This window comes from Oncorhynchus nerka, linkage group LG10, assembly GCF_034236695.1.
Source record: "Oncorhynchus nerka isolate Pitt River linkage group LG10, Oner_Uvic_2.0, whole genome shotgun sequence".
NCBI lineage: Eukaryota > Metazoa > Chordata > Actinopteri > Salmoniformes > Salmonidae > Oncorhynchus > Oncorhynchus nerka.
Window position 1 is genome coordinate 36,094,076 of NC_088405.1, and position 72,089 is coordinate 36,166,164.

General features: G+C 42.3%; 2 protein-coding genes across 2 annotated transcripts; both read right to left on the reverse strand.

The window, feature by feature from the left end:
* Positions 1 to 12,247: 12,247 nt before the first annotated feature.
* LOC115135239 (cytochrome c oxidase subunit 7A-related protein, mitochondrial) lies at positions 12,248 to 19,566 on the reverse strand. Its single transcript, XM_029669720.2, has 3 exons — positions 19,398 to 19,566; positions 13,548 to 13,682; positions 12,248 to 13,171 (listed from the first exon to the last, which is right to left on the reverse strand). Exons 1-3 carry the CDS (start codon positions 19,464 to 19,466, stop codon positions 13,034 to 13,036), a joined length of 342 nt encoding a protein of 113 aa, XP_029525580.1. The 5' UTR covers positions 19,467 to 19,566; the 3' UTR covers positions 12,248 to 13,033.
* Positions 19,567 to 24,079: 4,513 nt separating this feature from the next.
* On the reverse strand, positions 24,080 to 37,060 carry LOC115135240 (potassium voltage-gated channel subfamily G member 3-like). The gene is made up of 2 exons (XM_029669721.2): positions 36,157 to 37,060; positions 24,080 to 28,374 (listed from the first exon to the last, which is right to left on the reverse strand). Exons 1-2 carry the CDS (start codon positions 36,807 to 36,809, stop codon positions 27,729 to 27,731), a joined length of 1,299 nt encoding a protein of 432 aa, XP_029525581.1. The 5' UTR covers positions 36,810 to 37,060; the 3' UTR covers positions 24,080 to 27,728.
* Positions 37,061 to 72,089: the final 35,029 nt, after the last annotated feature.

A 72,089-nucleotide genomic window follows, 5' to 3' on the forward strand; every position in this document is an offset into this window, starting at 1 on the left:
CAGCTTGAGGTGGTGATCCGTCATCCACACTGATATGTCTGCCAGACATGCAGAGATGCGATTCGCCACCTGGTCATCAGAAGGGGGAAAGGAGAAGATTAATTGTGTGTCGTCTGCATAGCAATGATAGGAGAGACCATGTGAGGTTATGACAGAGCCAAGTGACTTGGTGTATAGCGAGAATAGGAGAGCCACATGAACTCATCATGAGGGGCTGCAGTGACTCTTGGGTCTGCGTACACACATCCATACCCACCCCACACATTTTGCCACCTTGACAGCGGAGAGAAAAAATATGTTTTCAATTTTGTCCCTAATCTATGGATTTGACATGACTGGGCAGGGGCTGTCCTGGGAGGGGCATAGGCCCACCCACTGGGGAACCAGGCCCAGACAATCAGAATGAGTTTTTCCCCACAAAAGGGCTTTATTACAGACAGAAATACTCCTCAGAAGTTGTTCTATTGTGATCTATGCCGTGCCATGCATATGAACGTGATGAGACTGACAACTTCTCTGAGCCAGGCGAATTCATTGATCAGGATCATTAGAGTGCCAGATACTTCAAATGAGTCTTGATGGACAGCATTGTGAAACATCACACTTGCCTTGATCTGACAATGCTGAAAAGAGTGGACAGGAAGGAAAAACATCAATGCCAATCAAACTCTAGACATGAATTCATGTTAACAATGCACAAGCCCTGGACACGAGGGCACGGCTACACCAATAGAAGCACGGGCTTCACTGCCAAAATAAGTGATTCAAGCTGTGAACACTGGGATGAGACTGACAGCCTGACTGAGTGAATTGGGTCTGGGAGAGCTCTACTCAAGAGGTTTACATCTACTACTCAGGGTACATGGTACATACATCCCGCCTGCACAGCTGGCTGCAGACCCCAGTGAGGATGACAGTAAGCTCCACTTTTACCAGCTCTCCGACTGAATCTACCCTGCTTCAGCCACCAGACAGACAGTTTGACAGCCAACCCTCATATGGACCTGCTGGAGAAAGGGAGGGAGGCGTGGATATGGGGAAAGAGCAGCAGGGTGAGGGCTTCAGCTTTGAGAGTGATTGGAGTTGATGTGGTATTGAAAAGAGAAATGTTTGTGTTGGTAATTAAGTTGAGAAAACAGAGGAGTCTGTTGGGGATAATGAGGGGATGCCCAGCTTCTGAGAAAGCTGTTGGAGGTTTGAGCTCATTGATTCGTATGCAATTGAATTGAATTGCTGACAGTTCAACTGCAAGAAGCACACAAAAGCGTATTACACAAATGTACACCCACTCTAAGGAGCACACTCCTCATTTAAATCCCAGTCTTACGTCAATCTTCTGGACAGTGAATGTATTGTCATGTGTTTCTGTACCAGCCTTCGAGTGAATGTAACCAAATCCCTCAGCGCTATAAACACTAAGACACTGATGGCTTTATTTGCAATGCTGAGAAAGAACATTACTTCAGGTGCAGACTGTCTCATGAGGGGGAAGAGACACACAACACAATGTGATGTATAATGTATAATCAGGCTATTACTTTTTGAGCAATCATTTTAGGAGCTGCTTCCATTTTCTATATTGAATTCCACTGGATTGAACTAGAAACAAACAGACGAGTTAAAACAAGGTAAGAGCAAGGCCAGTCTTGACAAGAGGTAGAGGAACAGGTGCAGGAGAGTGGATGGGTAAGAGGGAGTAGTGCTGCTGAACACGGGGCTGATAAATAGAAAACGAATGTCGGCAGAGCTGCTGAGTGAATAAGCAGGATTAAAGAGACGCTCAGCTGGATAAACAATTTGAATTGATCAATGGGAAAATGAAAGGAATTACAAAGGAGTTCTTCAGTCACTTGACGTTTGTAATAATTGCTAATGGTGTTTGGAGGAGCTGAGGTTGGGGGCCAAAGGGACAAATCGTGAAGGGAGCCATCAGAGTGACCAACTTGCAATAAGTTTGACACTCACACGAGGCAGCTGCTGTGTGTCAGATCAAGAGCTTTGACTGATGTGATGTCCACACACAACCAGTCTCCAAGGATTCTCAGCGACAGTCGCCAGTACCATCATCACCATCATCCTGTATGTGTGTGTGTGTGTGTGTGTGTGTGTGTGTGTGTGTGTGTGTGTGTGTGTGTGTGTGTGTGTGTGTGTGTGTGTGTGTGTGTGTGTGTGTGTGTGTGTGTGTGTGGGACAAAGACAGAGAATAAAATATAAAATAATTGACCGGAGAAAGAGAGAGAGAGAGAGAGAAAGAGAGAGAGGGGGGGGGGGAGACAGAGAGCCTCTTAAAGGGCCTCTGGCCTCTGGGCCACTCCAGCCGGTGAGTGGGGTGCTTTTGGAGCATCATCACAAAGTGAAAAAAGCTCTGAACACAATGCCCAGAGAAGCGGAGAACAACAGGGAACGACAGAGAACAACAGGGAACGACAGAGAACAACAGGGAACGACAGAGAACAACAGGGCGATTCCACACCATCGTAGCCCTAATTTTTGTTGTGGTATCTCAGATTGTTCTGGCAATTCTCACATAGAAACGTCATTGTAGACTAGTGGCCAATCCTCAAAAAGGGCTTTCATTTTTTAGCAGTGGAGGCTGCTGAGGGGAGGGCGGTTCATAATACTGTCTGGAAAGGCGCTCATGGAATGGCATCAAACACATGTAACCCATATGTTTGATGTATTTGATACCATTCCACTGATTCCGCTCCAGTCGTTACCACGAGCCTGTCCTCCCCAACTAAGATGCCACCAACCTCCTTGAGAGACCACTACCCGAGGTATAACAAAGCACAACCATGTTTGTCCATATCTCTAAGGCCTCCCATATATGAAATGGATGGTTGTATGCACATATTTTACCACAAAATAAATTGTTAAATTGATATTGTGACACCCCCTAAACGCAGAAGATCAGAATAATGCCTGGCTGTAGGGGGGGGATGGTCCACCGAAGCTCATGTTATACAAAGTTGCAAGCTCGGATAATGCACAAATGTTGGATACAAGTAGTAAAATGTCTATCTTACATACACAAATAAGCAACATCAGGATATCTTCATGCATCTTGGAAAAATAGAACTATAAACACATAGATACAATAGTTGGAAATATCAACTATGAACATTGATCAACTTCACTTTTTGGTAGCTGTTCAATAGACACATTTCCAACTCAGATGTGTTGTCATTCAGTGCTGTGTGGTCCTGGCTGACAAACATGCATACAGTTACACATGTTTTTTTTTTATGCTGTGGCTATTGTAATCGACTCAAAGGCAAGTGGGCTCAGACATGGAAAAGTTATTTTTTCAGTCAAAGGTTCCCCTGTGGATTGTATATGTTTAGCTCCTACCCTTGTAATTACGTTAGCCCCCCACACTCTTATAATTACATCAAAACTACGAAATAACACAAATGGAATCATGTAGTACCAAAAATCAAGAGTGTACAAAGCTGTCATCAAGGCAAAAGGTGGCTAAGAATCTCAAATATAAAATACATTTTGATTTGTTTAACACTTTTTTTGCTTACGGCATGATTCCATATGTGTTATTTCATAGTTTTAATGTATACACTATTATTCTACAAAAACAATTCAGTAAAACCCTAGAATGAGTAGGTGTGTCCAAACTTAACTGGTACTGTATATGTGTGTGGAGCCCTGCCATGTACATCACCACCAACACTTCTAAGTCATAGTCTATGACCTAGCTACACTCTAACTAAACTCTACATAACCTGACTGTCACCCTTACAGGTTCTGTCACTCTCCACAACTGCTGCTGGGGCGTGCCACAGCCTGTAATCAATGCCAACCACCCACAGTTAATATCGGACATGACCGAAATATATAGGACATGACCTGCAGGCCGTTTTGCCACATTCAACAACAAGAAAACTCCACCCACAGGTCAATTAGGCGTTGGCAAAGGTCTAAAGGCAAGTCTGTTTGTGACAGAATCTCCTTCACAACCAGACAACCAACCAATCCACTACTGGAGTATCCCCAGCATCTTTCAGGTTGGGACAACATTCCAGTTGGTATTAAGGTTGCTTCCCTTGTAACTTGGTTACGCTACTGCGTTCTTGTGTCGTGAAACGCTTGTTATTATATTTTGTGGAATTGGCCATTGTTGATATGCTGTAAGTGTGTAAATGAGATTAAAACATGAACACGTATCGAAAAACTATTCAAACACAACAGAGGCATGGCAGTGCCACACATAGTCCCAGATATTAAGAGCGTTATGAAACCATTTAAAGACAGAATTATCACAAAACAAAATGAACAAGGGCTACTTGTATGCAGGTGAAGGTGTTTGAGTGTAATTATGTTGGCCATATTGGATTCAGAATCAAATTGATTCACGGCAAAACAGTCTTTATAAGCATACAAACAACTCAGACAGAATGCCTAATTTACTAAATTCATATTTCGAGGGGATTTTACCTCCATCAAATGCAGTGTTGGGGAAGCTACTATGCAAAAATAGTTTACCAAGCTACCAATTACTTCCCGGTGGAAGAAGTTGAGCTACACTAAAGCTACCCTACACTAAAAATATAGTTATTTAACTAAAGTTACTTTGGAAAAGTAGTTCACTACATACAAACTACTTTGTGAGAAATGATTAAATCTAAATCTGAAATGTCACAGACTTCCAACTGCATGAACAGATCCCTCTGTCAGAGTTATATGTGAACATAATGTGTAATTAAGCTTATTAAACACAAAAACTATGTTTCAACTGAGAATTAGGCAGGTCTTCCCTACTTCACCCATATCTTCTCTACTTTTTGCAAAACAAAGGTGTCTGTAGTTCCAGTGGTTAGCTACACCACTACATGGGAAAAAAATGTTATTAACTACTGGAAACCTCACCAAGATTTTAATTTAGTTCAATTACCAGCAAAATATTTTTACACAACAAACCATTTCATATATGGGGAACTTTAGAGATATGGAAAAACATGGTTGAGTTCGTTCTACCTCGGGTAGGGGGGTCTAGCCTATTGGAAGGAAGAATATTTGACATGCTTTTTACATGTGTGTCATGATGAAAGTGGCCATTTTAGGCCCTTTGTAGACCTTTACATGCCTCCTGTAAAAATGTAATATCCATGAACCGTACATGATACACACAACAAGCAAAACATTTTAGCAGCCCCCTCATTTTCTGCCATTCTACTGATTTTGCCAAGAGGCTGTGGAAAAAAAGCATTTTGACAGCTAATTTCCTGCAATTCAAATGTTTTTCTCCATAGGGTAGAAACAAATGTTTGCAGTTTTTATTTTTTTACCTTTATTTAACTAGGAAAGTCAGTTAAGAACAAATTCTTATTTTCAATGACAGCCTAGGAACAGTGGGTTAACTGCCTGTTCAGGGGCAGAACGACAGATTTGTACCTTGTCAGCTCGGGGGTTTGAACTTGCAACCTTCCGGTTACTAGTCCAACGCTCTAACCACTAGGCTACCCTAGTGATATTTGATGATCAATGGGGCCCCCCTCGGTTGTTAATTCAACCATAATTACAACAAGTTTAGATTGCTGGTCGCTAGACTACCTTACCAATCTAAAAATGTTTCACTGACATTGGCTAACTGAGTTACTGCTGATGCACAACCAAATTTTGAAATCGTACCTAATGTTTCCAAGTTAAGTTGAGACCTCGACCTTGTTCCAAATTTGTTTTATTCAAATATTTGTTTTATTTTGTTTTGGAAATTGATCCGCGGGCCTACAAAAGGGGAGCTGACTGTTGCCCGACCCAGGTTTGGAACAAAATACTCTACAAGTACATCAACATTTCCAGAGTGGGCTCTCTGCTAATTCTGAAGTTAAGATTAATTTTATGAGCACCACCAACAAAATGAATGGGAAAATGTTTTCAAAAGGAACTCCCTCTGCTGGTGATTTGCTGAATGTGCAATCCTAAAGGAGGGCTGTGAACATCAATTTCTATGTACACGACATGTCCAAAAGTATGTGGACAGCTGCTCATCGAACATCTCATTCCAAAATCATGGGCATTAATATAGAGTTGGTCCCTCCTTTGCTGCTGTAACAGCCTCCACTCTCCTGGGAAGGCTGTCCACTAGATGGGGCGGTAGGTAGCCTAGTGGTTAGAGCGTTGGACTAGTAACCGAAAGGTTGCAAGATTAAATCCCTGAGCTGACAAGGTAAAAATCTGTCGTTCTGCCCCTGAACAAGGCTGTTAACCCACTGTTCCTAGGCCGCCATTGAAAATAAAAATGTGTTCTTAACTGACCTGCCTAGTTAAATAAAGGTAAAAAGGTTGAAGCATTGCTGTGGGAACTTGCTTCCATTCAGCCACAAGAGCATTAGTGAGGTCGGGCACTGACGTCAGGGGATTGGGCCTGGCTCACAGTCAGAATTCCAATTCATTCCAAAGGTGTTTAATTGGGTTGAGATCAGGGCTCAGTGCAGGCCAGTCAAGTTCTTCCACACCGATCTCGACAAACCATTTCAGTATGTACCTCACTTTGTGCACGGGGCATTGTCATGCTGAAACGGGACAATGCCCCGTAGCATTTTCCTAGCATCTGCCAAGCCCAGAATTATCCGTTGGACTGCCAGATAGTGAAGCAGGATTCATCACTCCAGAGATCGTGTTTCCACTGCTCCGGAGTCCATTGGCGGCAAGCTTTACACCACCCCAGCCGTCGGTTTTCATTGCGCATGGTGATCTTAGGCTTGTGTGCGGCTGCTCCGCCTTGGAAACCCAGTTCATGAAACTCCCGACGAACAGTTATTGTGCTGACGTTGCTTCCAGAGGCAGTTTGGAACTGGGTAGTGAGTGTTGCAACCGAGGACAGACAATTTTTACGATTTTCAGCACTCGGCATTCCCGTTCTGTGAGCTTGTGTGGCCTACCACTTTGTGGCTGAGTCGTTGTTGCTCTTAGATGTTTCTACTTCACAATAACAGCACTTACAGTTGACTGGGGCAGCTCCAGCAGAACAGAAATTTGATGAACTGACTTGTTGGAAAGGTGGCATCCTATGACAGTGCCACGTTGAAAGTCACTGAGCTCTCCAGTACGGGCCATTCTACTGCAAATGTTTGACTATGGAGATTGCATGGTGGTGTGCTCTATTTTATACACCTGTCATCAACGGGTCTAGCTGAAATAGTCGAATCCAGTCATTTGAAGGGGTGTCCACATAGTATATAAAATGGGCCATATCATTAAATGTATCAGAAAGCCCACTCTGACATATTTGAAGAGTATATTGTTCCAAACCAGGGTTCTCCAACCCTGTTCCTGGAGAGCTACCATCCTGTAGGTTTTCGCTGCAATCCTAATCTACCGCACCTGATTTGAACAATTAGCCGGCTTTTTCTTAGTTGAACCAGGTTAGTTAAAACTGATGTCAGATCAAAAACGTACAAGAGGGTAGCTCTCCGGGACCAAGGTTGGAGACTCCTTTTCCAAACAATATTTAAAAAATAAAAAAATAATCTAGACATACTCCCTATGTTAGAGAACACTATAGGTAGTATAATGACACCAAGATGTTGTCTGTATCATGTACGATTAACAGATCATTATGTCTCACAGGAGACATGTATCGGTCTAAAAAGGGACTACAATGGCCACTTTCATCATGATTTTCTCAAAGATGGTTTGTGATACAAATGTAAAAATAATGTCAAACATCCTTCCTCCCAATGAAGTTTCTGTATGAGAATTGCCAGAACAATCTGAGCTACCCACATTTTTCCCCGACTACGTTGGTGTGGAATCGCCCAACAGTGTTCAATGATCACCACTATTAGCATGCATCATCACACTTTCCCAGCCCTTCCTCTGATGACTAAGGGCCTCAACGCAAGTCTTCATTATTTCTACTTTTCAGATAAATAACACTGAGATTTGAGATAAATGACACAGGCATGCTAACTCTTCTTACTAACTGTTCTTGACCGCTATTACGACCTTCCCAGTCTATCCCTCAGGATTGGTTGGTCTTTTCTATTCCCTGATCTGATTTGCTACTCCCTCCTCCTCCCTCCCTCCCTTTCTCTGCCACATCAAATGTCTGTCCCCCGGGTGGTTTGGAATATTTAGCGTTTGATAGGTAGGCCGGTCACAAGATCTGTTGTTTATTTCATGCAAATCTTCTCGCTTGTCTCTAAAACCACTAAAATGCAGGATGAATGAGGTCTGGAAAAGTCAATTCAGCTCATTGGGTGCGTCATGTCCCCTTGCCCACTTTCACCTCCTGATTCCACCACACACACCTTTTCCTCCTGCCAAAACAAAATATAGAGACACAGAGAGAAAAACAGATAGACAGAGAAAAAGACCCACACAGGCTTTGGAACATCCGCCGTCTGCTGCATCTCTTATAGGAGTTCCAGACAGAGAAAAAGGACAGAAGCATCAAATAGCAAGTGCCACCTCTTCTCTCTCCTCCTCCGGTCCTCTCCACACACGCCATGGGAAATGATGAAAATGACAGCAGCCAGCTGGATTGACTGGCCTATAGTCTATCACTTATTTATCATGTCTCTGTGATAGAACTACCCCATCTTCTCCTTTCTCATCCATGTGTCATCAACTCGCACTCAGTTTGGTGGAGCGATAGAACCTCACCAGTTGCATCGATAAACCTGTCCTGAGCACTTGATGGCTTCAGACAGGAGTTAGTACTGCAGAGAGATGGAAAACACAAACTCACACAGGCAAGGCGTTTTTCGTTCGAGGGGCTATTTGTCTGTAATAAACGCCTGTTGATAACTCATCGGCCCTCCTTTTTAATTGGCAACAAGGCCACAGACTTTGTTCACCCCTGGATATGCTCTTTTGCTTTGTTCGACTCGTAAAACACCATTCTTATGAATGAATCAATGATATACTTGTCACCAGTTGCCGACAAGTGCTTACAGGCACAGATAAAATTCAATTGCACAGAAAGAAGATATAACAAAACAGATAGCTAAGCCTTTTATTCAGTCCTACATTGTGCTGTTTATCAGAGCAGTGAAGCGATTCTCCAATGCCAAGGAGAGAGAAAAGACCTCTCTAGCTCAAGGTGTGGGCCAACTGGCCAACTGCTGCCATGTGAATCACAAACCTAATGGTGTATTGTGTGTGCGCATCCGCTGTATGTCTGCGTATAAATAATTACTGCTAATAAGCATTTATCATTATGTATTTCAATGTTTACGGGTTGATGGCACAACACTGATGAGATGTGCTTGGGCATAAATAATTGGAATAAGGCTGTTGTTGTTTGCTGTGGACGAGGCGTACGAGGACTGTAGCCTAGCGCTTTTTGTTTTCCACTGGGGATGTTCTCTCCCCCTCTCCCCGCTCTCCTGCTGAGATAAACACACAGACAGATTGGACGATTAGAACGGGTTTAATTGTTAGATTATACCCACCAGGCTTCTATCAGTCACTCTGACAGGGGGTACCTTTTCATTCCCCTTCCCCTCCAAACCACAGATGTATAGCACCCATTTCCCCCCACCAGAATCACACAGCAGTACAGTTAAAGGCCCAGTACAGTCACAATTCCCTGTGTTTTATATCATATTGTACAGCTGATGAAACTAACATTGTTTCCTGATAGTTGCTGGTTGAAAATACAATCTACACAGGACCTTCTAATCAGCCTGTTTAAATGGGCGGGAGTTTCGGCTTGCCTGGTGACACCACCAGCACTCCCCCTCAGACGATCCCGCAGGTGAAGAAGCCAGATGTGGAGGTCCTGGGCTGGTGTGGTTACACATGGTCTGCGGTTGTGAGGCCGGTTGAACGTACAGCCAAATTCTCTAAAACAACATTGGAGGTATTTTATGTTAGAATAATTAACATAAAATATTGTTGCAACAGCTCTGGTGGACATTCCTGCAGTCAGCATGCAAATTGCATGCTCCCTCAAAACGTGATACATCTGTGTACACCTGTATAATGATCATGCTGTTTAACCTTTCTAGAGAAGGCGTTCTACTAGCGGAACCCCTCGACAACATTCCACTGAAAAGGCAGCGTGCGAAATTCAAAAATATTTTTTTGAAATATGTAACTTTCACACATTAACAAGTCCAATACAGCAATTGAAAGATAAACATCTTGTTAATCTACCCATCGTGTCTGATTTAAAAAATGCTTTACAGCGAAAGCACAACATATGATTATGTTAGGTCATAGCCAAGTCAAAAAAACACAGCCCTTTTTCCAGCCAAAGATAGGAGTCACAAAAAGCAGAAATATAGATAAAATTAATCACTAACCTTTGATGATCTTCATCAGATGACTCATAGGACATCATGTTACACAATACATGTATGTTTTGTTCGATAATGTGCATATTTATATCCAAAAATCTCAGTTTACATTGGTGCCTTACTTGCAGTAATGTTTTGATTCCAAAACATTCAGTGATATAAATATTAATAATAAACATTGATAAAAGATACAAGTGTTATTCACAGGATTAAAGATAGACTTCTCCTTAATGTAACCGCTGTGTCAGATTTTAAAAAATCTTTATCCATATCCCACTGTGTATTCATAAAGGCCAAGCTTTAAAAAAATACAAACCTCAGATGTCCCACTTCCTGGTTGGATTTGTCTCTCTGCCATATGAGTTCTGTTATACTCACAGACATCATTCAAACAGTTTTAGAAACTTCAGAGTGTTTTCTATCCAATACTAATAATAATATGCATATATTAGCATCTGGGACAGAGTAGGAGGCAGTTCACTCTGGGCACGCTATTCATCCAAAAGTGAAAATGCTGCCCCCTATCCCAAAAAGGTTTAATCAGCTTCTTGATATGCCACACCTGTCAGGTGGATGGATTATCTTGGCAAAGGAGAAATGATAAGGCACTGCACTGCATCTCATCTCAGGTCAAAGGCACTGCATCTCAGTGCAAGAGGCGTCACTGCAGTACTGGGTTCAAATCCAGGCTGCATCGCATCTGGCCGTGATTGGGAGTCCCATAGGGCGGCGCACAATTGGCCCAGCGTCATCCGGGTTTGGCCAGGGTAGGCTGTCATTGTAAATAAGAATTTGTTCTTAACTGACTTGCCTAGTTAAATAAAGGTTACACACAAGCTCAATAACAGGGATGTAAACAAATTTGTGCACAACATTTGAGAGAAATAAGCTTTTTGTGCATATGGACAATTTCGGGGATTTCTTATTTCAGCTCATGAAACATGGAACCATCACTTTACATGTTGTGTTTATATTTTTGTTCAGCATAGTTTGTTTTCCCCTCCCACATTTTTTTGTCAATTTTAATGTAAACTATTAAGGTACTTGATTGTTAATCAGAAATTTGATATTGATAAACACCTGCGTTGGGCTTTTAATGTGTGTTCACTCAGTCACTGATAGGTTACTGAGTTTGAGTGAGAAATGGCGGGGAAACAAGATGAAACACCATTCCACCCACTTAACTTTTCCAGCGTTTACAGTTTAAGCACGTGTAGTTACGGCTTTAAGTGGTAGTTATGATTTCAATAGTCAAACACTCCAATGTACTGTAGCACTGCTGAATGACAATACGGAAAAAGCCTGTTTGTGTGTTGACGCTTTCAGTGACTGAAGTGATCAGATTGATTCCAATTTGTTTGGGATTAGTTGTATAATAAAGGCACATTGCTACTCCTTAAAATGGTAACAGCCCATTTCAGACATCAGTTTTAAATGCTGTCAGTAGGTCAATTATTACCTTCAGAGCCATTCTAAAACAGACTTCCACCCACAGCCTGTTTTAACAAATACAAACTGTAATAGCTGAAATGGCTAGATTAAATGCAGCCATCATTTTGTGGGCCGGGCAGCCCAATATGTCAATCAATAATTGACATTACATAACTTCATATTCAAATGAACGGTTAATTGCCACTTTATTACTGCATGACATCGATATTAACGTATAAGAGTATGATGGAAAGGTCTAGCTAGCTGCCCATTGCAAAACTCAAATTAACAATTAAGCAAAGATCAAACAAGATATCTGCTTCCTCTCGATGAAGTCCGATACTCAAGGTCATACACATTTTTAATTGGCCGGAGTAGAGTTGGTCTGCCAGGACGATGTTGGAAAATAATGACATGTTAAAAGAAATCTACAAGTTGAACGAGAACGTCCAACTAGTATTTGTTCATGGCTCCCACTATAAAGAATATCCCATTTCATGGTCAGCTATTCTTAGAAGCAGATAGGTAACAAAATGAAAGAAAACAGAAAAAAATGTTTTACAAACTAAATATACTTTATTATCCCAAGACAAAATTACAATGACTTGTCAGATACTCTGTGCACTCCCTTTTTCTTTACAGAACACCGTCAGTTAGTATGCAGACTAAATGACAACTCAACCTCTGCACCATATAAATAGGGACTGGGGGGGGCATGCAAATAAGCTAATGCAGATGTGACTTCTCAAAAGCAGAGTTTATTACAGAAAGAAACCAATGAATGATATCACACAACCTGAAGTACCACCTCATTATTAGCTTTGAAAAAAGGTGCTAGCCCCATACACCCTCTCGCCCAGAACAAAAGACCACCCAAAGTCATCCATGTTATGAGACCTCAAATTCTTTCCACACACACACAGGGGAGTGCTCTGGCAGAAAACATGGTCAGACTTTCTTTTAAATGTAGATTGTTGATACTCTAGCCATCATAGTTATGTACCACTGATATGGTGCTGGTTGTTACCGAGACATCAGCAGAGATATACATGTGGAAATGCACAACTTGCACAAGAACACAGAGCAAGTGAGATAGGGCAAGTAGTGATATGACAAGTAGTGATATGACATGGACTTAAATTTGACAAAGTATAGATTATTTGAGTCTGATGAAAACCTCAACATGAAACGAGGCAATCAATAAGACAAGGGGACATATAATTGAGCGTAAAGGGATTCCTTTCCTTGACCGTCTGAGCACAATCATCATCCACATTATTGCTCCTAATCATATAGAATCCTGTTGGAACCTTGAAGGCGGAAGAGGCTGGATAAGCAGATCACTTCCTTGGCTGGGCAGCTATGTAGAGAGCCATCAGGCAGTAGAGGGTCCCTCCAATGGTCAGGCCCATGGTGGTCCTGTACAGCATCTTGTCCATCAGGCCTCTCTTCAGGTGCACAGGGATACCGTCAGACTTCTGCAATGTAGACAGAATAAAGAGAATGAGAAGTGATTGCAGTCGCCAACTCCCCACTGAGTCACAGAGGGGAATCCCCATATTTTATTAAAGTCCAAACTTTATCATTGCTCACAACTTCTCTGCAGGGACAGAGGAGTGTATAACTTTCTAGAAAACTAGTCGGAACTAATAGGAATTTTGGCAGTGAAAGTTCATGGTCGAAGTAAATTACCACAGGAGTAGATGGCGTTATCTTCTAACAAATCAAGGTCAAGTAGGAAAAACTCCTACACAAGCTTCCTGGGTTATTGGGGTTCTGTGATTATCACAGAACACCAATGACCCTAGGAAGCCAAGCAGTGGGTCGAACAAAAGGTTAGTGCAGTGTCTGTACCTGGAAGAGTTTCTGTAGGTCAGGGACTTTGTTGTGTCCCAGGTACTCCACTGTGTTCCCTGCCTCCGACACATATTTGGTGGGGGTGGCAAAGATCATTGGAGGGGCCTCCATTGGCACTGTTACCCTCAACCCCTAGAGAGACAACACAACTTTAGACTGAGGAAACCACATGACCCAAACACAGTTGGTCCTATCAGTGTTTGCCCTTTATGCATTTAGCAGCGGGTGCATTGCCATTGCTAAATCGTGGCCACAACTGAAAAAATAAATACATAATGTAGATGTATGCCCTAGGAAGAACCCCCTCCTGCGAATTCATCTCAAAATGACTGACTTATGTTAAAGAAATACTTTGGGATTGTTGCAATGAAGCCCCTTATCTACGTCCCAAGAGTCAGATGAACTCATGGATATCAATTGTATTTTTCGGTGTCTAGTATGAAGGAAGTTAAAGGTCGTTTTACAAGCCAATGCTAAGTAAAAGCATGCTAGCTGTTACCATAGACCTCCAGTCATTGTGCTAACGCTAGTTAGCAACTTCTCTCAAACTGCACGCAGAGACATAAAAATGGTATGAGTTCATCGGACTCTGGGGAAGTAGATAAAGGGCTTCATTGCCAAAATCACAACGTATCCCTATACACCTGTAGTAAGGATTAGAAGGTCTGCTGTTTACACGTGCAAAGGTGATTGCTTTGCTAACACTATATGCCTTGCGAATAATTGTATTTCCCAAACTAGTTATGGAAAAGAGATGCATGTTTCTGAACAAAACACCATGCCTTGTTTACAACATGACCGACTGGTGCAGATTACTGTTGGATTTGAGAAGGGCCCTCCTCCCTCACCGATAAGGTCAACAGGGTCAAAAGTGGCGTGGTTGTGGCTCACTCAACATAGCTAGGACTTTCATGGGTAGCGTTTTCTAGCTAGCTAGATACCTTATTAGGGTACATAACTAACGGATGAGCCATCTATGCATCTTTGGTAGTTTATGTAACATTACTAGCAGCATCTTCAAGGACCGCCACCCCCACACCTCAGCCACGAGCTGTTACCTTCTGCCCAACTAAGGGAGTTATTGGAGCATGAGCCTCCAGAGGCTAAATTGAGCTCTGACCCACATCGCCATGCGCCTTCCGAATTTTGTAACATTGCGGAGGGCTCTCCATAGCGCCGCATTGATATGATTGGTTGAAGGGGGGTACATCCTGTATAAATACAAACTCACTTCCTTGACAACAGCTCTACATTGCTCCGCGAAGCACAAGAAGTATGAACGCCCTGACTTCTGCTGAGGCCATATCACCCCAAATGCTGCATGGCCAATGGAGACGTCGGATTGACCATGCGACCAGATGCACAATGCACTTCTCTCTCCAGAATGCACTCTAGTGTTTTATTGTTAGAGTCTATCAATACCCCCTTACATATACCACCCGTAGTACATTTACCGCTAATTCCTCATCTACAACGTTTGTTACGGTCATTTAATTTAATGCATTCAATAGCATTGCAGTCTTCCCATTATCTGAGTGGACACATTGTCTGCAGTGCACAACCTATGCTACACTTGGAATGAAATAAACCAAAACGTGTTTCTCAAATTCCATTTAAGAGTTGTCAACGGTGTTTCGTTTGAAGCGCTCCTATCAATGTGGAGTAAGGACGCGCGCGCATAGAAGTAGACCTATCGGCTACCTGGCCTGCGCGCAAATGTAGGCATATAAAAATGGGCCCATTTTGGGATCTGATATTTTTCCTGATTGGCTTAACGCACCACCACTAATGACCTGTGGAGCTTCTCAAGGTCATGTTTTCACCTCAAAACAGCAAGCAAACAAAGTCTGTCTCTACATCCATTGAGACTTACAATAGTTCCTCAATGTATTTGAAAAAATATTTACACCTCTCCCGCTTTCGATAACCACTCGGTGTGAAATGGAAAAATGGCATGCTCGGATCCAGTGGAAACATCATAAAATAGGCCTACCTGATTACTTCTTATCAGTGCTCGACTTGGACTGAAATAGGTTCCGGTACTCATTTTGGGTGCTGATACAGTTCATATTTAAGTGCAGGAGCACCACAATACTTCTGAGCTGATATTCTATAAGAGGAATATGAACTCAAGCAGTTGAACATTTGAGGTGCTGGTACTCCATTTTGGTGAGCTCCTGTCCAAGTCAACCACTGTTTCTTATCCCTTGTGCAAAATAGCCTACAGCTGTGTCTGTCCCAAGACCACTGGCATGGGAAACTGAGGGCCCAGAAAATGTTATACAATGTTGCAGTCGGGCTGGACCCAAGTTAATACAATGTTTAAAGTTTGTGGTAGACAGGCAATGTGTATGTAGCCAATGTGATTTATAAGATATTTCCTTTTGAGTCAGTATATTTTCTACCTGCAGCTGCAAACTTTTATTTGTTGGCTACTTTTAAATAGTTGGTAATGGCAATAGAAGTTACTTTTTAGGCTTGTATCATTTTCATTTAGATGGAATTGATTAACCACATGACAATGATTTTGAGTTATGAAAAAGTTATTATAAAATTAATCTGCTTCACAAAAATGTGCATCTGAAAACAATAACTACCACGCAGATCGGTAGAAATGGTAAGATACATTTGCATTCAACATGAGAAAGGTTGCAGACTCCTCGTGTTGTCTATTACTGACAACTTCATGAGAGTAATGGCAGAATCTGAAAAGGCCAGCAGGAGAATAGTTGGGTCAGGTTAAGTTCTGGTTATCTAGATCTCTGGCGCCCGAGGCAGTCGTCTTATTTCATCAAATCGTAAGCTAAAAGCCTGACAAGCTCAATGCATATAGTCGATTTATTCAAACACATGGGGTGCGTCTATATGGAAAAAAATACACGTTTAAAATTTTCTACCAATCGATTGGTCGAAAGGATGACTTTCGGTCGGCCAAGATTTGTTTTAGTCGGGGAAAGCCCTAGAACGGTCATCCAAGTCGGAAACTCTGCCATCTTTCTAGAGTTCCAACTTCCCGACCTGAAGATCACTGACCTCATGAGAAGTTGGTAATAACCACAACTTTTGGACAGAGGTGCAATGACGCGAAAGCGCAAGAATGGTGCTGTTAAGATCAGAGATTTGTCTGAGTACACCTTCGTTCGAGGTGTACATACCTACGTCTCCTGATTGATTTATAGGACTCCATGCTCTTGAGAAACTTGATGATCTACAAATGGTGTCAGATGGCAGCAGTGAGGATTCTGAGGTTGAGCCAGTCCAGGAGGAAGTGGACCTACCTGCGGCGACAGGTGTAGTGGAGACTTTCAACGGTTTCCCTGATAATCCTACCAGATGATTTTTGGAAAGAGTGGATTCCTGCTTTTGGTCCAACCCATTCATTGTATCGGGCTGGGTAAAGGACAAACTGGCAATGGTTACACCTGTGAAAGTTTTAAGAACAGGAATTGTTTTGATTTTATGTGTATCCGCCTGAAAGAATGAGAGAGGTAAAATGTTTTATACTGAGGCAATGAAGAGGGTAGAGCCCAAGGATGAGAGAGTCAACTGGGAGCCCCCCAGTGAGTCGGCCTGGAGAGAGAGAGAGAGCCAGAGACTGAGTTTTAGTAAGGTTGGATTTCTTGCGTGTATAGCCAGAATATAGCTGTGGTAGTTGCAGCAGCAAAATATTTGGTTTTGAGAGATTTTACTGGAGAAGATCTAAAGAAAGTTGTGAGAAGGAGTTCCATCCTCCCAGGCCGACAGCCTGGTGTAGGATCGTTTAGGGCCAAGTAGTGGGATAGGGTGGTAGGTTTTTGGGGGATAGTGTAAATCAAATGTAATTTTCTTTGTCACATGCGCCAAATACAAACCGGTATATCTTACCATAAAATGCTTACTTACAAGCCCTTAATTTATATTTTTTAAACTCTGCATTGTTGGTTAAGACAGACTATTTGCTAAAAAAATACCAAATAAACTAAAGTTTTGTAAAAAGTAACACGAAAGGCTCCTTAATAACAGCGTCAACCTCCAAGCCATAAGACTGCTAAACAGTTAATCAAATTGATACCTGGACTATCTGCATTAACCCCTTTTTTACACTGCTGCAGCTACTTTGTTTATTAACTATGCATAGTCCCTTTACCACTACCTATATGTCACAGGAGATTGGTGGCACCTTAATTGGGAGGGACGGGCTCGTGGTAATGGCTGGAGCAGAATAGGTGGAATGGTATCACATTTGCCCGGTTCCATCCAGGCTGTATCACAATCAGCCGTGATTGGGAGTCCAATATGGCGGCGCACAATTGGCCCAGCGTCGTCATTGTAAATCATTTGTTCTTAACAGACTTGCTTAGTTTTTTCTTTAACTAGACAAGTACATCTTACATGTACATATTACCTCAATTAACCCTGTACATTGATTCTGTACCGGTATCCCCTGGTATAAAGGTCCTGGATGGCAGAAAGCTTCGCCCCTGTGATGTACTGGGCCGTACGCACTACCCTCTGTAGTGCCTTGCAGTTGGTGCAGGGTTACGCCTAGATCACACCGACAGTGTCTTTGCATTTTGGTACATCAGAAGTACATTCATTTTAAAATGGAATGGAATTTGCCTTGCGTTGCAAAGGCAGTTGCATTGCGTTCTGTGTGGTGCATACATTTATCGAAAGTATGTTTCAAACTGTATACGTCGTCAGATTGACAGAAATGGTTGCAGAAGGTGAATGTTTAAATTTTGTTGCACACATATCCAAATGATGCTGCGTACCATTTTGCACATTAAAGCCATCAGTGTTATCTAGGCGTTAAAGGCGCTGTATGGTCATTCCGCCATCTGAATTGCCCATGCAGCATTTAGGGTGATATGGCCTCTGCAGAAATCAGGGCATTCATACTTATTGGCTTCACCAAGCAGCACAGAGCTGTTGTGAAGGAAATTGTCAAGGAAGTGAGCGCAAAGCACTACAGAGGGTAGTGCATACGGCCCAGTACATCACTGTGCGGAGCGCTCCACATTGTTACAACATTTGAGAGGTGAATGGGATGCAGTGGGAGCTCAATTTTGCTTCCAGAGGCTCCGCAATTGGGTCACACCATGGATGGTGAAACCCACTGTTCCTAGACCGTCATTGAAAATAAGAATTTGTTAACCGACTTTTGCCTAAAGGTCAAATAAAAGTAAACAAATATGGCGCATCCGACCACATTTTCGGATCAAGCATAAATTTGATATTTTTAATTTAACCTTTATTTCACTAGGCAAGTCAGTTAACAACAGATTCTTATTTACAATGATGGCCTACCGGGGAACAGTGGGTCAACGGTCTTGTTCAGGGGCAGAACGACAGATTTACCCGGGGATTTGATCATGCAACCTTTCGGTTACTAGTCCAACGCTCTAACCACTAGGCTACCTGCCGATCCGGCACATAGGAAAAATGTATTGCACCACCATCTATTACTCTTCTTTTTTTCTTCACAATGTGGAATCCGAAATGAGAATGGTAGCAATAAGACAAAAATCGTCTAGTCCGGAAATTCACAGACTAATCCGGAATGTCTCTGCAACAAAACGCTGCTAGCTAACCGGCACCAACTTGCCAGCTAGGGCTAATGTGTTTGCTAGCTTTTTCGGTCGTGCCACCTTAGCCAAACACAACATTAACTAGCAAATCAACTGTTATAAAACAAATATATAATGTGGCGAGATGTCTTAGCCATGTTGTGTAAATCAATACATGTGTTTGTTGTGCCCAATTGAAACCAACCTTATTAGCTAACGTTAGCTAGCTAACAATGTGAAGGTCATTACTGCATTTTTACATATTTGACTGCCTGTTGGACCTGCTTTCTGTACCTACCTGAGGGCTGTACGCACTCGGTGCCGATCCAGCAAGTCTTTGTGTAACTCCATTTAACTTGTAGTACATTTTACTTGGTTGCAAAACAAAAACAACAGTGTGAGGTCGAATCACGGATGTCCCCTTGTTGGCCAAACATGCAGAGAGGATGGACCCAGCATTAACGACACAGCAGGTTGGCTCAGTGGTGCCTGATTAGAATAGAGTGATAATGGCGGCTTTTTGTAGGCACTATTAAACGGTCCAGCTTTTGGAAATGAATGCTAATGTCACGTTTTGTGAATTTTGATGCATTTATTTAATCAAAACAAGTAAAAAGCAAGCAATATGCTAACATGGACCCAAAGTCTCCTCTGAACATAGTTCGGGAACCGATAAAACAAGCACTATCCCGCTGAAGAGATATGGGGTTGCATGCCTGGAGCAAAACAATATACTATCAATGTGTTTTCGTTTGAGCCGTTAACCAGAAAGCTAACTAACTCACTTTTTGGCGAACAGTAGCGTAGACTAGTTTTTACAATTTTATTTTACTCTTATTGTAATATATCCTGATGGCTAGTCACTTTACTCTGACGTCATGTACAAATCTCCCTCAAATACCATGTACTTCTGCACATTAATCTGGTACTCCCTGTATATAGCGCCATTCTTGTCGATTTAATTTTATTCCTCTTGTGTTACTATTTTTGTTGGGAAGGGCTCGTAAGCGAGCAATTCGCGGTCAAGTCTATACCAGTTGTATACGGCGCATGTGACAAATAACATTTGATTTTGATTTGATGGTTGGCGTAGTGAGGCAAAAAATGTTGCAGTTAAATTTCTTACATATTTTGAGCACATAAAGGCTTCATAATTCATAAAGGCCATGTTAACTGACACCTTATCTCTTAGGAAAAAAAACGTATAAAATCTCCTAAACCTGTGTTAATCTCAGACCTTATTTTCGGTGTCTATCCCAAAACCTAAATATTTTCCCCATTCATTTGCAGCTTTTGCCATTTGCAGCTTCATAGAATGCACACAAAAAAATGCTAACTAATTTCCAGTTTTTAGAACCATAAATTGGCGAGCTCAATTATAAAACAGATTGTTTGGATGCTGATTGGTTGATAGCAGGGAGATATTCACCACAATCCCTGGGTAATGCCTCTTAACAATACCATTTGAATTATCAATGCACATCCACTGTCCCTCTGCCCAGGCATCCAATTAATAACCTTCATCTCTGGACAAAAGTGTCTAGACATACACTACCGTTCAAAAGTTTGGGGTCACTTAGAAATGTCCTTGTTTTTGAAAGAAAAGCCATTTTTTGGGGCTATTAAAATAACATCAAATTGATCAGAAATAGCATGGACTTTGTTAATGTTGTAAATTACTATTGTTGCTGGAAACTATTTTTAATGGAATATCTACATGGGCGTACAGAGGCCCATTATCAGCAACCATCACAACTGTGTTCCAATGGCACGTTGTGTTAGCTAATTGAAGTTTATCATTTTAAAAGGGGAACTGATCATTAGAAAACCCTTTTGCAATTATGTTAGTGCAGCTGAAAACTTTTGTTTGATTTAACAAGCAATAAAATTGGCCTTTAGACAAGTTGAGTATCTGGAGCATCAGTATTTGTGGGTTCGATTACAGGCTCAAAATGGCCAGAAACAAAACACTTTCTTCTGAAACTCGTCGGTCTTATTGTTCTGAGAAATGAAGGCTATACCATGTGAGAAATTGCCAAGAAACTGAAGATCTCGTACACCGCTGTGTACTACTCCCATTCACAGCGCAAACTGTCTCTAACCAGAATTGAAAGAGGAGTGGGAGGCCCCGGTGCACAACTGAGCAAGAGGACAAGTACATTAGAGTGTCTAGTTTGAGAAACAGACTTCTCACATGTCCTCAACTTGCAGCTTCATTAAATAGTACCCGCAAAACACCAGTGAAGAGGCGATTCCGGGATGCTGGCCTTCAAGGCAGATTTCCTCTGTCCAGTGTCTGTGTTCTTATGCCCATCTTAATCTTTTATTTTTATTGGCCAATCTGAGATATGTATTTTTCTTTGCAACTCTTTAACTTTTACTTGAGTCATTTTCTATTAAGGTTTCTTTACTTTTACTCAAGTATGACAATTGGGGACTTTTTTCACCACTGGTCGTCGGTGATCAGCTCCATCGATTAGCTCCGTCGTGTCATCTACAAACTTTATGATGGTTTTGGAGTCGTGCGCAGCCATGCAGTCATGGGTCAACAGGGAGTACAGGCGGGGACTAAGCACCCACCCAAGGGGCCCCCGGGTTGAGAGTCAGCATGGCGGATGTATTGTTGCCTACCTTCACCACCTGGGGGCGTCCTGTCAGGAAGTCCAGGATCCAGTTGCAGAGGGCAGTGTTTCAGTCCCGGATCCTTAGCATAGTGAGGTGCTTCGAAGGCACTATGGTGTTGAACACTGATTCACTGTAGTGAATTAACAGCATTCAATCAATCAAATGTATTTATAAAGCCCTTATTTACATCAGCCGATGTCACAAAGTGCTATACAGAAACCCAGCCTAAAACCCCAAACGGCAAGCAATGCAGATGGAGAAGCACGGTGGCTAGGAAAAACTCCCTAGAAAGGCAGGGACCTAGGAAGAAACCTAGAGAGGAACCAGGCTCTGAGGGGTGGCCAGTCCTCTTCTGGCTTTGCCGGGTGGATATTATAGCAGTACATGGTCAAGATGTTCAAATGGTTGCTGGATGATTATTTTTAAGTCTAATATTGTGGGCAATGGAGTTGCCAATGACTAGGGTTTTCAATTTGTCAGAGCTAATGGTGAGAGGTTTCGGCAACAATTCCGACTCGTTGCTTAAATGGGGAGAACCGGTTGAAAGTTTGTCGGCTGAATGAGCGACAGCGGTTGAGCATTCTGACAGCATTTCCCTCCAGAAACCATGAGAAAATTGTCAGGCTGCGGGTACTGTGCGAGGGGATTTATACTATCTGTACTTATTGGTGGCACAGACGCTGTTTCATCCTTTCCTACACTTAAATTACCATTGCCTAACGATTGCGTCTGAAGCTGGGCTTGCAGCACGGCTATCCTCACCATAAGGCGATCGTTCTCCTGTATATTATGAGTACAGCGACTGCAATTAGATGGCATAATGTTAATGTTAGTACTTAGCTCCGGCTGGTGGAGGTGCTGTAGAAGCATGTCCAGATAAAGCATCCGGGGTGAAAAAGTAAAATGTAAAATGGTTATTAAAAATGTTAAAGTACAAACCGTAACGTTGGCAGGTAGCAAAGTATTGTTAGCAACAAAGTAGCAACAAACCGCACAGCAGCACGGAAACAAGTCTGGAAGTTGTGACCAGAAATTACAACACGAATCAATCACACAGCATTCTCACATAGCTGTTCCTTTTGTCCAGGGAAAGGGCAGTGTGGAGTGCATTAGAGATTGTGTCATCTGTGGATGTGTTGGGGCGGCATGCGAATTGGAGAGAGTCCATGGTGTCTGGGATGATGGTGTTGGTGTGAGTCATGACCAGCCTTTCAAAACATTTCATGGCTTCAAATGTGAGTGATACGGGGCAATAGTCATTTAGACAGGATACCTTGGTGTTCTTGGGCACAGGGACTATGGTGGTCTGCTTGAAACATGTAGGTATTACAGACTGGGTCAGGGAGAGATTGAAAATGTCAGTGAAGACACTTGCCAGCTGGTTTGCGTATACTGTGAGTATGCGTCCTGGTAGTCCATCTGGACCTGTGGCTTTGTGAATGTTAACCTGTTTATTAAAGGTCTTACTCACATCAGCTACACATCAGCTACGAAGAGCTTGGTCACACAGAACAGCTGGTGCTCTGACAAGTGGTTCAGTGTTGCTTGCCGCGAAGCGAGCATAGAATGCATTTAGCTCATCTGGTAGGCTCGAGTCACTGGGCAGCTCTCGGCTGGATTTCCCTTTGTAATCCGTGATAGTTTGCAAGCCCTGCCACACCTGATGAGCATCAGAGCCGGTGTAGTAGGAGTCAATCTTACTCCTGTATTGACGCTTTGCCTGGTTGATGATTCATAGCAGGATTTCTTATAAGCGTCCGGGTTAGTGTCCCGCTCCTTTAAACATGCAGTCACTCACCCACCATTGCTGCTAAGTCACACACCCACCATTGCTGCTAAGTCACTCACCCACCATTGCATGTTGTACCAAATGGTGGGTTGGACCCAGCTTTATATGCGCAGACAGCTACATTGGTACGTGTTCATTTACAAAGGCATTCTGGGTAAACTCCCTCTCTACCTCTAGCCTGCTCTCCTTCACCACTAGTAGTTACCAGATGCGGTCTACTAGGTGGTTGCTGCTTAAATTCCCCAGGGCTTTTACGAAGTTAGGCAAGACTGCCTTCTCCTATGTGCACCAGAGGCATGGAACAGGAAACAATCTATTGCTTCACCTAGATTTATTAGTGCTCCTCAATGCAAGACTGTGTGTTTCTGTAGACGGGATTGTGTTGTTGTTGTGCTGATTGTATCGTATGCATTATTTTTTGGTGTTGTAATGTTGTATTGATTGCTGCTGCCTTCTTGGCCAGGTATCCCTTGCTTCTCAATGGACGTTTCCTGGTTAAATAAATGCATGTGTACAGTCACGTAAGCCCTAAATGTACTCAGACAGACATGCAGATTAGATTTAGATTTTCTTTATTTAAATACAACAAGACTATCTGTAAACAACATAAGCTCTATACAAAATAGCTGGTTCCATAAAAAATAAGGGGAAAAAACTATGGCTTACAGAAACACAACCATTTCTTCAAGAGATATATGCACGGTTGCACTTGTACATTCTATTGAAGCAGCAATAAGCTAGAGATGCCCACATAAGGTGTTTGGGTGTGACAAAGTACAGTATCCAGAAGTAGCAGGTCCTCTATTTATGTGAGTATAAGTCATATTTTAAGTCTTGTAGAAAATGTACAAACTTTTCAAATAATAATTAGGTATTTTTCTCTTGAATTATTTCCATTGTAACAAATGTGGGCCCACTTTTGCCCCAACTACATCCACTGTGAGCATAGAAATCTGTCCTAAAGGGTTTAAGAGCAGTGAAAATATTCTGCACTTATTCTGAAAAACTGATTTTAGAAATACAACATTTGTTCCAACCAACATCCAATTGCCTTATTCCTGATCCTCAACACAACAGTAACTTTTCCAGAACAGTTCATTTTCAGTTTCAGTCCTGAAGACAGAGATACTCACATAATATTGTCCTGGTCCAAACATCAAGATTGCACTGAGTGGGGCATGGACTATTTGAGTATTTCATTGAGAAGAGCGATGTCACAAGTTACAGGGTGTCAGTCAGACAGACATTAAATAGGTCACACAATGATTTCATAACCAGTGAACAATGTTTCATCTTCTCAAAATGAGTTTTTATTGCCTGATTTATAATCCCCTTTTTGTGAGTCAATTGATTTATTCATAATGTCATTTATGATGACCTTTCTGACTTTTCATTATACCTATGTGCAGTTTGGATTGGCAAAATACAAGTGAAATCCACTCTCTTGTTTACCCATGTTATTAAAATGGAGCTCTCCAAGAGAAAAACCACTCACAAAACGCTCACCTTTGTGTGTGTGAGAGAGTGTGTGTGTGTGTTTATTTGAGAGAGAGGGAAAGAAAAAAAGAGCCAGGCAGACAGAAAGATAGATGAAGAAGAAGAGGGACAGAATATGGTTAGAGAATCTCCAGCCTGTGGTCCCATCAATGGTGTTAAGAGTCTCAGTTACCCCTGTAGCAGTTAGAATCCCTGATGAATGTGGTGGAAATTTTGCACTAAATTGGAGTAGAATCCAGGGAGATCTGATTGATGTGGATTTATGTCAAGGAAAAGTAGGCTGGTCAGATATACAAGTCCTAATTGCTGTGGAGCAATGTGACTTTCTATGTGTTTATAAACCAGAGCAGAGATAATATACGCTGTTTGTCGTGTGAAGGATGACAAGAGTAAGTGATAGGAAATTATGTCTGTTGGTAAGGAGGCTCTTACAGAGATAGGCGACATGTTGCTGCCAGCTCCCTTCTCGTTCAAAACTCATTGTTTGCTCACATTCTCAAAGTGAATACTCAAGTTGTTTACTCTCAGGCTCTTTGGTGTGATATTGCACCTGTTGGTTTGAGTTCGTCGTCGGCATTGAGATATTAGGGCCGTTGGAATTGCAAACTCCTCCTGTTGGGAGTTGTTGAAGTTTTAATGAAATTGGTTTTCCTCCAGGGAAGTTGTAGTGAGAATAGGAAGGAATGCTTAGATGACAGGCTCTTGCAATACAATTCTTCCAATACCTCTGAACAACACCATCCTGCATACTAATATAAATGCAAATCTAACATTTTCAAAGTCGATTAAGTCTAGTCAAGCCTTCTCTTCTTCCAAGACCCTGATGCCCAAAGTTCTGAAATAACAGTTTTAATCAATCGTATCCTATCAACATTCCACACAGTTAAAGCATTGTGACTACTGGGTTTGGAAAACAGCCAAGTGAAAGCGGGGGTAGATCAGAGAGAGCAGATGGGGCTGTCTGCAGCTAGTGGAAACTATAACACTGAGGACAAAGCAAAGGAACTAAATCTGTGTCAAAAGAACCAGCGTCACTAGTACAATTAGACTGTGAGTCCCGGCAGTCAATATCTATCACATCAAATAGAGCACTCTGACAAGAACACTCATATACATTAATCGTTACCTTGATGAACTTTAATTTTCTGCTCCTACTATAAAAAGTGCTTCTGGAAGATATAAAACTGCTTTGGTTGAAAATAGAATTCAGATAAAATGAGGTCAAGAACAGATTGGGTTTTTTTCAGAGAGCAAACCCTTTACAATATTACATTTAGAGATTCTGTTAGCGAACACGAAAACCCAGTCCTAGAGCAAACACATCTATGCACAATCTGGGAAAAACAAAGATGGTGCTTGTTAGTGATAACAGGTAGTGTATCCTGAAGCCGGCTGATATGAAAAGAACACACGATGACCCCATTCCCAATTCCCCACGAAAGAAATTAGTGAAGGCATGATAAAAGCTTTTCAGAGACACCCAAATTCACTCGGGCAGGAAAGGAGGCCGAATGCGTCACACAAGCCACCCAAACATGGCGTCGACAGAGTGTCGAGGAGAAGCGGGTGGGCCAGACAACAACATTGAGAGGAGTGCCTACCAAGGCTGTGGTGGTTGTGCCGAGTGCCTTTGTTGTGACAGGAAGAGGCTACCAAGGTTTTGACACCAGCCACAAATGGTTCCACTCCTCTAGTCAGAAGACCCGCAGCGCTCACGAGGCTGAGGCAGACATGCCCTCTCCTTACTGCACTGTGTGATGTCAGCCGAACCACCAGTTTCTCCATGACACACTCTCGCTCTGTGGCTCCGTGTTCCACATTAAAGACCTGCCTACACAGCTGAGCTGACAGACCCATACGGTACTGTACTCTTTCTTGTTCAACCCCTCCCACCCCCTCTCTTGGTTTCTGCGAAAAAATACCTTTCAAAACCACTTTGCATTGGTTTGGCTTTCAGGTGGAATGGTTAATAGGCTTAGAATGGGACCTTGTTTGAGTTGTAAATGGGCTCATTCAAATTCACAAAGTGTTGTGTTTTTATATTTGTCAGGTTTGCCTACGCAAAATAAAAGGGGAAGCGTGAGCGTTGAAGTGAAAGATTAAAGGGAACAGTGTTCACTGTACTCATACGCTTTGGTTCTTGGTAATGCATTGTTGTTCACTGACTGGCCACACGAACACTAGAAATAAATGATCGATGAAAGAGAAGAGAAATGTTACCTTCCATCCTCACACTGTGACATTGCCAGAAGTGTGGGATTGAAAATTGCATTAAAACTCAAATCTCTTTTGTGGCATGTCGCCATGTGAGAAGAAGGTTGTACTGTGAGATTGGCTAAATTCTGTATAATCCACAGTAATATGAAGGCCTCTGTCTGGTCTGACACAATCCAGCTGCCCTCCAACGATGACATCCTGTCAGGGACATCTGCCCCGAACACCACTGTCACCATGGCAGCCGTGGAAACAGTCCTTGTCCCCATCGGGTTCCGTTACTTCCTATTTGGAATTGACTATTGAAGAAGGCTGTGCTATATGCAAACCTCAAAACACATAACCCCTCATACTGATGTTCCAAGACGAGGGATAAATCAACAAAATGCGTTAAATAAAGTGTGAGACCAATGATAGAGGCCATGTTTCCGTTCGATGCACACTTCCAGGGTGGATGGAGGTCTCTGAAGAGTTGTCAGGGGGAGTAGCGACATCAGGGATCCCTCAGTCGAGAAACTCTGCGGACAGGCTTCGCGTGCAGCGGGCCGAGCGGAACTTGAGCTCATGGTAGCACTGCACGAAGCTGTGGTAGATGAAGGTGATGGGCAGTGCCAGGAGCACGATGCCGCTCACCACGCACAGGCCACCCAGCACTCGCCCAGGCACAGTGATGGGGTACATGTCTCCATAGCCCACAGTGGTCATGGAGATAATAACCCACCAACAGGCGGCTGGAATGCTGGCGTAGTCCTCATTCGGCGACTCCAGGTCCAGGCCATGCTCCAGCAGCTGGGCTAGAGCACTGAAGATGGCCATAGGCACGCAGATAAACAGCAGCAGCATCACCATTTCCCGGTAGCAGCGACTCAGCGTTAGCCCCAGAGTCTGCAGGCCCAGGAAGTGTCGGGCCAGCTTGATCACCCAGAAGATGCGCATCATGCGCAGAACACGCAGGGTGACGCCCGCCCGCTGAAGCTGGGAGTTCTCCCCTGTCAGCATCGTCATGGAGATGGAGATGTAGTAGGGTGTAATGGCCAGTAGGTCGATGATGTTGAGGGGCCGTTTGACAAACTCACACTTGTCCCGCGACACGATGAAGCGCACAATGCACTCAGCGGTGAACCAGCCGATACACACAGCCTCGATGATCCTGTGGGAGGGAGAACCAGGCAGAGTTACCGCGAGCATGAGAGCTGGAAATTCCACTATAGGTCTACACACTACTGTGTATCTACAAGCAATGGACTGCAGACATTACACTCTTACAAAAAAAAGTTGCTACGTAGAATCCATTTTGGTTTCTGGTAGAACCTTTTCACTGAAGGGTTCTTAAATGGTTTCTTGAGGGTTAGGGCCTATTCGTTGGGTGAAAGTGTTTTGAAACAGAAAAAGGGTTAGCCTACAGCAGTGTTTCCCAACTCCTGTCCTTGGATACCCCCAACAGCACACATTTGTGTTGTAGCCCCAGACAAATTCACCTGATTCAACTCATCGAGGGCTTGATGATTAGTTGACAAGTTGAATCAGGTGTGCTTGTCTGGGGCTTTGCGGGTACTCGAGGACTGGAGTTGGGAAACACTGGTCCACAGGGAAAGCCTTTATTAACCCTTTTTTTCTGGTTGATTCAACATTGTTTCCATGTAATTTCAACCAAAAACAAATCATGTGATGACGTTGAATCAACGTGGAAAACTGATTGGAGTTGCAAAAAGTAATTAACAAAAGGGCATTTCGTCTTTTTTTCACCCAACTTTTAACCTAAGTCCAATGACATGGTGCCATTTTCTTTGTTGATTTCACAATGGTTGACAACTCAACAAAATGTAAATCAAAACTAGACTTTGAATTGACGTCTGTGCCCAGTGGGATATGACTTATGGACGCTCTTACATTTTGATGCAATAAATTGATTCTTGGTATTCTAACATTTTCACATCGTAATCCTGGTCATGTTGACATCGTAATCCTGTTGTAATTTACCAACCTGACCACCTGAATTTCTTTATGCCAGAACCTGCAGAAGATATTCTGCGTTTTTAAGTGAGGTTGTAATTTACAGTATTATATTTTTGCTGCCATACTTTACCTTATTAAACTAAGCCACATAGTGAGAAACAACCCTCAGACTGACGTAATCACATGATAATTTACAATGTTCTCAAGTAAACTCATTTGACAACATATAACAGCAGCAAATGTCAAATCAAAGTAGCATGTACATTTTTGACTTTCATTTGATTCTGAGACCATTCCTGGGCCTGGACATTATAGACAAATGTATTGCAGCTCAGTGTGTACAGAATACTCCAGGCTAGAATATGGTAGAGGCATACTGATAAGGGATTTTAGAGGCTTCTTTTCCACCTTAATTATAGCATGGATTAAAGGCAAGTTAGACTTGGTTGAGACTGAGCCCTGAGTATGCCTATTAGGTGTAGAGCGCATGAGGACAGACTGCCACAAATGACCAGAGTAGAGGTAGGGCTGTAATGAGGGATTGCAGTCAGCTAGTCAAAAGCCAGTTACAGTCTAGTCCATCAAAATATGCTGTTGTCAAATGCTGATATACAGTGCCTTGCTTAAGTATTCATTCCCCTTGGTGTTTTTCCTATTTTGTTGCATTAACCTGTAATTTAAATTGATTTGTATTTGTATTTCATGTAATAGACATACACAAAATAGTCCAAATCGGTGAAGTGAAATGAAAAAAATAACTAAAAAGTGGTGCGTGCATATGTATTCACCCCCTTTGCTATCAAGCCCCTAAATAAGATCTGGTGCAACCAATTACCTTTATTTAACTAATTATGTGACTTCTAAAGTCTACCTGTGTGCAATCTAAGTGTCACATGATCTGTCACATGATCTCAGTATTTTTACACCTGTTCTGAAAGGCCCCAGAGTCTGCAACACCACCAAGCAAGTGGCACCATGAAGACCAAGGAACTCTCCAGGTCAGGGACAAAGTTGTGGAGAAGTACAGATCAGAGTTGGGTTAAAAAAAAAGATCAGAAACTTTGAACATCCCACAGAGCACCATTAAATCCATTATTTAAAAAATGGAAAGAATATGGCACCAGAACAAACCTGCCAAGAGAGGGCCGCCCACCAAAACACACAGACCATACAAGGAGGAGGGCCAAGAGAGGCAACAAAGATATCAAAAAGATAACTCTGAAGGAACTGCAAAGCTCCAGAGCGGAGATTGGAGTATCTATCCATAGGACCTCTTTAAGCCGTACACTCCACAGAGCTGGGCTTTACGGAAGTGTCCAGAAAAAAAAGCCATTGCTTAAAGAAAAATAAGCAAACACGTTTGGTGTTCGCCAAAAGGCATGTGAGAGACTCCCCAAAAATATGGAAGAAGGTACTCTGGTCAGATGAGACTAAAATTGAGCTTTCAAGGAAAACACTATGTCTGGTACAAACCCAACTCCTCTCATCATCCCGAGAATATCATCTCCACAGTGAAGCATGGTGGTGGCAGCATCAGCTGTGGGGTTGTATTTCATTGGCAGGGACTGGGAAACTGGTCAGAATTCAAGGAATGATGAATGACGCTAAATCCAGGGAAATTCTTGAGGGAAACCTGTTTCAGTCTTCCAGAGATTTGAGACTGGGACGGAGGTTCACCTTCCAGCAGGACAATGACCCTAAGCATACTGCTAAAACAACACTTGAGTGGTTTAAGGGGAAACATTTACAGTGGGGCAAAAAAGTATTTAGTCAGCCACCAATTGTGCAAGTTCTCCCACTTAAAAAGATGAGAGAGGCCTGTAATTTTCATCATAGGTACACTTCAACTATGACAGACAAAATGAGGGAAAAAAATCCAGAAAATCACATTGTAGGATTTTTAATGAATTTATTTGCACATTTTGGTGGAAGATAAGTATTTGGTCAACAACAAAAGTTTATCTCAATATTTTGTCATATACCCTTTGTTGGCAATGACATAGGTCAAACATTTTCTGTAAGTCTTCACAAGGTTTTCACACACTGTTGCTGGCATTTTGGCCCATTGCTCCATGCAGATCTCCTCTAGAGCAGTGATATTTTGGGGCTGTTGCTGGGCAACACGGACTTTCAACTCCCTCCAAAGATTTTTTATGGGGTTGAGATCTGGAGACTGGCTAGGCCACTCCAGGACCTTGAAATGCTTCATACGAAGCCACTCCTTCATTGCCCGTGCGGTGTGTTTGGTATCATTGTCATGCTGAAAGACCCAGCCACGTTTCATCTTCAATGCTCTTGCTGATGGAAGGAGGTTTTCACTCAAAATCTCACGATACATGGCCCCATTCATTCTTTCCTTTACACGGATCAGTCGTCCTGGTCCCTTTGCAGAAAAACAGCCCCAAAGCATGATGTTTCCACCCCCATGCTTCACAGTAGGTATGGTGTTCTTTGGATGCAACTCAGCATTCTTTGTCCTCCAAACACGACGAGTTGAGTTTTTACCAAACAGTTCTATTTTGGTTTCATCTGACCATATGACATTCTCCCAATCTTCTTCTGGATCATCCAAATGCTCTCTAGCAAACTTCAGACGGGCCTGGACATGTACTGGCTTAAGCAGGGGGACACGTCTGGCACTGCAGGATTTGAGTCCCTGGCGGCGTAGTGTGTTACTGATGGTAGGCTTTGTTACTTTGGTCCCAGCTCTCTGCAGGTCATTCACTAGGTCCCCCCGTGTGGTTCTGGGATTTTTGCTCACCGTTCTTGTGATCATTTTGACCCCACGGGGTGAGATCTTGCGTGGAGCCCCAGATCGAGGGAGATTATCAGTGGTCTTGTATGTCTTCCATTTCCTAATAATTGCTCCCACAGTTGATTTCTTCAAACCAAGCTGCTTACCTATTGCAGATTCAGTCTTCCCAGCCTGGTGCAGGTCTAGAATTTTGTTTCTGGTGTCCTTTGACAGTTCTTTGGTCTTGGCCATAGTGGAGTTTGGAGTGTTACTGTTTGAGTTTGTGGACAGGTGTTTTTTATACTGATAACAAGTTCAAACAAGTGCCATTAATACAGGCAACAAGTGGAGGACAGAGGAGCATCTTAAAGAAGAAGTTACAGGTCTGTGAGAGCCAGAAATCTTGCTTTTTTGTAAGTGACCAAATACTTATTTTCCACCATAATTTGCAAATAAATTCATTAAAAATCCTACAATGTGATTTTTTTATATTTTTTTTCTCCTTTTGTCTGTCATAGTTGAAGTGTACCTATGATGAAAATTACAGGCCTCTCTCATCTTTTTAAGTGTGAGAACTTGCACAATTGGTGGCTGACTAAATACTTTTTACCCCACTGTAAATGTCTTGGAATGGCCTAGTCAAAGCCCAGACCTCAATCCAATTAAGAATCTGTGGTATGACGTGCAGATTGCTGTACACCAGCAGAACCCATTCAACTTGAAGGAGCTGGAACAGATTTGCCTTGAAGAATGGGCAAAAATCCCAGTGGCTAGATGTGCCAAGCTTATAGAGACATACCCCAACAGAATTGCAGCTGTAATTGCTGCAAAATGTGGCTTTACAAAGTATTGACATTTTTTTTGGGGGGGGGGGGTGAATAGTTATGCACGCTCAAGTTCAGATTTTTTTTGTCTTATTTCTTGTTTGTTTCACAATAAAAAAATATTTTGTATCTTGAAAGTGGTAGGCATGTTGTGTGAATCAAATGATACAACCCCCCCAAAAGTAATTTTAATTTAGTGCATCCTAAGTTGCTTGAGTAGAATGTGAGTACCCTTTACTGTATTACCTTGGGACAACTGGCATTTGTGACATCATGTTCACTTAAAAACATTTGCCCATTGAAAAGGGAAACAAATCAGATACAACCATAACCTCCCACCACTGGCTTAGAACAATACCTACCTGCATTGCCTACAACTACACACACACACACACACACACACACACACACACACACACACACACACACACACACACACACACACACACACACACACACACACACACACACACACAGATAGTGTTGGGTGCCTTTCAGGTACCAATACCTTGAGAGCGGTCCGCGTGGCAGTCATGGATACAAGACAGACACACAGGTTAAAGAGCAGAGTGAGGGCAGACAAGAAAGGGATGACAAACAGCTCTGTAGACAAATGGACAGAAGTATTGGCTGACACAGTTATATGTATTGATACATGGCTAAATTTGATTGATTCATGTTCTGATCTCCTTCAAAACATCAAAAGTAAACATGAGTCTTTAAAAAAAGTAGACATGAAACTGAGTGTATTACACCAAGAAACAGCAATACATAATTATTTGTACCTGTCTCCTTGACAGTCTCCTATGATAAAAGGTAGGCGTACTCTACCTGAAATCAGCACATTGGACAGATACTGCAGGCTACCACTAAAAATCAGCACTGTAGACAGATCCTGAGTATTATAGTAGTCTATCATTAAAAATCAGCACTCTAGACAGGACCTGAGTATTAGAGTAGTCTACCACTAAAAATCAGCACTGTAGACAGGACCTGAGTATTATAGTAGTCTACCACTAAAAATCACCACTGTAGACAGGACCTGAGTATTATAGTAGTCTACCATTAAAATCAGTGCCTTGAAGAGGTACTGTCAGATGCCACTATAATCATCAACTTGGATAGTTACCGATACATACGCTCTCGTCCAAAAAGGGAGCCGAGACAGTCACAACTCATTTACATTTACTGCCTTAATCTAAATGTATCACTGTAAACATGTGTTGTCTGTAACAATAGAGGCAACGCTCCAACTTGTTAAGTTCCTCCGCCTCTCTCGATTAAAATGCATGACAAAAACGACAAAAACGACAAAAACGACAATAGTGCAAGGGACAGTGGTGCTTCTGGCAATGAACATTTCGATTGAACACCTTTAAGTGTCCATATAGTATAATATGTCATATATTAATGACAATTGGCCAACATACAAAATGGAGACTTTGGCACATGAAATGTGTTGTTCACTTGGTAGGATCAGACCAGAAGCTCCCTTGACATTTAACTTTAATAAACATTCAGCTCCTCCTCTGCCCCCTTCCCCACAGGGATTCTTACAATCTGTTGCCAGGAGACCATGTGGTCGGGGACCAGGGCCGTTTCCAGCATTTTGGGGGCCCTAAGCGAGATTTGGTTGCCCCCCCCCACCTCATGGCCAAAACATTTTAGTAGCCCCCCTCTTGGTGGTGGAGAGAAAATGTGCAGCTCTACACACTTTGCCATGGTATGGAGATAAAATGTAGCAATTTTAATGCTCATTTCCTGCAGCAAGGTGAAATAATAATACATTTTAAAAAATAGTTATATAATAAGACCTTGAGAAGATTTAGCAGTTTTAAAGCTAATTTCCTGTAATTCTACACAGTTTGCCATGACTTATTCCATGTTCATATGATATTCTATCTGAGTGAGAATAACTAACAAAATCAATGAGTACTCCCTGGTGGTTAGGGCCCCTGGCTACATCAGTAATTCGGCCACGATTACTACAAGGTTTAGATTGCTAGGTAAATTGGTCTAGCCAGCTATCTATAAAATATAAGATGACATGGGCTAATTGAGTGACTGTCAGTGAATTACATAACAAGAGGACAGCTGCTGATGCACTACCAAATTCTGAAAAAGGCACAGGATTCTACTATCCTAACCAACAGTAAATTGAGACTGGCTTCTAAAAATAGTAATAATAATAGTATATAATATATACATACACTATATTTCCTAACATTTGGTTGGGGCCGCCCTAGGTGCCATTTATGTTGCTTAGAAATGGCACTGTCGGGGACTACTAAATAGCAGACTCAGTGGTGTAGTTGAGGGAAAACCCACCGTTTGCAGGAAAATGCATTGAAAGTAGGCCTATAGAGAGTGCTACTTGTTTTCACCAAGACAGGCAATAACAGTTTACACACCTATTTATTTCCAGATTGATGTTGAAATTGGACATCTATCCATGTCCTGAGGACATTGGGAAATGCCTTCAAAACTAGCCATATAGGGGCAACAGTGTGTAATGGCATTGTTGATGGGTGTAATCCCATGACTCTGGATCAGAAGGTTGCATGTTTGACCTCAACCATGGACACAGGTTTGAAATGTTTGGTGTTAACCCTATCCCAAACCTTAACCCTTAGCTTATCCATTTGGAATGAGTGCCTAAATGAAATGTTTTAACCCTATCCCAAACCTTAACCATTCAGAATGAATGCTAAACTTAAAGCTGCAATATTTATCTTTTTGGGAGATCAGATCTGTTCTACGTACGCTATTTCTATGCTTCCCATCCTTAAGTTTAATTTTTGCATCGTTTACTTTCGGTTTTGTACACCAGCTTCAAACAGCTGAAAATACAATGTTTTTGGTAATGGAAAATATATTTTTGCAGCGGTTTAGGTGGTACAATGATTCTCTAAACTATAATTGCTTGTTTTGTCACAAACTGAAATTAGGCGAACTATTCAAATTTTAGCAACCAGGAAATGGCGGAGCGATTTCTGAATAGTGCATCTTTAAGGTGTGATGTTTAATGTGCTGTAACTTATTTTAATGCTAAAACTTAATGTAATGTTTTAACTCCATTGCCAAACCTTAACCCGCACCTTAACCATTCAGAATGAGTGCCTTCACTTAACCCTTAACTTGGATCCATTCCAGCCATTACAATGAGCCCATCCTCCTATAGCTCATCCCACCAGCCTCCACTGTATTATATGCAGAATACAACAATATACATTCTAAATTAGTGCTGGTAGGCCTATGTCACAGCAGCTGAAATAAAACGTTGTGCAGTCTTGTGGTCCTTACAAGTTACAAGTCCATTGAGAAGTAGAGCATTGATCCTATGTAATGTATCAACATCGCAGGCAATCAAATAACGGAGAAATCTGGAAATATGTAATAAAAGATAGAACATAGATACCCGGATGGATGCTCTAAAGAGTCTGGATTGTACCGGTGTTCCTCCACGCTGTTGTTCTCAGCGGTTTTCCAATCTGGCAAAGTACTCACACAAAGCATCACCATGGACACTAAAACAAATATAACGGACACTGAGGCCAGGATTTGTGCTGCGACTGATGAAGTCGGCTCCTCAAAAGTACTTCTCATTCTCTCCAGCCACTTGGACCCCTCTCTCTCCGTGACCACACGAGTCACCAAATTCTCGCCCTTCAACTCTTCCTCGAGTTTGACTTCCTCGTCGGAGAAATGAATATACGAGTCGGACATCTTATTGTCCAGTCTCCGCTGGCAGCAAAACTCCAAGTGTGAGCTCTCCAGCCCCCAGTAAATCATTTCGTTATAGAATGATAGCTCGCACATCTGCGGGACGAACCGTAGCTTCCCGTACTTCACATACAGCATGATGAAACAAAAAGCCTCGGAGTGCCTATCGAAGAAAAACTCATTCCGTTCCCGATCGTAGTCGTCACACACTTCCAGTACTTCTTTCTCCGATGCGCATTTGTGCAAACGGCTCACTCTGCTCAGAGGGAAATCCTTTATCACATCCTTAGGGAACGCATATTTTGTGCCACCCACATTAAGGATACAGATGCTCTTCCCAAACTTCATCTTCCAATTGTTGACAGGTGTTTGTAAAGTACTGAAAAAGGCACCTTCTGCGATTTATACAGCGCCAAAAGGCACCCGTTCCTTATACAACCATCATGCTTTATCCCTCTCTAAGTCCAATATAGGAGTCAATACGTCGTCAAAGTGTTTGGCCGCTATTATTAGCTTTCTTTTGTTATTATCCTTCTGAGAGAGATCTGACCGACTGGAGTTATCGTGAAGACCATGCAACCGAGCGCACTCGCCGTTTGCACCTGACTCCTTGCGCACGTCATGGTGTTCTGAGCGCCTGTAACTCAAGTGTCCAAACCAACTAGTCCTCCGTGTGCAGATCCGAGTAGTGTTACACGGGTCTCTCGCTCACACACACACGCACGCACACACACACACACACACACACACACACACACACACACACACACACACACACACACACACACACACACACACACACACACTTGTAGCTTGTACGGCTCCCTGGGCGTAACCCCCCCCCAAAAAAAGAAATATATGCACCATTCTGCACTAACTAATTTTATTCAGACATTTGGAACACAAATAAATAATCATTGCATTTAAAACTATATAAATAAAATAAAATAAATAAATAAATACTCATAAATAACAAAAATAAGTGACTAAGACAAATATAAACAAATGTGTTGATTTGGCACTCAAGCATCAATACATTACCCAGTCCCCAACACTGTCAACCAAGAGTCAAGACTAAACCAATTCACCTTGGTGGTATGCAGACTGGTTTTATATTATTCTTATCGATTTCGCACAAACCAGAAAAAATGCAACAATATGTCTGTGAAACTATATAGTCAAAGTATTATAAATTATTTTTTAATTTGATTTTTTAGTAGCATTTCGTATTGTGACTGATTTCACTAATTGCTACTGTAAAACATTGAACTGGAATCCCACAATACCAATACACGGACTGGATTATGGTATAATGTTCACTACATTACATCGGGATAGATTTCTCTAAACTTTTATAGTATTCAGTTTTATTGGTCAAAATATTATAAATATAGGCCTAATCACAGTAGGCCCTGGTGCCTTTATGTGCTGCGTGACAAATTACTTATCATTAAATTGGCGTATAACTTGATCCTTTTGTCAATGGGTTTTATGCAGCGCCACATTATCACAATGTATCGGGTAAGGAATCTAGGGCCACATAAAAAAAAGAATCTGTAGACTTATTAATGGATGATTACGTTCCTCTTCAGATCCCTGAGATATTCATCTTTAACGGTATCACAGCAAGAGGGAGGGAGCCTGTTGCCATAGTTGAGGAGGTATCCTGGGAAAAAATACAGTGTGAGAAACAGATTTGTAGGCACTCAAGCCGCAGGGCACTCGGAGATTCAGCACCATAAGTGAACAGAGTCGGTACCTGTTCCAGGGAGAATCCTATTTAATGGAAGTATAGGCCTGAACAGAAAGACAAATTCTGGTAGGGGAATCTAGAAATGGTTCCTATTGAACAGGGACCCTGTAGCCAAAGACAGTAGGCTACAGTTTGAAGAGAGGCATCTACTGTTTCTCCAATATAAATACCCAATCACACTTCTAGCTAAACTCATGCGTAGAAACACCTCATCGGGTCTGTCTCGCGCCGAACTGCGCATGTGCAGGCCGTCAAATCAAAGGCAATGCTTCGATATAAAGTTGTTTTTCGACGAAAATGAAGATGTCAGTTTGTCACGTTCACGAGGTTGGAGTAAAATCGTTGTTCAACTACTTAACACATTGGCTCGAGTCTAGGTTTTGCCTTTAGATTTTGAGAAAATTAACAACTATAAGATTTTTTTTTGCTGTTCTCTGATTGACTTCTCAAACCCCAATTCCCGGTCTGGGCTGTTTGGGCTGTTTCGCAAGCGTTTCCGAAAGTCTCGTGGTGTTGCGCATCTGGGTTTATAAACTCTGTGTTGTAGCAATGGTAAGGGCTGAAATGTTGCAGAAGGCAGGTAGGATCAGGTGCAAGTTGTGCTTTTATTTACAGATGACGATGGTGATCCAGACATTCAATTGAGATATTTGCAAATAATCCCAAGTATATATTTACAAACTTCTCAATAATACTTCCAGTTTGTCTTGTATGTTTCCAAGTCAACCAGCGGTTTTCCCATTCTCCTGCTTTTTACATTCTCCCTTTTTCTAGTCCTACCAGTTTTGACCCTTACCTGTTTCTGGACTTTGTACGTGCCTACTTGACCATTCTGCCTCCCTTGACCACGAGCCTGTCTGCCACTCTCTACCTCCTAGACTCTGATGTGGTTTTGACCTTTTTGCCTGTCCACGACCGTTCTCTTGCCTACCCCCCCCCGGTTTAATAAACATTGTAAGACTCCAACCATCTACATCTGGGTCTCGTCTTGTGTCATGATAGTACGAACTGGCCATGACAGACCCAGCAGACTTGGACCAGCTCAGCCACACTGTCTCCCTGCAGGGAGCCACCATTGGGAGACATCAGGAGTTGTTACATGGCCTTTTGGAAGGACTCAGTTCCTTGACGGAACGCCACGACCATGGGTTAAAGGCTATTATGGAACAAATCAGGGAGTTAGCTCGGACTGTCTGCCACCTCTGAAAAACCCCAATCACCCAGTTATTTTTTCCTATCTGTGGTGAGTTTGTACAGCCTATCCAGACTCCCCGTGAACAACCTCCAGAGCGATATTGTGCCTCCCGGGATTTTCTTTCTAAGTGCTTGCTTATTGTTGAGCTACAGTCATCTTCATTTTATTCAGACGCTCATGTCGGGAAGGGCGCTCTCCTGGGATACAGCAGCTTGGGAACAAAAATCTGCCATTTGCGGTCATTTGGAGGAATTCATGGCAGAGGTGAGAAAAGTTTGAGTCTCCGGTATCCGGGCTAAAGGCGGCCAGCAAACTACTTGACTTACGTCAAAACTCCCGTTGTGCGGCAGACTATGCGGTGGACTTTCGCACATTGGCCGCCAAGAGTGCCTGGAATCCGGAGTCTCTTTTTGAGACTTTTCTGCACGGATTATCTGAGCAGGTAAAGGATGAGCTAGCTGCTCGGGAACTGCTGGTGGACCTCGACTCTCTTATCACCTTAACCATTGACATTGATGGACGCCTAAGGGAACGCAAGAGTGAGAGGAGGTCTGGTCTCGAACGCACCCGATATGGCGCGTTCACCTCCTATGGAATCCGGAGGTTTCCGAAGGCAGCTCTTCCAAGAGGAGTTGAAGTCACCCGAGCTCTCTCGTGAATCTACGACGGGTGAGTTGGATACTCCTGAGCCTATGCAGTTGGGAAGAACGAGGCTATCAGTTTGGGAGTGCTCACAGAGGATGAATAATAATTGTTGTCTGTACTGTGGCAGGGCAGGACATATTATAGCTACCTGGTGATACAGCCTGGTATCGAACCAGGGTCTGTAGTGACGCCTCTACCACTGTACCCGCCTGCCTGTAATTGACTAAAACAAGCAACCAAGAAAATTGCGTTTGAAAAGGTCAAGTTTTTGCTGTGAGCTAATGGGGTAACCATGACTTGTTTTCCCCACAGTAGGGTGGGGCTAACGTTCTATCACCAATGGCACCAGCTCAATGTCATTCAATCATGTACATTTATGGACTTGTTTCATTTGGAAAACAGCAAACACTGCTGTTTTCACTCTTCCTGTCCATAATTGGTTTTGAGTGGCTTGTGTGAAGTATACATTTACATCAATCCTTTGTATATTTGGGAAAACATTCATCACCAATAAACTGTCCAGTGAGTCAGTCAGGTGTGTGTTTGTTCACATTGGGTGAGGAGCATTGAGGATGTAAACGCTACTGCTAGTGATGCACTCGTGGATCATTTCTATAGTAAGAGCCTAACAGCAGTGCGTACATCACCAGCCCCTCAAATCTCCCCATCAACAACTCTCCCTCCATCTCCCCATCCCTACAAGGCCCACTCACCTCATCATTGATTATAGCATGCCCTGATTTGCCTGATTTACGCTACATACTGCAGTAGATTAAGAAATAGATTTGTCCTTCCTCATTCAATTGAGCCACTCACTTTGCCCAGTCAATTGAAACTGTTCACAGAACATAAAGTAACCTGATTTAATTCCATTCCTATGTCCCATGAATGAAGCGGTGGGTGGAGATGAGCTAATCAGGTTAAGGACCCTATTCTTCTTTGTGATGTACTCTTTCTGAGAAATTATGTCACACTAAGGCCCTGCTCTCAAGTGTAGAATTTAATTTACTGTGAAATGGAAAGGGACAGGGGGGAAAGATGGTCCAACATTTTCTTTCCTGGTGAAGTTGGTAAATGGATATATCTGCCATACAGAGAGGGGCACAGGGATTCCTTGCAGAATCTCATGCAGCTTGGTGCAAATAGTTTTTCTTCGATCGAACACTACGACATACACACATATTAAATGGTACGGATAGGTCTATCTGTAGGAATAGCCCAAACTCATTTAGTCTGCAAATTCAACAGCATGTTCTTGTCCAGGGATGGTCAACTTCGGTGAAAATGGGGGCCACAAACTCATCATGAGGGGTCGCAGTGACTCTTGGGTCTGGGTACCCACATCCATACCCACACATAATGCTGTTATTGTGACCGTGTGACCGCCGGTGTGCCGTTAATGAGTCATGAAGGCAGTCTTATTCCACGTGAACGTTTAATCATGGTAATTAGTCTTCTCCAAGTTCTGATGCTGCTGATGGTCATTACTAGCCTACCAAACTTGCTAACTCTCTGGCACTCAGCACTCTATTGTCCCTCTAATCACTCTTGACATCAATGCAACAGTAATCGAAAATCAAATCAAACATTTCATGAGACCCCATGCAATTGCAAGAGAATACAGAGTGATGGCCTCTATTAAAAAGAGGAGGATCCCATCAGCTTTCTATAGGCTAGGCCTACTATATTTATTTCTCAACTTTTCAAATCTTAAGCACATTGCTTATCTTTACAACAGGAGTATAGCCTACCTGGATGGCATTAAAATGAAACAAGGGAAAAGAGTCATCCATTCGCTATTTAAGTGCACAGATGACATGTATCTTTTTCTGCTGCCCCTGTTTCGAGACAGGTGCATGATAATGGTCCATTCTAAATCAAAACTAATTTCACACGCATATTATTTAGTGTATGTAAAGACAAGATTACATCAAGAATAGTGTGATAGCCTATATTAGCCTATCACTTGTGAATGATGTCCAGCATAAGGTAAGAAACATTGAATGCTTTTTTTGTTGCAACTTTTTCAAATCATAGTCGCACATCTCATGTAGCCTAGCCCATAGGCCTATATGTTTTGATAAGGTTTGTATCACAACTAAAGTGGCTAAATAACTTCTTTAAATTTAGCACATTCATCCGCTTTACAACATGTGTTGTGCCCAACTGGCATACATACGCATCGTGTGAGTTTCAAGTTTGGAGAAAATTATTTTCACCATAAAAATCCACATTTATTTTGGGGATTTTTTTACACCCCAATTTCGATGTCTCATCGCTGCAACTCCTCAATGGACTCGGGAGAAGCGAAGGTGGAATCATGCGACCCTTGAAACATGACCTGCCTAACCGTGCGCCTTAACACAACCGCCAGCTTAACCTGGAGGCCAGCTGCACCAATGTGTTGGAGGAAACACCGTTCAAGGGAGTGATGGGAGTGATGAGCCAAGAAAAGCCCCCCCCCCCGGCCAATCCCTCCCCTATTCCGGACAACGCTGGGACAATTGTGTGCCGCCCTATGGGACTCCTGGCCACGGTCGGTTGTGGCACAGTCCGGGAATAACATTTTAAAAACTTTTATAATAAAAGCATTACATTGTGGTAACTTTTGAGAATGGTGTTTTCCTGCTTACTGTCGTGTGCCCATTGCTGCGCTGGCTAGGAAAAACTCCCTAGAAAGGCCAAAACCTAGGAAGAAACCTAGAGAGGAACCAGGCTATGTGGGGTGGCCAGTCCTCTTCTGGCTGTGCCGGGTGGAGATTATAACAGAACATGGCCAAGATGTTCAAATGTTCATAAATGACCAGCATGGTCGAATAATAATAAGGCAGAACAGTTGAAACTGGAGCAGCAGCATGGTCAGGTGGACTGGGGACAGCAAGGAGTCATCATGTCAGGTAGTCCTGGGGCATGGTCCTAGGGCTCAGGTCCTCCGAGAGAAAGAAAGAGAGAATTAGAGAGAGCATATGTGGGGTGGCCAGTCCTCTTCTGGCTGTGCCGGGTGGAGATTATAACAGAACATGGCCAAGATGTTCAAATGTTCATAAATGACCAGTATGGTCGAATAATAATAAGGCAGAACAGTTGAAACTGGAGCAGCAGCACGGCCAGGTGGACTGGGGATAGCAAGGAGTCATCATGTCAGGTAGTCCTGGGGCATGGTCCTAGGGCTCAGGTCCTCCGAGAGAGAGAAAGAAAGAGAGAAGGAGATAATTAGAGAACGCACACTTAGATTCACACAGGACACCGAATGGGACAGGAGAGGTACTCCAGATATAACAAACTGACCTAGGCAAAGTTGCATCTACTCCGTTTGAATAGAGCTTGCTTGACTGACAGCTGACTTACCTGGAATACAGCAAAGGACATCCATTTTGTTTGGAGAAATTTCCTTCAACGTATAGCTTTTGAAATTTGCATTCTCTTACTGTTACCAAGAGAGGCATAAGGCACTTTGGAAAAAATACTGCAGTATTTCTATTTGAGGTTATTCAGGTCAGTGAATGTCACGTGAGTGTTGTTATAGGAGTGGAAACCAGACGTGTTGTGGTGTCAATCTCTTGCTGTCGTCTTCTCAAGCTGCATCGTCTTCTCTGTCAGCGCGTGGGCAGACAATCTAACACACCAAAAGTCTTTGCCGTTGTTCATTCCAATGCTATGTGTTTCTGCGTGTGACAATGTTCCACTTTGTTTGTGTACCTGATTGATTCTTGGTATCGTCGCCTGCTAAACATGTGTGTATTGTCTGAGGGACATTTAGCAGCTGTTGCGATTTCAAAGGAGAGCTCCTGTTATGCTTTGTTCTTGTGCCTCAGCACTCAGCAGAGGAGGACCTGTGGTTGGTAGGTCAGGCGGTAGGCGGGGGACGAGTGGCCTGAAAACTAATTAGGCCCCATAAAGGAAATTCATAAGGGCTCGTCATGACTCTAATTACCTGGCTGGCCGGCTCGCTCGCCGGATCCCTGAGTCTTTCTCCCTACTGTCTGACATTAACAAGCAACATCTCAATACGAGCTATGGCAGTGCTCCCCATGAAGCTGATTAAAATGAGGGTAATCATGGGCTGATCTGTCACCCCTCTCTGCACTCTGCCCGGCTGCTGACTGGCTGAGATGGGGGGGCAAGGGGCCAGAGTGGGGCTTACCCTGCTGGGATGTTTTGACCCCACCCTTGTGTTAATAGGGTAGAGAGGTGAGGCCTTGACTCAATTGTCACTAATGCCTTTTTATCAAGGGCATCTTAAGAGTAAACGGGACCGCTTCTTTTAAATGGTAAAAATATCAAATTCATTGCAAGGTCGTGGGTCATGACCTGCAGTAAGCTCTGAAGTGTAGAACCCCCTCCACCCACCAAATACAGCCTTCCCCTCTAACTCAGGGTAGTCAAACATACAGCCTGTGCGCTGTGGGGTCCATTCCGGCCCGCGGGTGGTTTGAGTAAAAAAAAAGAAAAAATATAACTCAATTTTCTTTAAAATGACTAAAACCAAATCTAAACGGTATACCTACATTCATACAGTGTCAGTCAGGGAGCATTGAAAAAAAATGCATACATGACTTTATTTTTTATTTTGACTGCGCAGAAAAATGTAACAAATTCAGTGCAGCCATCCTGACCTCTTTGAAGACCGAATGTGGTCTCTGGGGCAAAATGGCTTTGACATCCCTGCTCTAACTCAAACACCCCCTTACAGTTTGAGTCTCCCACCATGCACACTCTTTCCACTCATATTTTATGAGTAGCTATCTTTTTTAACCACTATGGGACGGTTGAGCTAACGTGCGCTAATGTGATTAGCATTTAAGTAACAATAACATTTCCCAGGACATAGACATATCTGATATGGTCAGAAAGCTTACATCCGGGGGATCACGTGACCCTTGAACGAGATGGCCGCGTGAACTAAGAGCTCCGCACAAGTAGTTTCCAATTCCTAATCTTACCTCCACTCCAAGTTCACACTCATTTAGCTTTAGTAAGAAAAAGTCATGGCGGCTACAAAAGGCGACACTACAGGTGACATTTTTACCCGGACTCGAGTATTAGCGACGGAAAAAGCCTCCAAGAAGAAGCTAGCTTCTGAAAAAACTAGCGCCATTAGCCAGGAGCAAGAGAACCCGCTCCCCCACGAGGCACAACGAATGCCAACCTCGCACTCTGTCGAAGACATCCTTTCTAAGCTGAGATCCCAACGTACAGAACTAAATACCAAATTAGATGCCATTAACTCTCAGCTCAGTGCGATAGGGGGCAAGGTGACAATCCTGGAAAACGCATTGCCTGACATCAACAACAAGATAACCATAAACGCGGGGCGCCTGGACGAGGCAGAGGGGCGAATCCTATCCATGGAAAACTTATTGACAGATGCCATGGAAACAATAGCATATGCTAAAAAGAAAATCGAGCATCTGGAAGAGAAAACAGAGGACCTGGAAAACAGGGGGCGAAGGAATAATTGTGTTCTATTCAATCTGGGCGAAAAAGAAGAGGGAAACATGCCACTGATCCGCTACCTGCAAGACAAACTTCCCGAGTGGCTCCACCTGCCCACCGACAGGCCCATAGAACTCGAGAGAGCTCACCGAGCACTGAGGCCCCCACCAGCAGCCAGACAACCACCGCGCCCAATCACCATACGTTTCCTGAGATTCACCGATAAGGAACGAGTCCTACAGGCGGCGAAAAACAACACCATCACAGTGGGAAACGCCAAACTCGCTTTACACCAGGACCTGTCAGCTGGAATACGCCGAAAGCGCAGAGAATTTGACGAAGTGAAGAAATACTCCATTGACCGAGGCATCTTCAGGGGATTCAAATACCCAAACGAGCTCAGGATTCTTCACCAAGGAGCCTTGCGACACTTCAAAACTCCCGAAGAGGCAAAATGTTTTTTGAAAGACAATCCTGGCCAATGAGAAACAGACCAATGACTAAATGCGATTAATGCCATTACTAAAGGAGGTAAGACGACATATAGCCGATATCCAGAGACCCACCCCCTAAATGTCATAATAGCCGTCCAAATTTATATTTATTTTCCTTTAACTGAGAGGGATGGGCTGTATAGCCTAACCTAGGCCTACTAATGTTTCAGCCTACTTTTATTTCCCTGTTTTTTTGTTGTTGCTATTATTACCTGGGGTTCCATATGTCCCTTGGGGGGGGTATATGTAGGCTGGGCTATTGATTTAATTTTTCTCCCCTCTTTTACTGAGGTCTGGACGAGGGCAACTGTGTTATTTACTCAACGCGGGGTGGAGCGGATGAGGCATTTCTTTGGTGGGGAGAGGGAGACGTTGTGCATTGCTAACTGTTCCCGGTTTTTGTTTTATTCGGAACACAGAATTGAGACTGAGCGGGGGGGTAATAGATCCAACGGGATGTGTCGAGTTGTTTGGGAACTCGGCTGGGGTGTTCAGAGATGATCATTTTATGTACACCATTTATTTTCCTTTTATGTGAACGCAGCTGTAATTACTATCCACTTTTACCCAGCGATGACTTGCACTAAAGTTCGATTACTGCTCGATGACGATGACTAGTACCTTAAATCTATTGACATGGAACTGCCATGGTCTAGGGCATGCAATAAAACGGAAAAAGATACTATGTGCTCTAAAAAAGGAAAAAGCAGACATTGCGCTATTACAAGAGACACACCTCTGCGATGCTGAACATGCCAAACTCCGCAGAGCTTGGGTGGGACAGGTGTATTTCTCATCTTTCAAATCAAACAGTAGAGGCACAGCCATACTTATCCATAAAAATGTTCCATTCATAATAGACAAAAACATATCTGATCCGGAGGGGAGATTTATTTTGATAACTGGGTCACTATATGGTCAACCAATTACTATATTAAACATATACGCCCCTAACACAGATACTCCTGCCTTCATGTCAAAAATTATAACCCTGTTCAATGAGCATTGTGTCTCCTTTGGTGTGGTGGCCGGAGATTTTAATTGTACCCTTAACCCAACCCTAGACAAATCATCTCAAGTCCCCACCACAAATCCTAGATCTGCAAAGATGTTGAACTCTCTTACTAAAGAGATGGGGCTGATAGATATCTGGAGAGAGAATAATAGCTCATCTATGGACTATACATACTACTCTAATGTCCATAACACCTACTCCCATATAGATTACATTTTTATCCCAAAGAGTTTCATAAATTCAGCCACTTGTACAATCGGACCCATAGCACTTTCAGATCACGCCTTTGTCCACCTCCGGTATTGACCTCTGCAAAAACATCCCGAGGTCAAAGAGCTGGAAATTCAACACCTCCATGCTATCAAATGACGAGTTCCATACATTGGTAACTACATGGATAGACAACTACACACAAGACAATAAAGATTCCCCTGTTTCTCCGGCCACAATGTGGGACGCTGCTAAAGCCACACTAAGAGGTCATCTAATTGCATATGCTTCCTCTAAGAAAAAAGCAATGGAAGCACACAGGCTAGATCTTGAGAGGGAGCTGGAATGCTGTGAAAAAATACATAAACAATCCCTAGACAGCACCTCCTGGAGTCATCTTAAAGCAGCCAAAGCCAAACTGAATTTGGACTACACTCGGGAGATAAAAAAAAAGTTTTCTTTACTAAACAGAAATACCATGAGTATAGCAATAGGCCCAGTAGATTGCTTGCTTACCAATTAAAAAAGGAGCAGTCAGAGCGTACAATCATGGCTATCCGAACAGCAGAGGATGAGGTCACATATGACCCAAAAAAGATCAATTTAAATTTTCATGATTTTTATTGCAAACTATATACCTCTGAGAGAAAACACACAGAGGCAGAACTCCACTCTTTCCTAGAGGGAATCTCGCTACCTAAACTATCAGAGACCGACCAGGAAGATCTCAACTCCCCCTTCACTCCTGAGGAGATCCTGGAGGCAATTACCTCCATGCCACCTAATAAGTCCCCAGGCCCAGATGGATTCCCCAGAGAGTTCTACAAAGCTTTTTGGCCCCAGCTCAGCCCTATCTTCATGCCAATGCTGGAGGATTTTTGCAAAAACGGAGTTCTCCCAGACTCAATGCACACAGCTCGCATTACAGTGTTGCTAAAAAGGACAAGGACCCCTATCCTGCTCGTCCTTCCGGCCCATAAGCTTGTTGGATTTCGACTATAAAATAATTACCAAATTGCTCGCCAAAAGACTAAACACTCTTCTTCCCAAAATAATAAAAGCGGACCAAACTGGATTTATTAGAGACAGATACTCTTCTGATAACATTCGCCGTCTTTTTGATATTATTGACCAAGTAAACGCACAAAAGACCCCTGTCCTGCTGGCTTCACTGGATGCCGAGAAGGCGTTTGACAGGATGGAGTGGAGCTTTCTGTTTTCAGTCTTAGAAAAGTTCAATATGGGCCCAAATTTTATTAAATGGATCAAATCACTATACTCTCATCCAAATGCCATGGTGACTACTAATGGACTGAACTCTGACAGATTCCCTCTGGAGCGGGGCACAAGACAAGGGTGCTCGCTGTCCCCGCTGCTCTACTTGTTGGGGGCGGAGCCTCTGGCAGAGCTGATAAGGAGCAATCCAAGTATTATGGGTGTTTCTGCAGGTGGCCTGCAGCACAAGATTTCGCTTTACGCGGATGACATCTTGCTCTACATATCCAACCCTGAGAAATCCCTCCCTCTCATTTTAGACACAATTGCTCAGTATGGCAAGTTTTCAGGTTATAAGATCAATTTTAACAAATCCACTGTCTGCCCTCTCAATATTACACTCACCAGCACTATGAAGACACTCTGTCCTTTCCAATGGAAAACACAAGGGTTTCAATACCTCGGGATCTTCATAACACCAGATCTGAATAGCCTTTTTAAGGAAAATTATCTTCCACTCCTGGATCGAATCAAGAACAATCTCCAAACCTGGATCTCCCTCCCAATTAGCTTAGTAGGAAGAATTAATGTAATCCGTATGAACGTCCTCCCTAGACTGAACTACTTATTTCAGATGCTCCCATGCTATCTCCCAATTTCCTTCTTCAAAACAACTAACCAAAGCATCACCAAATTTATATGGGGCAATAAAAAACCTAGGATCAAGTCTTCCACTTTATCAAAACCTGAATCTAAAGGTGGTCTTGCCCTTCCCTCCCTTCAATTGTACTACTGGTCTGCCCAAATCCGCAACATGCTAACATGGATCACAAACAGACAAGAGTCAACGTGGATTCAGATAGAAGCCCAATCCTGTGGTTCATTGCCCTTAAACTCAATTATATTCATTAATAACTTTAGTGAAGTGGGCAACATAGCCAAAATCTTTGCGATTTACAGCACCCTACTAGCGTGGAGGGACTGTAAGAAATACCTGGGCATTTCCTCCCAAATATGTTCTCACTCGCCTATAGTAGGCAACCCAGACTTGCCAAAAGCCCTGAGGGATGCCAACTTTAATCTTTGGCATACTCTAGGAATCAGGACCTTTTCAGACCTATTTCATCAGAAAACCACTAAACTGAAATCCTTTCAAGAGCTCTGCAGTGAATTCGATGTGCCAAGATCCCATTTTTTTAAAAATATCTTCAAATTAGACATGTAATTTCCTCATTTACCTCCAAGAGGAGGTTTAGAACTCAGTTGAACAAAGTTGAAACCCTTCTTGTCACAGCACAATCCATTAAAGGCAACATATCTTACATCTATAGACTCCTTTCTGAGAAAGGAAGCTCCTCCTTTACTCCTTTGAAAATAATCTGGGAAAAGGACCTTGGTCTGACTATTAGTGATGAGTTATGGGCGGAGGTTTGCGACAAGGTATACTGCTCCTCTACCAGTGTAAAAATGAAAGAATCTAATTACAAATTTTTGTACAAATTTTATTATACTCCTTTGAGACTCCATAGAATGAAAACAGATATGTCTCCTAACTGTAAAAGATGTACCTCTGAATGTGGAACCTATATGCATGTATTTTGGAGCTGTAGGGAGATTGCCAGATTCTGGCAATCTGTACATACTGCTGCACAGAAAATACTAGAGGTACAGTTTGATATGACCCCATGTATCTATCTTCTTAATGCCCAGCAGGACTTTGTTCTTGATCCTGACAGAGAAAATCTGCTTATGACTATTACATACTTTGCTAAGAAATGTATTCTTCTATTGTGGGCCTCTAATACCCCTCCTACATTTAAAATGTGGATTGACCAGATTGTTGACTTTCTTCCTCTTGAAAAGCTCACTTATGACCTCCACAAGAGACAGCCCAAGTTTGATAGACTCTGGTCCCCACTATTCAACTATATTTCAAACTGGACAGAGTGAACGGGGTGACTAGGGAAATGCGCAGATACATTTTGTGTAAGGTACTGTAAAACCTAAAAACGAATTATTGGCCCATCGTCTCAGCGAATGCTTGAAATAGCTGATAAGAACCTTGATAGTGCTGCTGCAAGTGGTATGTTTTTATTTTTGTGTGTGTTTTTATTTTAATTTAGTTTTTGAGTACGTGTGCGAATGTGTGTGTGTGTGTGTGTGTATGTATATGTGCGTATGTATGTATGTATGTATGTATGTATGTATGTATGTATGTATGTATGTATGTATGTATGTATATATATACAGGTACCAAGGAAAATATATAGATTAAGAAAAATAAATGCTTTTATTTGACTTTATCATTCATTTTAATTGTATTTTAATTTTTTCAAATGTATTATTATTTTTTGACTTTTTATTTTTTTAAAGCCTGTCACATCTGTGAATGTGGAATGTGTTTTGTTGGTTGATTGAAAAACAAGAACTTAATAAAACTTTAAATTGAAAAAAAAGAAAGCTTACATCCTTGATAATCTAACTGCCCTGTCCAATTTACAGTAGCTATTACAGTGAAAGAATACCATGCTATTTTTTTAGGAGAGTGCAAAGTTATGTACTTGAAAATGTATCAATAAACCAATTAGGTACATTTGGGCTGACTTGACATAACATTTTGAACAGAAATGGAATGGTTCATTGGATCAGTCTAAAACTTTGCACATACACTGCTGCCATCTAGTGGCCAAAATCTAAATTGTGCCTAAATTCCTAAGTCATATATTGGCCTTTCTCTTGCATTTCAAAGATGATTTAACAAAAAACAAAAACCTGTTTTCTTTGTATTATCTTTTACCCGATCTAATTTGTCATTCATTTCACATTTCCACAAACTTCAAAGTGTTTCCTTCCAAATGGTATCAATAATATCCATAACCCTGCTTCAGGTCCTGAGCTACAGGCAGTCAGATTTGGTTTTGTCATTTTAGGTGTAAATTGAAAAAAGGGTCCGATCCTTAAGAGGTTTTAAAGTCCATCACAACTGACTGTTCCTTTGGTGCAGAGCCTCAGAGCTGTCCATTCCCCCCTGCCATAATGCAGACTGATTGATGTGTGTGGGGCAGTCATTAAATGCACTGGACTGGGGTTTAATGCAGAGCCCAGACAGTTTAAAGGGGCATTAAGAGGATACACGCCAGTGGGAATGGAGCTGGAGAAAGGGAGAGGGGCAGTGACAGATGTATGCGCTGAGGAGGAGTAGCAGTGTGCCAGGCAGGGAGAAGAAAGGGAGAGATTGATGGCTGAGTTGTACAGGGAGGAGGGAACGGGGCTGAGAAAGCAGAACGTTACAATCTGTCGACATGAACACGTCTTGAAAGCCCCGTCCGTCCCCTTCTGTCTTTTTGCTCATGCCCCTTTCATTTATTGGTCTCTGTTTCTACTCTGCTCTTTTCAATAAACTGAGTTCATTCAAGCTGTCAGTGAAGGCAGAATGGTTTCCATAATGCAATGAGTCAGTCCACCATATTGTACAGATGTAAGATCTTATTTTGAGCCATGCTATAGCAGGAAAATAATCCTGCAGCAACAGGAAAATTGAATTATTTTAATTCATGGACATTTTTTGTAGGGGTTGATACTTTTGTTTCGTTAGGGCAAATAAAGTCTGAATTTTTTTAAGTTAAACTTTACAATCTTTTTAAAACTCAAATATACTAAAAGTTTGCATTTCCTCCTGTGCATGAAAATTCTCAGCCACAAAAGCGATCAAATTAAGATCCTACATCTGTAATTGGATAATTCCATAGGGAAAGTTAGTTATTTCCAAATGAAACCACATGAATAATTATATATAAGCTTTATGCTGGAGTTCAGGCTTTATTTGAAAATATTTAGTAGGAGATTGCATGAATTTTGGCCATGTTGGAGTTGGCCAAGTCTCAGGCTTTTCACTCAATCTTGTAAATATAGAGCGGTATAGACTGTAAAACATGCACCGTTACATCGGATCATCTTGAAACTTTCTCTGTAAAATCAAGGTTTTATATGGTCTATAATGTATTTATCTCTTTTCAGATATCTTCGCTTCAGAAGCTTGTGAAATTCACTACATTTTGTGTACTTTTTCTGAGATGTCATTCTTCAGACTTTTTACAGAAGCAATTGTTATCTTGAAAAGTAGATGTTCTAGCTTAGATTATCTTGGAAAATATATGTTGAAATGGATTTCTCATACATGGCACTACTTTAATAGAAAGAGGAGAAGATTGTTTTATAAACAATCTGTGAATAGCTCCCAGAGGTGTATCCTTCAAATCAGGTTAGAGGAGTTAGCAAGGTAACTTTGATCAACTGCGTTCAACTCAGGATAACCAGCAATACGAATGTGGCTCACCTTTAAGTCAGATACATTTCTGGCAACCTTAAGGACTAACCTGCTCCGGGGCAGGCTAACTCGGGGCTAACATTTGTACTGAATGAAGTGTCTGAGCCGCGAGTTGAGGACCAATTAAATCAGATTCCCTCCGTCTTGCAAAGATTGCCTCATCATGAAATATTTTGTTTAAAAAAATATATAACACGGTAAAATACCTATTACTTTATATAGTAATGACAGAGTGCATTTTAAACTTTGTGGACAGTAAAACTTTTATTACAAATTACAATTATTGTTATGATACAATAATTTTAACGATAGGAAAGAGGGAAAAGGTGCTCATGCATTGATAAGCACACTTCTAAAAGCTTATTTCAGACCAAGGCCTGCTGAACTTGCAAGATAACTTTTTCTTCATTTTGATTTAGGCATAAATGAAAATGTGTCAGTGACTAGCCTATGGACGGATGTTTCAGCATTGTCTCAATGAAGAGTTCGACTAGCCACGTGCGGCATGTATGTACAGTTACAGTTAGCAGCAGGCGAACAAGCAATATCCACTGTCGTAGTACAGATGAAGCCTGAGCAGGAATGTGAAGCTACTTTAATCTGGTTAATTTTAGAAAAGCCTGAGTAGATCTAGCTTGCTTTGTAGGATATCCCACAGGAGTGTCTTTTCCAATGAAAATCCCCCAAAATATACCAGACTTCATCCAGTGTCTAGAAAAGTGGATTAGCAGTATAGAGACATGTATATTGTCTCATTTCCATATTTTGTTACAATATTTCAGAAAAGTACAAGTTTGGTCACACATACTCATTCAAAGGTTCTTTATTTGTTTCTACTTTTCTACATCAAAACTATGAAATAACACATTTGCAATCATTTAGTAACCAAAATAGTGTTAAACAAATCAAAATCCATTTATATTTTAGATTCTTCAAAGTAGCCACCCTTTACCTTGATGCTCTTGACATTCTCTCAACCAGCTTCACTAGGAATTATTTTCCAACAGTGTTGAAGGAGTTCCCACATATGCTGAGCACTTGTTGGCTGCTTTGACTTCACTCTGCGGTCCAACTCATCCCAAACCATCTCAATTGGGTTGAGGTCGGGTGATTGTGGAGGCCAGGTCATCTGATGCAGCACTCCATCACTCTTGGTCAAATAGCCATTACATAGCTTGGAGGTGTGTTGGGTCATTGTCCTGTTGAAAAACAAATGATAGTACTACTAAGCACAAAACCAGATGGGATGGCGAATCACTGCAGAATGCTGTGGTAGCCATGCTGGTTAAGAGTGCCTTGAATTCTAAATAAATTCTTGGCAGTGTCACCAGCAAAGCACCCCCACACCATCACACCTCCTCCTTCATGCTTCACGTGGGAACCACACATGCTGAGATCATCTGTTCACCTACTCTTTTAGGCAGTTAACCCACTGTTCCTAGGCTGTCATTGAAAATAAGATTTTGTTCTTAACTGACTTGCCTAGTTAAATAAAGGTAAAAAAATATATATATATATATAAAATACTCTGCGTCTCACAAAGACACAGCAGTTGGAACCAAAAATCTCAAATTTGGACTCATCGTACCAAAGACAAATTTCCACTGGTCTAATGTCCATTGCTCATGTTTCTTGGCCCAAGCAAGTCTCTTGTCATTGGTGTCCTTTAATAGTGGTTTCTTTGCAGCAATTCAACCATGAAGGCCTTATTTACACACTCTCAGTTGCTGTTGAGATGTGTCTGTTGAACTCTGCAGCCCAAGTAAATGCTTCAATCTGAGGTGCTGGTAACTCTAATGAACATATCCTCTGCAGCAGAAGTAACTCTGGGTCTTCCTTTCCTGTGGTAGTCCTCATGACAGGCAGTTTCATCATAGGGCTTGATGGTTTAACAATTGACTGTCCTTCATGTCTTAAAGTAATGGACGGTCATTTCTCTTTGCTGATTTGAGCTGTTACTGCCATAATATGGTCTTTTACCAAATAGGGCTATCTTCTGTATACCACCCATACCCTGTCACAACACAACTGATTGGCTCAAACGCATTAAGAAGGAAATTCCACAAATGAACTTTCAACAAGGCACACCTGTTAATAGAAATGCATTCCAGGTGACTACCTCACGAAGCTGGTTGAGAGAATGCCAAGAGTGTGCAAAGGGTGGCTACTTTAAAGAATCTCAAATATAAAACTTTCTTGCTTACTATGTGTGTTAATTTCTCAATGTAGAAAATAGTAAAAATAAAGAAAAACCCTGGAATGAGTAGGAGTGTCAACTTTTGACTGGTAAATTTCAAAAAACCTGTTTTGGTTTTGTGATTTTGGGGTATTGTGTGTAGATTGATGAGTATTTTCTATTTATTTAATACATTTTAGAATAAGGCTGTAACATAACAAAATATGGAAAAGGTCAAGGGGTCTGAATACTTTCAGAATGCACTGTACACTATATACAGTACCAGTCAAAGATTTGGACAAACCTACTCATTCCAGGGTTTTTCTTTATTGTTACTATTTTGATTCCATATGTGTTATTTCATAGTTTTGATGTCTTCACTATTATTTTACAGTGTAGAAGATAGAGAAAATAAAGAAAAACCCTGGAATGAGTAGGAGTGTCCAAATCTTTGATTGGTACTGTGTGTGTGTGTGTGTGTGTGTGTGTGTGTGTGTGTGTGTGTGTGTGTGTGTGTGTGTGTGTGTCTGAGCGGTTTCCTCTCTGACAACTGTGTTAGGAAGGACACCTGTATCTTTGTAGTGACTGGGTGTATTGATACAAAGTGTAATTATTAACTTCACCATGCTCATAGGGATATTCAGTGTCTGCTTTTCTTAGTTTGACCCATTTACCAATAGGTGCCCTTCTTTGCGTGGCATTGGAAAACCTCCCTGGTCTTTGTGGTTGAATCTGTGGTTGAAATTCACTGCTGGACTGAGGAACCTTACATATAATTGTACTGTATGTTTGGGGTACAGAGATGAGGTAGTCATTCAAAAATCATGTTAAACAGTATTATTGCACACAGTCAGACCATGCAACTTATTATGTGACTTGTTAAGGAACATTCTGACTTTAGTCAACGGGTGTGAATTGATTCTGAACTCTGTGTACTGTAGTCAGGCGTTGCGGATGGGTTATTAGCAATTTTGGGCAGGTGCAGGTGAACAAACAGCTGGCCCGCGCACCATTAATGTGTACATTCAACTGGCAAAGGTTCATTTTGATATATGAACAATTAGAACGTTAGAGTGTGGTGGCAGGCCTCATATACTATTCAGGCTACTTGTAATTATGCTAAAGTACTATGCCTTCCTCTGACCTTTTTAAAAACATTTCAAATTACAACAAATGTTACGATCGATTTTGATCATGAAATCTTTCAGATTTGAATGTTTATTTCAGATTCTGTAACATCCATGATGGCCGTTGTCCTCTCTAAAGTAATGATGGAAATGAAAATCTTTTAAACATTTTCATTTTTTTTTGTTCAGCCAAGCCTTTCCTTCGAAATGGCTATCCATGATTTGACTCAAGACTTACAAACAGACATGTTGTTTCCCAAAAAAGCCTGTCCATTTCATGTAACATCCGTAACGCTTCATGTCTCCACTTTGAGTTCACTTCCCCAAGGGTTACTATTGACACATACATCAAAAGTTTAATTTATATTGCGTGTCCATTCTGTGTGATATTCAAGTTGTGATTTTGTGTGCAAATGTCCATAATGTCCATAATGCTGGAATTGCCCAATTACAGCGCTCATCATCATTGTAGATCATTGTTTGGGCTCTGAAGCCTGGAAGTGTTCAACTCCTTAAGCTAGCAGACATGTTGTAATTGGATATGGCACACGCTACTCATTGCTTCTCGCTCATACCACAGTCTGTTTGAAAGGCCATTCTCCCAGGGACAGATCAAGTTATATTGCTGAAATCCCGGCTTCATGTTTTCACATGAAGCACAACTCTTCAGCGCATGTGTTTTTTTTATGTCTCGGATGAATAACTTGGGCTTAGGGGGAGATGGAGTTTGTTAGTATGGGAGTGTGAAGGTACAGTATGTAGAGACTGACACACTGCTGAATTGTCTCTTAAACTTTAATGATGGCTTTGATTTGTGGCCGCTGGAGCATCTCACCAGCCAAACTCGACACATTAGTACCAGGCAAGGGGCAACCGGGCGTGAAATTACACCAGCATTCTCTGGGGACAAGAGTAAACTGTGTGTGGGGCACTTCACCCAAACCCCCTCTGCTACCACCGATGGGTGCCATCTACCGATTTGACCCCCCCTTTGACCTTGGTTAGCCCCGCAGCTGACATTCGGCCTTCCAATTCTTAAGTAGCCTACTATTTTGGCAATTTCACGCCAGTTTGGCTCTAAGATAACGGTGACGTTTTAGATCTTCCCCAAATGAAGTCCATAAAAACATCCTTAGGGGGAAGGATGTTTGACATGCATTTGAAATCTGTATCCAAAATAATTATTGAGAAATAATACATTAAGTTTGGGCCAGTCCTGGAGTCAAACCTTAAAGTGTGCTCTGTAATATGAGTTGACATTAAGAATAATATTTAATTACATACATTTATGGATCATTAAAAGTATAAACACACAGCCTTGGAGACATAGCTTTGTGCTGTGGAGACCTTCTCCTTTATTCTCCACCATGACCTTTCTTCATCATTTCAAGGACTTATGTTCTGTCTGTACTCATTAACTTTATACGGTCTGTAAGAAGAACAAAAAAAAAAACAGTCTAGTCTGTGCCTTTTTCTTTCTCTCTTCTTCGGTCTCCCTCTGCTCTCATATGACAACTCAGGCACTTATCAAAGAAAGGTCAACAGGAGCGTGTAACCTGTCTGGACGAGATGTACAGTATAGAATACTCGCCGTTCTTAATCACCTTGCCCTCCTCCAGAGAAGCACATCATATAGATGGTATGACTGTATAGCCTGTGAGTTGTCTACGTAAGCTAGCCTTGGAACAAAACCAGTGACCTTACAGGCCCTTTCAGGGTGAGCTCCAGTTCCCTGCCTGCTTTGACTCATTATTCACTGGGTAATGAGCACCACGGATGAGTAGGGGTCAGGGAGAACACACTGGGAAGTTATTAGGTTGTGATAATAATAACTCAGCTCCTTGTCATTAAAAAGGAGTCTGTAAGAGCCGGGCTCCCTGATCAACGGTGATGTAGGCCGACTCCTCAATCCGTTGGCCTCGTTGTTTTGCTTCGCTATCCTTCTCTCTGCTCGGCCTCAGCAACCCCGCTTTTTCTGTCCTCATTTGTAATTCAAATCGCTCTTGTGTTTTTGGAAATTGGACAAAAAGTCCCCGTTCTCTTCTAACCGAAATGTAATGTTGTGATGCTAAAGGTGACCATGTGGGCTGCCCCGTCTGTTTTAATCATTTCACTTTGCTTCGAAACGCTTTGACGGGGGTAGGCTGGTGTGGGAGGCTGTTGAATTGTAATGTCGTCTTCACATTTCAAGTATCAGATCTGCTATGAAAGAGTGACCGGTTTTGGGTTCAGCTGTGTCTGCTTGTTGTTTCATGGACATTTAGCGGTGACTTGGTTGGGCTGTTTGAGGTGTGTACCTGTGAGTTTTTTTTTTCTGTTGATCCACTCTGATCTTTTCATAATTTCCTGTGACCACTTTACTCCTTTAATTTCAACACTTTCCCTGACACTCCAGTCCTGTCACACCCTGACCTTAGAGAGATGTTTTATTTCTCTATTTGGTTAGGTCAGGGTGTGATGTGGGGTGGGCATTCTATGTTTCTTTATTTCTATGTTTTGGCCGGGTATGGTTCTCAATCAGGGACAGCTGTCTATCGTTGTCTCTGATTGGGAATCATACTTAGGTAGCCCTTTTCCCCTTCCTTTCATTGTGGGTAGTTGACTTTTGTTAGTGGCACTATAGCCCTGTAAGCGTCACGGTTGTTTCTTCGTTTGTTGGAGACATTTTAAATAAAAAGGAAAATGTACGCTTACCACGCTGCACTTTGGTCCACTTCTTTCGACGGCCCGTGACAAGTCCTGATGGCCCATTTAAATTAAAAGCCCATGATACTGACACCCCACTATGTCATTCCTCTGTCCTTGCTACAGAGAGTGTGTAATTATACTGAACAAAAATGCAACGTTCAGAGATTTTACTGAGTTACAGTTCATAGAAGGGAATCAGTCAATTTAAATAAGTTCATTAGGCCCTAATTTATGGATTTCATATGACTGGGCAGGGGGCATAGGCCCACCCACTCGGGAGTCCGTTCCACCTACTGGGGAGCTAGGCCCAGCCAATCATAATGAGTTTTTCCCAGCTAAAGAGCTGTATTACAGACATAAATACTTCTCAGCACCTTCCCTCCCCCTCATCAGACAATCCCGCAGGTGAAGAAGCTGGATGTGGAGGTCCTGGGCTGGCATGGTTACACGTGGTCTGCAGTTGTGAGGCCCTTTGGATGTGCTGCCAGATTCTCTAAAATGATGTTGGAGGTGGCTTATGGTAGAGAAATAAACATTAAATTCTCTGGCAACAGTGCTGTTGGACATTCCTACATTCAGCATGCTAATTGCACGCTCCCTCAACTTGGACATGTGCGGCATTGTGTTGTGTGACAAAACTGCACATTTTAGAGGGCCTTTTGTCCCCAGCACAAGGTGCACCTGTGTAATTATTATGCTGTTTAGTCAATTTATTGATATGCCACACCTTTCAAGTGGATGGATTATCTTGGCAAAGGAGAAATGCTCACTAACAGGGATGTAAAAAATGTGTGCACATTTGTGAGAAATAAGCTTTTTGTGCATAATGGAACATTTCTGGGATCTTTTATTTCAGCTCATGAAAAATGATACCAAAACTTTGCATGTTGTGTTTATATTTTTGTTCAGTATATTATAGGGGAAGTGACAGTTGACCTTTTGATTACCTTTCAAGCAACTGTATGATTGTGAGCATGCACACAGTGGCCTTTTCAACTATCCAGATATTTGAGTATGGTTTTGTCAATGATAAGCATGACATCATGTTTCGACCTGTTTGCAGTTTAGAGGAAAAAAATGCAATCGGTGTGAAGAAAAGATCCCACCTCCATCCCTCTTCAGAAAAGCTCTGCTCTCTTTGTCTGTGTCAGAACTAAAGAATGAGTCACGGCAGTGATAGGCCAAAAGGAGTCTCAGTTGGAGAGATGATACTGTCAATGCCACATGGCAGGCAGACTTTCAGCTCCAGGGATGCTTAGGTCAGAGGAGCATGTCTAGAGACCAGGCTCAGGTCAGGGGATCTACAGGCCTCCTCACGACACCTGAATACCTGTGAAAGACTTTGACCACATTGCCAAATCCACTTTGAGGTAAGTGAAAGACAGATGATGATGAAATGGAGAAAAGGCAAAGCATGATGACCCCAAATGGTACGAAAGCCCTGAATCCCAAGGCAAAAAAACTAAACAAACATAGATTTTTGGAATTATCGTGTTTGAATGACTTAGTAACTTGTTCAAACGACGTAGTATCTAATTTGAACAACTTTTTGTTGTTGTCGCCTTCGGCTTCAGGGCTTCCGTATAATGCATCAATCACACATCCTGTTCCTCCCCTCAATCAAAGAGGGACGCGAGTGAGTAATTCTTAACACCACTAACAGAGCAGCAGAGTTCCCACTGACTGTTGGCATTGAGGGTTGTACCTGTGTGTACTTTCACTCCCTCTTGATTGAAATAACGTTTGTGCGGACGAACCATTCGGCGCAAGCACACACACACAGCCTCATGTACTTCAAGAAGAAATGTGCCAACGCAAAGAGGCACCCGCTGTTCAGTGTAGGATATTTTTCCCCTCTTAGCTATACATCGAACTACACACGTAGCCTGAGGCTGTTTTAAACTCTCTGCTCCAGTATGTTTGTGAGGCAGCAGAAGGTTAGGGACACGCCTGGGAAGAGGAAGTGTCTTCCGTGCAATTGGCTTCCTTACCTTTGAGAGATCATAACCCACACAGTCTCTTAACATGTGAATGGAATAGACTGTGTGTGTACACACACACACACACACACACACACACACACACACACACACACATACCAGGAAATGGATCTTTCCCATACACACATGGGATATGGTAAATCCCATACACATCTGTTGGGATTCAACACACCCTTGAATTCTTTGGATCACTGCTGGAATCGTCACCCCCACTGAGTGCTTTACAGAAGTGTTGTTGAGCAGGGAGACAGATCTGGAGCCGCAGCATATTTGGTGCAACTTTGGTGATGGTTCAGTTTCGATTTGTGTGGAAGCAGAGAGGAGCTAGTGGGTGATTAGCGATGGGCGGGACGCCATCAGCCGTTCCTCTCTGATTGCGTTTGAAGTGCAATCGCTTTACCAGGTGAACGCGAGGAAGAGGAAATGAATGATCAAAGCGCCTTCAAGTGCTGTGGGGAGAGTTGATGTAGGTATAATGGGGGCAGAGCTACAGAGGATGTGGTGTCAGACGAAGTCCCGGTAATGATGTAATCTTGGCATTAGTGTCCATATTCCTCTTTGGTATAAATGTTATATTTGGCAGGAGGATTATGATTTTACATTATAACAGGTGCAGACAGCCATACAGCTAAGCACAGACACACATCAAGGTTTACTATGCTCTTTCATCTCGTCTTAATAAAAAATGTTAACCTTTATTTAACTAGGCAAGTTAGACGGCCAAACCCAGACGACGCTGGGCCAATTGTGCCCTGCCCTTGTGGGGCTCCCAATCATGGCCGGATGTGATACAGCCTGGATTCGAACCAGGAAATGTAGTGACACATCTTGCAACTGAGATGCAGTGCCTTAGACCGCTGCGCCACATGGGAGACCAGTGCTGTCAAACATTTGATTTACCTGTGTGTTATATACAGTTTATTAGGTACTTCACCATGTTCACAAAAATGGTTTGCTCCTACAGAGATCGTGAGTCACTTGGCCGTGGCTTGCTATATTAAGCAGGCAGACTGGCATCGAGGCATTCAGTTACTGTTCGATTGAACATTGGAATGGGCAAAATGAGTGACCTAAGTGATTTTGAGCATGGTATGATTGTCGGTGCCAGGCAGGCCTTTTCTCAGAAACGTCCGGCCTCCTGGGCTTTTGAAGCAGGACAGTGTCTCGGGTATACCGAGAATGGTGCGAAAAACATCCAATCAGCAGCAGTCCTGTGGGAGAAAACAACTCGTTGATGAGAGGTCGAAGGAGAATGGCAAGCTAACACGAGGAGCACAAACAGGCAAATCATGGTTCAGTACAACAGTGGTGAGCAGAACGGCATCTCGGAGCGCACAACTCGTCGGTCTTGTCAAGGATGGGCTATTGCAGCAGACGACCACACCGGGTTCCACTCCTATCAGCTAAAGAAGAGTGGAAAAACATTGCCTGGTCTGACAAATCAGGTTCCTTTTGTGTCATGCTGATGACAGAGTCAGGGTTTGGCATAAGCAGCATCAGTCCATGGCCCCATCCTGCCTTGTGTCAACAGTACAGGCTGGTGGCGGTGGGTTAAGTGTATGGTGAATGTTTTCCTGGCCCTTGATTCCAATTGAGCAACATGTCCTTTTTTTATTTTGTAATTTTAACCTTTATTAAACTAGGCAAGCCAGCTAAGAACACATTCTTATTTACAATGACGGCCTACCCTAACCCGGGCAACACTGGGTCAATTGTGCACCGCCTTATGGGACTCCCAATCACGGCAGATTGTGATACAAACTGGAATCAAACCAGGGTCTGTAGTGACACCTCTAGCACTGAGATGCAGTGACTTAGACCACTGCGGCACTCAAGCCCATGCTTCCATGCCCCGAAGAATTCAGGCTGTTCCAGAGGCAAAGGGGTTCCGACCCGGTACTAAACTGGCCACTGAGTATATAATTCCACTTTGAGTTTAAAATAATACTGTGAAATTGTGAAAATGGTGATAATGCCCTTTTAGTGTAAGAGCTGTTTGAAAAGACTGCCTGAAATGTCTGCCTGTCATGGCGGTAAATGAGTTAATAGACCAACCAAGAAAGAGTTCCAAACCTCTCTGCCAATAACAGCTAGTTTTCCCCTCCCCATCAGACCACTCAATAGCCCTAGCAAAATTATTGCTTGAGAAACTGACCTTTGCTAAGAAGCTATTTTTGTTTATTTTTGACCATTTTAATTTAAAACAATCGTAGTAAAGTTCTTACAGTGCCTTGCAAAGGTATTCATCCCCCTTGGCATTTTTCCTATTTTGTTGCATTGCAACCTGTAATTTAAATGGATTTTTATTTGGATTTTATGTAATGGACATACACAAAATAGTCCAAATTGGTGAAGGGAAATGGAAAAAAAACAGAAAAAAGTATGATCTCTGTCCCCATGTGCAGTTGCATACCGTATTCTGGCTTTTTTAATGGTTGTTTTGGAGCAGTGGCTTCTTCCTTGCTGAGCGGCCTTTCAGGTTATGTCGATATAGGACTTGTTTTACTGTAGATATAGATACTTTTGTACCAGTTTCCTCCAGCATCTTCACAAGGTCCTTTGCTGTTGTTCTGGGATTAATTTGCACTTTTTGCACCAAAGTGCGTTCATCTCTAGGAGACAGAACGCATATATTTGCTCCCCAACTAGCTCTCACTGTCTGATCTCAAACATAGATGTTTATCCATGTTTCTCAAACATCTTAGGCATTAACTCCGAAATCTTAAGGCTAGACATTAACTCCAAATGATTAAGGTAAGTGTTAAGGTTTGTCATAGGCTTAAAACAAAAATCTAAACATGACTTTCTATTGCTGGATTTAAACTTGCAACCTTTGGAATCAGAGGCAGGTGCTTACGCCCATCTGCCATCCCCGTCCACAACGCCCTAGTGGACAGAGACCTTCTTGAAGGTTAACACGCTCACTGTTGCCCCTAGTGGCATGTTTCCACCTCTTCTCCCAACGTCCTCAGACATGAATGGAGGTCGAATACTGACTTGTATCACGGGTGACCTGACTGTTGCTCACATATCAGCTAAAAATAGAAGGTCATAATATTTGGAGGGGGTTTCACTTCTAAAAATATTTTTCTTTGGGGGGGGATTCTATAAGGCTACAATGTTTGATTTATTCTTTAAACAGTCGCCGAGATTATGTTTGGTTATCAAAGAAAAATAGGCTGCTTATTTAATGCAAAGCTAAACCAAGACAGCAATCTTGAAGTTGAAGTGATTTTGAAGTTGATTAGCTTGCCGCATCGGTTGCGCCTATGTTTCACCACCGCTATGCTCCGCTGACGTGAACACAGCTACCTTGAATCATGTAGAGTTGCACAGCACCTGGTGTTACATGGCAATGAAACACTATCGCATGTAATGGCTTAAATACACGCATGAACTCCAACAAAGTTCCCTTTCATGGTCATTTTCAAACTAACACAGGGTTGGGAATGTCCAGAGAAGGCTTGTCCGTTCAGGAAAGGTCCAGTTATGAGTGGTAGTGGAGGAAAGGAGTTAACAGCGACTGTGTCAACATGCCCTCCAAGAAACAACTAAAGCACAAACACGAATGGGGGCCTGTTACACCCACCAGGTAGAGGCTGTGATTTGCTGGCCAAGGTCAGCTGACTGAGTTGCCCAGCAACCTGGTCCCTAACACAGAGGTGTGAAGTGCCCTCTGTCTGCAGGACAATTATTTATTTAACTAGGCAAGTCAGTTTAAGAAAAAAATATTATTTTCAATGACAGCCTAGGAACAGTGGGTTAACTGCCTTGTTCAGGGGCAGAATTACAGATTTGTACCTTGTCGACTTGGGATTTGATCCAACAACCTTTCAGTTACTAGTCTAACGCTCTAACCACTAGGCTACCTGCCGCCCAGATAGAGTTAGTCTGAGGGGGTTGGTAGCCTCAGCAGTAAAGGTCACCAAGTTTATGTCCCAGCCAGAGAGAGGCATCAGTGAGGGTTTAATTATTAAAGTTAGAGGGTTTTGTACTCAAGGCCTTATCGAATGCATAGGATCTTAGTTGGCTATATTCTGTCATTTGTCAAAGCTGAAACCATATCAAGTGCTGTCTATTACCACATAAAACAGTCAAATCACCACAATATTATTGCATAAAACAGTGTGATAAATGCACTAGAAAAAGAGGTTTCACAATTTCAGCCATTCATCACACTTTACCACATAAAATGGTTCAATCTTACCACAAGTCAACAAACTTGTTCAAATGTCAGAATTGCCCCAGCAAAATCAAGCATTTTCGCCCGAAATATAAACAAAAAATATAAAAATCAAATATATCGGCCTGTTTTTACCATCTCTGGCAATCATCACCAGTATCATTATTCTCCAACAGCTGTTGACTACACTAAATGGGTACATGAAGTGCATGGTGTTTGTCTGTTCATGCAGCATGGCACGACTGATTGTTTGGCAAAGGCTAGAGGCAATCAAACACAGCTTGAAGTAAAACATCAGAGAAGAAGGAACCCACTTGTCAGAGAAGCTCCAGTGAGTGCATTTGCAGGGAGTGCCTATTCTCATACTGCTGTGCCTATTCTCAACACTTGAACTGGACTGACCACCTGCACTGACTCTTCACACACGCACACACTCACTCAATCGGCTGGTTGCCTAGCAGTTAGAGCGCTGGGCCAGTAACCAAAAGGCTGCTGGTTCAAATAACCGAGCCGACACGGTGAGAAGTCTGTCGATGTGCCCTTGAGCAAGGCACTTAACACTAATTTGCGCCAAGGGGGCCATACTACTATGGCTGACCCATCTCCACAGAGGAACTCTAGAGCTCTGTCTGATTGACCATTGGGTTCTTAGTCACCTCCCTGACCAAGGCCCTTCTCCCCTAATTGTTCAGTTTGGACAGGCAGCCAGCTCTAGGAAGAGTCTTGGTGTCACACCCTGATCTGTTTCACCTGTCTTTGTTATTGTCTCCACCCCGCTCCAGCTGTCGCCCATCTTCCACATTATCCCCTGTGTATTTATACCTGTGTTCTCTGTTTGTCTCTTGCTAGTTTGTCAAGTCAACCAGCGTTTTTTGTATCAGCGCCTGCTTTTCCCCTCTCTTTTCTCATCCTCCTGGTTTTGAGTCTTGCCTGTTCTGACAATGAGTCCGCCCGCCTAACCACTCTAACTGCCCCTGACCCTGAGCCTGCCTGCCGTCCTGTACCTTTGCCCCACCTTTGGATTACCGACCTCTGCCTGACCTGACCCTGAGCCTGCCATCCTGTACCTTTGCTGCTGAGCTCAATTTCGAGTCTCATAGCAAAGGGTAAGTTATTTCTGTTTCTTTTGTATTTTTTTCGCCAAAAATTCTACAAACCTGTTTTCCCTTCATCATTATTGGGTATTGTTTCTAGATTGCTGAGGATGTTTACATTTTTTAAATCCATTTTAGAATAAGGCTGTAACATAACAAAATGTTGAAAGGGGGAAGGGGTCTTCCCTACTTTCCGAATGCACTGTACTGTACTATCATAAGAGACAGAGAGATAGCATCCTGGATATGTTTACAAAATGTCCCTGTGTCCTCTCTCTTCCTTTGTATATCTTTGCTCCAGATAACACATGGACCGTCATGTGCTATACTTTTCTTTTATGTAATTCTTCCTCCCGCCAGGTAGACATTAGCTCTCCTTTTAGTGTTCAAGTGTGGAATGTCTGTGACTCCATGACTGAGATAAATGGAGATTGGCAGCCTTATCGCTCCTGAAAAACGTTAATGAAAACATGTCTGGATATCTGCTGGGTTCTGAAGCCACCTGTGGAAAAGGAAAAATAGGGAGCAGGTGGGGAGCATATTTTGAAGAGGACACAACAGAATTGTCATGTATGGTGAAGACTGGAGCACAGTATCCTGTCTGTCTCCTCTTGTGCTGTGGCCAATTATACACACCGCAGCAGGTATGACAATCGATTGGAGACATTTTTAAACCGCGATCAAAAAGGTTTGCTTATAAAGGTTGCCTTGCTCTTTCTGTTTGCACTGAGCCTCATCTTGTGGCTTTTCTCAGGTCGTCTCAGCCAGGTTCGTTATTGTTGGTTATTGTTAGAGAGCAGGTGCAATCTGATGCTGGTCTTATCTCCATGGCCATGCCTGAGGGATAACCGTAACAAAACAACAAAACCTGTCTCCGTGCCCTATCTCAACACATCAGGTAATGTGTGTATAGGCTCCAAGGCTGGCCCATGGCCTGAATTCGCCCCTTGTCAGTGTGTGTGTGAGTGTGTGTGCCAGTAAGACAGTCTGACCATGCCAACGCGGCCAAGCTAAGAGGACAGTGATTATCTTTTGTACTCCTGGCTCAGATGGTCCCGAGGAATAGCTGGAGAGATTGCATCTCATTCACCACCTGTCCCCGTATAACTCCCATATGCCACATCAATGAAGAATCAGCCGTCTGTAATACAAAAGAGAGAGAGATGTCTCTCTCTCTCCCCATGCAAACCCTCCATTGACAATAAGTGTCACAAAGTGCAGTAACTACATAATTGTAATCATTAATATCAATGCGTAACTGAAGTATCTGCCAGTATGGAGGGTGTGAGAGAGGAGACTTCATCCAGACACTGCTGAGTTCCGTCCTCTCTGTGTACTCTGTCTTTGTCTGCCAGTGCGTGCTGGGTAATGGAGTTAAACAGCCTGTTTACAGCCAGAGTGTAGACAAACATGCTGGGTTTGCTCAGCAATTACTGACAATTAGGAACTACTGGTCATCAGTTTACAGCTGAATGCTGTTCTGCTGTTGTGGAAGTTTATTATTCTGCTGTTCAATGTCCGTTCAACCACATCAACTGTTTCTCTTAGCCTAGGCAGATCTAACGTCCATACACTATTGTCTAGGCTTGATGTGCATTCCCTGTAATATACTCGTATGTACCATGGACCAGGGAAAATATGCTTACTTTCTTGATGAAACACAATTTTCCACCACCATTTTCGAATTTTGGGACAACTTAAAATGTTGCACACCGCATTCAGTCAAGGGTTGGATGCAATGGAGGATCAGCTACCTACGGAGGAGCGGCTACTATGGAGGAACTGAGAAAGTCGAAGAAAGCAAGGGTCCCTGATGAATAGCTCCTGGCCTGTCTGACAGACTGACTTTCTCCCTGGCTATAGGCTACTGTACCATCAATGCTCCACTCAAACTTTTCCAAACGGCCTCAACTCCTTTTCCTGGCAAATATCCGAAGCTGACTAGAGACACCATTTGTTTTCTATCTTTAAATTGTTGATCGTTGATGAATATTATTTTGTATTTTGTATACAAGAGGACCCCACTGGAAATATGTTTTATATTGCTTTTGTGTTATCCACAATGATTTTTAAATGCATTGGGCCAATTGCAACCATTGATGGCCACTAGATTATTGCCTGCTGATCTCTCGTTAAACCATCAATCAGAACATTTTAATCTTGCTAGTTGAGCGGACTAAGGGCAATTGATCTGTTTCACAATCATTCTGTACAACTGAAATAAAGTATTTCCTAGGTTAACACGGCAAATCTATACTGGTAATTTATCCAACACGTTTTATGAATGGAGAACTAATGTTGATGGTGTAGCATACTGTTATCATGCATGCTGACTGCAGGAATGTCCACCAGAGCTGTTCACAGAGAATTTAATGTTAATTTCTCTACCATAAACCGCCTCCAACGTCGTTTTCTTATCATTTTTTAAACTTTACTTTTACTCCTCAATTTCGTGATAACGATCTTGTCTCGTTGCTGCAACTTGGGCGAGGCGACGGTCAAGTCATGCATCCTCCAAAACACGCTTCTTAACACCCGCTCGCTTAACCCCCAAGCCAGCTGCACCAAAGTGTTGGGGGAAACACCTTTCAACTGATGACCGAAGTCAGCCTGCAGGCACCCGGCCCACCACAATGAGCGCAATGGGCCAAGTAAAGCCCCCCCCCCCGGATCGAACCCCAGGCTGTAGTGACGCCGCAACACTGCGATGCAGAGCCACTCGGGAGGCTCCAAGTTTGTTTTAGAGAATTTGCAGTACGTCCAACCGGCCTCACAACTGTAGACCATGTGTATATCATTGTGTGTTGCTAATGTCAACATAGTGAACAGAGTGCCCCATGGTGGCAGTGGGGTTATGGTATGGGCAGGAATAAGCTATGGACAACGAACACAATTGCATTTTATCGACGGCAATTAGAAAGCACAGAAATACCGTGACGAATCCTGAGGCTTTTTTAAAAAAGGTATCTGTTACCAACACGTGCGTATCTGTATTCCCAGTCATGTGAAATCCATAGATGAGGTCCTAATTTATTTATTTCAATTGACTGATTTCCTTATATTAACTATAACTCAGTAAAATATTTGTAATTGTTACATGTTTTTATATTTTTGTTCAGCATATAATCTATATATTTCTTTATCAAATGAAAATGTAGTCTATAAAGTTCTGGAATGGCATATTATTTTGACATTTAAGGTGAAATGTTTGAATAAAATATATGCCTACTTCAATATTTTTATACCGAAATAAGTATTTTTCATTGATCAGCCTTGGTTTCCAATACTCCTGATAGGTCGATATTTCATAGTAGAGAATCTAGACCAGCTGTCTGGTATCATAATTACTTGACATGGTAACAAAGATAGATCAAGTGATTTGTTGTTTTATCCTTGAGGGTTTTTCATTGCAATCAAGCCTTAGCCCCCAAGTGTATGTAATCTCCCATTAGTAGCGTTTTAAGAAATAACCTGCAGGAGCTTGTTAAACCCTTACGGGATCGGTGACCCCCTCGCGGGACGATTGACCAAACGGAAGCTAATGTGATTAGCATGAGGTTGTAAGTAAACAAAAACAATGGTCAGAACTTAAATTCTTGTTATTCTAACTGCACTGTCCAATTTACAGTAGCTATTACAGTAAACAAGCTATTGTTTGAGGAGAGTGCAAAATTATGAAAATGTATTAATAAACCAATTAGGCAAATTTTTGGCAGTCTTGAGACAACATTTTGAACCGATATGCAATAGTTCATTGGATCAGTCTAAAACTTTACACATACACTGCTGCCATCTAGTAGCCAAATTCTAAATCGTGCCTGGGCTGGAATAATACATTATGGCCTTTCTCCTGTATTTCAAAGATGATGGTATTATCTTTTACCAGATCTAATATGCTATATTCTACTACCTTAATTTCACATTTCCACAAACTTCAAAGTGTTTCCTTTCAAATAGTATCAAGAGTATGCATATCCTTGCTTCAGGTCCTGAGCAACAGACAGTTAGATTTGGGAATGTCATTTTAGGCAAAAATTGAAAAAAATGGTCAGATCCTTAAGAGTTTCTGCCTGTTGGTTGCAATCAAGCCATTATATACACGTGTGTGGTTAAATTGTGTTTTTATTTATTTATTGTCAAATCATATCATATAATGTGAAGAAAGGAAAATAGTGCATTCTGTTAGAAGAATATAGAACTTGATAAAATGCTGCTGTCATAGAATTAGGACTTAGAATACTAGAATGGACATGAACCTTCTTATGATGGGATGAAGGTCAGCCATTTTGTTCAGGGAGTTGGTCAACCATGGTTTGTCAGTGCTGTGATAAAATATTGTGCAAAACAATTCATTTTAAAAAGGTATCTGCATGTTTCTTAGCTACCTAGCCAGACAGTTTTAGAGGAATGATTCAAAATTAACTGCCAATATGCCAAAATTCCATTCAAACAATGCAGTCAATCCCCAGCCACACACTGTCTGAAATCAGTTGATGATAGGACTCAGACAAGTTGTAAATGCAACAGGTACTGATATTGTATCATTTAATAGCACTCACAGCTTTACAAGAAAAAAAACATGTAGACATTTATGGTCTGTTTACATATATTTGAGGCTATTTGTACAGAAAATGTTGCATAAAATCTGTATGAACTCTATTTATAATTGACTATGTAAGGTTGACAATTTTATGACAACATTTTTGATATCACATGCTTTACTTTTTATTTTCCTTACGTAAGTAAAATCAGGATTATGACTCTGACATTAATTCCAATTAGACTGGTTTGGATTTCTCCCTGACCAATATAGATGTGATAAAGAGGTAAATGGAACGCAGACCGCGGGGAACAGAAGAAGGATCCCGGATTGGCACACATTCAACAAATCTGATCTAACAAAGTTGATATTCGTCAAATTCTTCATGATTGATGTGTTGTAACAGGACCACAATGTGATAAAGTCCGATTTCAGTATATTTGACTGTTTCGCTGCATAACATTTAAAAGTTGTCCCTTTTCAGGTTTTAAAGAAGTTACTGCTAAATGCTAACTCCCGTTTGTATAAGCTGGTAGCATAGCTAGCATACAGAAATTGGTGGTGATAGCCAGTCATTTTTAATTAATGCAGTTGATTGGTGATGGCGACATGAACATACACTGAGTGTTAAAAACATTAGGAACACCTTCCTAATCTTGAGTTGCACCCCCCTTTGCCCTCAGAACAGCCTCATTTTGTCAGGGCATGGACTCGACAAGGTGTCGAAAGCGTTCCATAGGGATGCTGGACCATGTTGACTCCAATGCTTCCCACAGTTGTGTCAAGTTGGCTGGATTTTTTTGGGTTTGCGGACCATTCTTAATAAACACGGGAAACTGTTGAGCATGAAAAACCCAGCAGTGTTGCAGTTCTTGACACACTCAAATCGATTTGCCTGGCAGCTACTGAATTGCACACATACACAATCCATGTCTCAATGCTTAAAAATCCTTCTTTAAGCTGTCTCCTCCCTTTCATCTACACTGATTGAAGTGGATTTAATAAGGGATCATAGCTTTCACCTGGATTCACCTGGTCAGTCTAATAATAATAATCACAGTGGTTGTAGAGGGTGCAACAGGTCAGCACCTCAGGAGTAAATGTCAGTTGCTTTTCATAGCCGATCATTCAGAGTTAGAGACAGAAGGTGCGATAGAGAGAGAGAGAGAGGAAAACAGCAGGACTGGGACAAGGTAGCATGTCCGGTGAACAGGTCAGGGTTCCAATTCCGCAGGCAGAACAGTTGAAACTGGAGCAGCAGCATGACCAGGTGGACTGGGGACAGCAAGGAGTCATCAGTCCAGGTAGTCCTGAGGCAAGGTCCCAGGGCTCAGGTCCTCCGGGAGGGGAGGGAGATGGAGAGAGAGGAGAATTTGAAGGAGCATTCTTAAATTCACACAGGACACAGGATAAGACAGGAGAAATACTCCAGATATAACAGACTGACCCTAGCCCCCCAACACATAAACTATTGCAGGGGTGGCAGGTAGCCTAGTGGTTAGAGTGTTGGGCCAGTAACCGAAATGTTGC

Excerpts from the sequence above, each read along its gene's own strand:
- LOC115135240 (XM_029669721.2), bottom strand. The coding sequence starts at position 36,809 with ATGAAGTTTGGGAAGAGCATCTGTATCCTTAATGTGGGTGGCACAAAA. Across the intron at positions 28,375-36,156 it reads TCTTTAGAGCATCCATCCGG|GATCATCGAGGCTGTGTGTA; the intron begins GTATCTATGTTC and ends TCCCTCCCACAG.
- LOC115135239 (XM_029669720.2), bottom strand. The coding sequence starts at position 19,466 with ATGTACTACAAGTTAAATGGAGTTACACAAAGACTTGCTGGATCGGCA. Across the intron at positions 13,683-19,397 it reads CGAGTGCGTACAGCCCTCAG|GGGTTGAGGGTAACAGTGCC; the intron begins GTAGGTACAGAA and ends TTGTCTCTCTAG. Across the intron at positions 13,172-13,547 it reads ACCTACAGAAACTCTTCCAG|AAGTCTGACGGTATCCCTGT; the intron begins GTACAGACACTG and ends TCTACATTGCAG.